The sequence below is a fragment of the Danio rerio genome, chromosome 11 (genome assembly GCF_049306965.1).
Source record: "Danio rerio strain Tuebingen ecotype United States chromosome 11, GRCz12tu, whole genome shotgun sequence".
Classification (NCBI taxonomy): Eukaryota; Metazoa; Chordata; class Actinopteri; order Cypriniformes; family Danionidae; genus Danio; species Danio rerio.
The window spans coordinates 32,173,430-32,245,518 of NC_133186.1; the positions used below are offsets into that span (position 1 = coordinate 32,173,430).

The 72,089-nt window shown below is 34.8% G+C and overlaps 4 protein-coding genes across 21 annotated transcripts in view; 3 read left to right on the forward strand and 1 right to left on the reverse strand.

Moving 5' to 3' along the window:
* The first annotated feature begins 28,097 nt into the window (after positions 1-28,097).
* On the forward strand, positions 28,098-33,757 carry il1fma (interleukin-1 family member A). Its single transcript, NM_001290418.1, is given in 7 exon segments — positions 28,098-28,109; positions 28,235-28,341; positions 28,422-28,518; positions 30,306-30,651; positions 30,745-30,864; positions 31,201-31,340; positions 33,509-33,757. Coding segments are annotated over 7 exon segments (1,071 nt in total).
* Positions 33,758-37,659: 3,902 nt separating this feature from the next.
* Positions 37,660-44,144, forward strand: si:ch73-226l13.2. 3 transcript variants are annotated; one of them, XM_073915450.1, is made up of 6 exons: positions 37,660-37,723; positions 37,905-38,037; positions 39,285-39,600; positions 41,793-41,915; positions 42,004-42,137; positions 43,620-44,144. In XM_073915450.1, exons 2-6 carry the CDS (start codon positions 38,026-38,028, stop codon positions 43,830-43,832), a joined length of 798 nt encoding a protein of 265 aa, XP_073771551.1. In that variant the 5' UTR covers positions 37,660-37,723; positions 37,905-38,025; the 3' UTR covers positions 43,833-44,144. The 3 variants fall into 3 exon arrangements, with proteins under 3 accessions (XP_073771551.1, NP_001269007.1, XP_073771552.1); NM_001282078.1 differs by lacking the exon at positions 37,660-37,723 and having other exon boundaries at positions 37,996-38,037; XM_073915451.1 differs by lacking the exons at positions 37,660-37,723; positions 37,905-38,037 and adding an exon at positions 39,067-39,190.
* ace2 (angiotensin I converting enzyme 2) lies at positions 43,850-58,590 on the reverse strand. Of its 4 annotated transcripts, none has more exons than NM_001007297.1 (18): positions 58,379-58,574; positions 56,179-56,337; positions 55,986-56,079; positions 54,792-54,935; positions 54,530-54,642; positions 54,339-54,444; positions 51,448-51,545; positions 51,029-51,198; positions 50,093-50,319; positions 49,859-50,003; positions 49,670-49,768; positions 47,497-47,619; positions 47,155-47,333; positions 46,614-46,708; positions 46,429-46,529; positions 46,223-46,339; positions 45,946-46,139; positions 43,850-44,347 (listed from the first exon to the last, which is right to left on the reverse strand). In NM_001007297.1, exons 1-18 carry the CDS (start codon positions 58,559-58,561, stop codon positions 44,337-44,339), a joined length of 2,358 nt encoding a protein of 785 aa, NP_001007298.1. In that variant the 5' UTR covers positions 58,562-58,574; the 3' UTR covers positions 43,850-44,336. The 4 variants fall into 4 exon arrangements, with proteins under 4 accessions (NP_001007298.1, XP_005169417.1, XP_005169416.1 ...); XM_005169360.5 differs by having other exon boundaries at positions 43,854-44,345; positions 45,945-46,139; positions 46,614-46,675; positions 58,379-58,590; XM_005169359.5 differs by having other exon boundaries at positions 43,854-44,345; positions 45,945-46,139; positions 58,379-58,590.
* A 3,455-nt stretch (positions 58,591-62,045) lies between these two features.
* Positions 62,046-72,089, forward strand: part of nhsb (Nance-Horan syndrome b (congenital cataracts and dental anomalies)) — a 90,224-nt gene continuing 80,180 nt past the window's right edge. For 10 of the 13 annotated variants that reach the window (XM_021479857.3, XM_009306118.5, XM_009306120.5 and 7 more), the window contains exon 1: positions 62,770-63,323. In XM_021479857.3, the coding sequence (XP_021335532.1) occupies positions 63,044-63,323 (280 nt within the window). In that variant the 5' untranslated portion in view covers positions 62,770-63,043. Of the gene's footprint in view, positions 62,210-62,769; positions 63,324-72,089 lie in introns of those variants that run through there. The other 3 variants (XM_073916871.1, XM_073916873.1, XM_073916872.1) reach the window with 1 other exon arrangement.

Here is a 72,089-nt window from a genome sequence, read left to right on the forward strand (position 1 = left end):
TTGATCCTGGACCATCAAGATTAAAATTCACTAATGTTGATCCAGGACCATCAATATTATAAATTCACTATTGTTGATCCTGGACCATCAAGATTATAAATTCACTAATGTTGATCCTGGACAATCAAGATTAAAATTCACTAATGTTGATCCTGGACCATCAAGATTACAAATTCACTCATGTTGATCCTGGACCATCAAGATTTAAATTCACTAATGTTGATCCTGAACCCTCAAGATTAAAATTCACTTGTGTTGATCCTGGACCAACAAGAATATAAATTCATTGATGTTAATCCTGAACCTTCGAGATTAAGAATTGACTCAAGTTGATCCTGGACCATCAAGATAAAAATTTACTAATGTTGATCCTGGACCATCAAGATTATGAAGACACTAATGTTGATCCTGGACCATCAAGATTAAAACTCTTATGTTGATCCTGGACCATCAAGATAATAAATTCACTAATGTTGATCCTGAACCATTAAGATTATGAATTCACTAATGTTGATCCCGGACCATCAAGTTTATAAATTCATTCAAGTTGATCCTGGACCATCAAATTTAAAAATTCACTTATGTTGATCCTGGATCATCAAGATAATAAATTCACTAATGTTGATCCTGGACCATCAAGATAATAAGTTCACTTATTTTGATCCTGGACCATCAAGATTAAAATTCACTAATGTTGATCCCGGACCATCAAGATTATAAATTCAATCAAGTTGATCCTGGACCATCAAATTTAAAAATTCACTTATGTTGATCCTGGATCATCAAGATAATAAATTCACTAATGTTGATCCTGGACCATCAAAATTGTAAATTCACTCATGTTGATCCTGGACCATCAAGATTAAAATTCACTAATGTTGATCCTGGACCATCAAGATTGTAAATTTACTCATGTTGATCCTGGACCATCAACATTATAAATGCACTACTGTTGATCCTCGATCATCACGATTAAAATTCACTATTGTTGATCCTGGACCATCAAGATTATAAATTCACTAATGTTGATCCTTGACCATCAAGATTAAAATTCACTAATGTTGATCCTGGACCATCAAAATTATAAATTCACTTATGTTGATCCTTGACCATCAAGATTGTAAATTTACTCATCTTGATCCTGGACGATTAAGATTATAAGTTCACTAATGTTGATCCTGGACCATCAAGATTAAAATTCACTAATGTTGATCCTGGACCATCAAGATTATAAATTCAGTAATGTTGATCCTGGACCATCAAGATTGTAAATTTACTCATGTTGATCCTGGACCATCAAGATTTAAATTCACTAATGTTGATCCTGGACCCTCAAGAGTAAAATTTACTAATGTTTATCCTGGACCATCAAGATTAAAATTCACTAATGTTGATCCTGGACCATCAAGATTAAAACTCTTATGTTGATCCTGGACCATCAAGATTAAAATTCACTTGTGTTGATCCTAGACCATCAAGATTATAAATTCACTTGTGTTGATCCTAGACCATCAAGATTATAAATTCACTAGTGTTGATCCTGGACCATCAAGACTAAAATTCACTAATTTTGATCCTGGACCATCAAGATTAAAATTCACTTGTGTTGATCCAGGACCAAGAAGATTATAAATTCACTATTGTTGATCCAGGACCATCAAGATTAAAACTTATGTTGATCCTGGACCATCAAGATTAAAACTGTTATGTTGATCCTGGACCATCAAAACTAAATTCACTAATGTTGATCCAGGACCATCAAGATTATAAATTCACTATTGTTGATCCTGGACCATCAAGAGTAAAATGCACTAATGTTGATCCTGGACCATCAAGATGAAAATTCACTAATGTTGATCCTGGACCATCAAGAGTAAAATTCACTATTGTTGATCCTGGACCATCAAGATTATAAATTCACTAATGTTGATCCAGTACCGTCAAGATTATAAATTCACTAATGTTGATCCAGGACCATCAAGATTATAAATTCACTATTGTTGATAATGGACCATCAAGATTAAAATTCACTCTTGTTGATCCTGGACCATCAAGATTATAAATTCACTAATGTTGATCCTGGACCATCAAGATTATAAATTCACTAATGTTGATCCTGGACAATCAAGATTTAAATTCACTAATGTTGATCCTGGACCATCAAGATTATAAATTCACTATTGTTGATAATGGACCATCAAGATTAAAATTCACTCATGTTGATCCTGGACCATCAAGATTATAAATTCACTAATGTTGATCCTGGACCATCAAGATTGTAAATTTACTCATGTTGATCCTGGACCATCAAGATTATAAGTTTACTAATGTTGATCCTGGACCATCAAGATTAAAATTCACTAATGTTGATCCTGGACCATCAAGATTGTAAATTTACTCATGTTGATCCTGGACTATCAAGATTTTAAGTTTACTAATGTTGATCCTGGACCATCAAGAGTAAAATTTACTATTGTTGATCCAGGACCATCAAGATTAAAACTCTTATGTTGATCCTGGACCATCAAGATTAAAACTGTTATGTTGATCCTGGACCATCAAAACTAAATTCACTAATGTTGATCCTGGACCATCAAGATTAAAATTCAGTAATGTTGATCCTGGACCATCAAGAGTAAAATTCACTATTGTTGATCCTGGACCATCAGGATTATAAATTCACTAATGTTGATCCAGTACCGTCAAGATTATAAATTCACTAATGTTGATCCTGGACCATCAAGATTAAAATTCACTAATGTTGATCCTGGACCATCAAGATTTAAATTCACTAATGTTGATCCTGGACCATCAAGATTATAAATTCACTATTGTTGATAATGGACCATCAAGATTAAAATTCACTCATGTTGATCCTGGACCATCAAGATTAAAATTCACTAATGTTGATCCTGGACCATCAAGATTTAAATTCACTAATGTTGATCCTGGACCATCAAGATTATAAATTCACTGTTGTTGATCCTGGACCATCAAGATTTAAATTCACTAATGTTGATCCTGGACCATCAAGATTTAAATTCACTAATGTTGATCCTGGACCATCAAGATTATAAATTCACTAATGTTGATCCTGGACCATCAAGATTGAAATTCACTCATGTTGATCCTCGACCATCAAGAGTAAAATTCACTATTGTTGATCCTGGACCATCAAGATTTTAATTCACTAATGTTGATCCTGGACCATCAAGATTATAAATTCACTAATGTTGACCCTGGACCATCAAGATTAAAATTCACTAATGTTGATCCTGGACCATCAAGATTATAAATTCACTAATGTTGATCCTGGACCATCAAGATTAAAACTCTTATTTTGATCGTGGACCATCAAGACTAAATTCACTAATGTTGATCCTGGACCATCAAGATTAAAATTCACTAATGTTGGTCCTGGACCATCAAGAGTAAAATTCACCAATGTAGATCCTGGACCATCAAGATTATAAATTCACTAATGTTGATTCCAGACCATCAAGATTATAAATTCACTAATATTGATCCTGGACCATCAAGATATAAAATATTATGTTGATCCTGGACCATCAAGAAAATAAATTCACTATTGTTGATCCTGGACCATCAAGATTATAAGTTTAATAATGTTGATCCTGGACCATCAGGATTAAAATTCACTCATGTTGATCCTGGACCATCAAGATTTAAATTCACTAATGTTGATCCTGGACCATCAAGATTATAAATTCACTAATGTTGATCCTGGGCCATCAAGAGTAAAATTCACTAATGTTGATCCTGGACCATCAAGATTGAAATTCACTAATGTTAATCCTTGACCAACAAGAATATAAATTCATTGAAGTTAATCCTGAACCTTCAAGATTAAGAATTCACTCAAGTTGATCCTGGACCATCAAGATAAAAATTTACTAATGTTGATCCTGGACCATCAAGATTAAAATTCACTAATGTTGATCCTGGACCATCAAGATTATGAAGACACTAATGTTGATCCTGGACCATCAAGATTAAAATTCACTAATGTTGATCCTGGACCATCAAGATTATGAATTCACTAATGTTGATCGTGGACCATCAAGATTAAAATTCACTAATGTTGATCCTGGACCATCAAGAGTAAAACTCACTATTGTTGATCCTCGACCATCAAGATTGAAGTTCACTCATGTTGATCCTGGACCATCAAGAGTAAAATTCACTATTGTTGATCCTGGACCATCAAGATTTAAATTCACTAATGTTGATCCTGGACCATCAAGATTATAAATTCACTAATGTTGATCCTGGACCATCAAGATTAAAACTGTTATTTTGATCGTGGACCATCAAGACTAAATTCACTAATGTTGATCCTGGACCATCAAGATTAAAATTCACTAATGTTGGTCCTGGACCATCAAGAGTAAAATTCACCAATGTAGATCCTGGACCATCAAGATTATAAATTCACTAATGTTGATTACAGACCATCAAGATTATAAATTCACTAATATTGATCCTGGACCATCAAGATATAAAATATTATGTTGATCCTGGACCATCAAGATTATTAATTCACTAATGTGTATCCTGGACCATCAAGAAAATAAATTCACTAATGTTGATCCTGGACCATCAAGAAAATAAATTCACTATTGTTGATCCTGGACCATCAAGATGATAAATTCACTAATGTTGATCCTGGACCATCAAGATGATAAATTCACTAATGTTGATCCTGGACCATCAAGATTATAAGTTTAATAATGTTGATCCTGGACCATCAAGATTAAAATTCACTCATGTTGATCCTGGACCATCAAGATTTAAATTCACTAATGTTGATCCTGGACCATCAAGATTATAAATTCACTAATGTTGATCCTGGGCCATCAAGAGTAAAATTCACTAATGTTGATCCTGGACCATCAAGATTAAAATTCACTAATGTTGATCCTGGACCAACAAGAATATAAATTCATTGAAGTTAATCCTGAACCTTCAAGATTAAGAATTCACTCAAGTTGATCCTGGACCATCAAGATAAAAATTTACTAATGTTGATCCTGGACCATCAAGATTAAAATTCACTAATGTTGATCCTGGACCATCAAGATTTTGAAGACACTAATGTTGATCCTGGACCATCAAGATTATGAATTCACTAATGTTGATCCTGGACCATCAAGATTGTAAATTTACTCATGTTGATCCTGGACCATTAAGATTATAAGTTCACTAATGTTGATCCTGGACCATCAAGATTAAAATTCACTAATGTTGATCCTGGACCATCAAGATTATAAATTTAGTAATGTTGATCCTGGACCATCAAGATTGTAAATTTACTCATGTTGATCCTGGACCATCAAGATTATAAGTTTACTAATGTTGATCCTGGACCATCAAGAGTAAAATTACTAATGTTGATCCTGGACCATCAAGATTAAAATTCACTAATGTTGATCCTGGACCATCAAGATTATAAATTCACTAATTTTGATCCTGGACCATCAAGATTATAAATTCACTATTGTTGATAATGGACCATCAAGATTAAAATTCACTCATGTTGATCCTGGACCATCAAGATTAAAATTCACTAATGTTGATCCTGGACCATCAAGAGTAAAATTCACTATTGTTGATCCTGGACCATCAAGATTTAAATTCACTAATGTTGATCCTGGACCATCAAGAGTAAAATTTTACTAATGTTGATCCTGGACCATCAAGATTAAAATTCACTAATGTTGATCCTGGACCATCAAGATTAAAACTCTTATGTTGATCCTGGACCATCAAGATTAAAATTCACTTGTGTTGATCCTAGACCATCAAGATTATAAATTCACTAATGTTGATCCTGGACCATCAAGATTAAAATTCACTAATGTTGGTCCTGGACCATCAAGAGTAAAATTCACCAATGTAGATCCTGCACCATCAAGATTATGAATTCACTAATGTTGATTCCAGACCATCAAGATTATAAATTCACTAATATTGATCCTGGACCATCAAGATATAAAATATTATGTTGATCCTGGACCATCAAGATTATTAATTCACTAATGTGTATCCTGGACCATCAAGAAAATAAATTCACTAATGTTGATTCTGGACCATCAAGAAAATAAATTCACTATTGTTGATCCTGGACCATCAAGATGATACATTCACTAATGTTGATCCTGGACCATCAAGATTATAAGTTTAATAATGTTGATCCTGGACCATCAAGATTATAAGTTTAATAATGTTGATCCTGGACCATCAGGATTAAAATTCACTCATGTTGATCCTGGACCATCAAGATTTAAATTCACTAATGTTGATCCTGGACCATCAAGATTATAAATTCACTAATGTTGATCCTGGGCCATCAAGAGTAAAATTCACTAATGTTGATCCTGGACCATCAAGATTAAAATTCACTATTGTTGATCCTGGACCATCAAGATTAAAATTCACTAATGTTAATCCTGGACCAACAAGAATATAAATTCATTGAAGTTAATCCTGAACCTTCAAGATTAAGAATTCACTCAAGTTGATCCTGGACCATCAAGATAAAAATTTACTAATGTTGATCCTGGACCATCAAGATTGTAAATTTACTAATGTTGATCCTGGACCATCAAGAGTAAAATTACTAATGTTGATCCTGGACCATCAAGATTAAAATTCACTAATGTTGATCCTGGACCATCAAGATTATAAATTCACTAATTTTGATCCTGGACCATCAAGATTATAAATTCACTATTGTTGATAATGGACCATCAAGATTAAAATTCACTCATGTTGATCCTGGACCATCAAGATTAAAATTCACTAATGTTGATCCTGGACCATCAAGAGTAAAATTCACTATTGTTGATCCTGGACCATCAAGATTTAAATTCACTAATGTTGATCCTGGACCATCAAGAGTAAAATTTTACTAATGTTGATCCTGGACCATCAAGATTAAAATTCACTAATGTTGATCCTGGACCATCAAGATTAAAACTCTTATGTTGATCCTGGACCATCAAGATTAAAATTCACTTGTGTTGATCCTAGACCATCAAGATTATAAATTCACTAATGTTGATCCTGGACCATCAAGATTAAAATTCACTAATGTTGGTCCTGGACCATCAAGAGTAAAATTCACCAATGTAGATCCTGCACCATCAAGATTATAAATTCACTAATGTTGATTCCAGACCATCAAGATTATAAATTCACTAATATTGATCCTGGACCATCAAGATATAAAATATTATGTTGATCCTGGACCATCAAGATTATTAATTCACTAATGTGTATCCTGGACCATCAAGAAAATAAATTCACTAATGTTGATTCTGGACCATCAAGAAAATAAATTCACTATTGTTGATCCTGGACCATCAAGATGATACATTCACTAATGTTGATCCTGGACCATCAAGATTATAAGTTTAATAATGTTGATCCTGGACCATCAAGATTATAAGTTTAATAATGTTGATCCTGGACCATCAGGATTAAAATTCACTCATGTTGATCCTGGACCATCAAGATTTAAATTCACTAATGTTGATCCTGGACCATCAAGATTATAAATTCACTAATGTTGATCCAGGACCATCAATATTATGAATTCACTATTGTTGATCCTGGACCATCAAGATTAAAATTCACTAATGTTAATCCTGGACCAACAAGAATATAAATTCATTGAAGTTAATCCTGAACCTTCAAGATTAAGAATTCACTCAAGTTGATCCTGGACCATCAAGATAAAAATTTACTAATGTTGATCCTGGACCATCAAGATTAAAATTCACTAATGTTGATCCTGGACCATCAAGATTATGAAGACACTAATGTTGATCCTGGACCATCAAGATTAAAATTCACTAATGTTGATCCTGGACCATCAAGATTATAAATTCACTAATGTTGATCCTGGACCATCAAGATTGTAAATTTACTCATGTTGATCCTGGACCATTAAGATTATAAGTTCACTAATGTTGATCCTGGACCATCAAGATTAAAATTCACTAATGTTGATCCTGGACCATCGAGATTATAAATTTAGTAATTTTGATCCTGGACCATCAAGATTGTAAATTTACTCATGTTGATCCCGGACCATCAAGAGTAAAATTTACTAATGTTGATCCTGGACCATCAAGATTAAAATTCACTAATGTTGATCCTGGACCATCAAGATTATAAATTCACTAATTTTGATCCTGGACCATCAAGACTAAAATTCACTAATTTTGATCCTGGACCATCAAGAATAAAATTCACTTGTGTTGATCCAGGACCATTAAGATTATAAATTTACTATTGTTGATCCAGGACCATCAAGACTGTAAAATCACTAATGTTGATCCTGGACCATCAAGATTTAAATTCACTATTGTTGATAATGGACCATCAAGATTAAAATTCACTCATGTTGATCCTGGACCATCAAGATTAAAATTCACTAATGTTGATCCTGGACCATCAAGATTATAAATTCACTAATGTTGATCCTGGACCATCAAGAGTAAAATTCACTAATGTTGATCCTGGACCATCAAGAGTAAAATTCACTAATGTTGATCCTGGACCATCAAAAGTAAAATTCACTAATGTTGATCCTGGACCATCAAGATTTAAATTCACTAATGTTGATCCTGGACCATCAAGAGTAAAATTTACTAATCTTGATCCTGGACCATCAAGATTAAAATTCACTAATGTTGATCCTGGACCATCAAGATTAAAACTCTTATGTTGATCCTGGACCATCAAGATTAAAATTCACTTGTGTTGATCCTGGACCATCAAGATTAAAATTCACTAATGTTGATCCTGGACCATCAAGATTATAAATTCACTAATTTTGATCCTGGACCATCAAGACTAAAATTCACTAATTTTGATCCTGGACCATCAAGAATAAAATTCACTTGTGTTGATCCAGGACCATTAAGATTATAAATTTATTATTGTTGATCCAGGACCATCAAGACTGTAAAATCACTAATGTTGATCCTGGACCATCAAGATTTAAATTCACTATTGTTGATAATGGACCATCAAGATTAAAATTCACTCATGTTGATCCTGGACCATCAAGATTAAAATTCACTAATGTTGATCCTGGACCATCAAGAGTAAAATTCACTATTGTTGATCCTGGACCATCAAGATTATAAATTCACTAATGTTGATCCTGGACCATCAAGAGTAAAATTCACTAATGTTGATCCTGGACCATCAAGAGTAAAATTCACTAATGTTGATCCTGGACCATCAAAAGTAAAATTCACTAATGTTGATCCTGGACCATCAAGATTTAAATTCACTAATGTTGATCCTGGACCATCAAGAGTAAAATTTACTAATGTTGATCCTGGACCATCAAGATTAAAATTCACTAATGTTGATCCTGGACCATCAAGATTAAAACTCTTATGTTGATCCTGGACCATCAAGATTAAAATTCACTTGTGTTGATCCTAGACCATCAAGATTATAAATTCACTAGTGTTGATCCTGGACCATCAAGACTAAAATTCACTAATTTTGATCCTGGACCATCAAGAATAAAATTCACTTGTGTTGATCCAGGACCGTTAAGATTATAAATTTACTATTGTTGATCCAGGACCATCAAGACTGTAAAATCACTAATGTTGATCCTGGACCATCAAGATTTAAATTTACTAATGTTGATCCTGGACCATCAAGATTAAAATTCACTCATGTTGATCCTGGACAATCAAGAGTAAAATTCACTAATGTTGATCCTGGACCATCAAGATTTAAATTCACTAATGTTGATCCTGGACCATCAAGAGTAAAATTCACTAATGTTGATCCTGGACCATCAAGATTGTAAATTTACTCATGTTGATCCTGGACCATCAAGAGTAAAATTTACTAATGTTGATCCTGGACCATCAAGATTAAAATTCACTAATGTTGATCCTGGACCATCAAGATTATAAATTCACTAGTTTTGATCCTGGACCATCAAGACTAAAATTCACTAATTTTGATCCTGGACCATCAAGAATAAAATTCACTTGTGTTGATCCAAGACCATTAAGATTATAAATTTACTATTGTTGATCCAGGACCATCAAGACTGTAAAATCACTAATGTTGATCCTGGACCATCAAGATTTAAATTCACTATTGTTGATAATGGACCATCAAGATTAAAATTCACTCATGTTGATCCTGGACCATCAAGATTAAAATTCACTAATGTTGATCCTGGACCATCAAAAGTAAAATTCACTATTGTTGATCCTGGACCATCAAGATTATAAATTCACTAATGTTGATCCTGGACCATCAAGAGTAAAATTCACTAATGTTGATCCTGGACCATCAAGAGTAAAATTCACTAATGTTGATCCTGGACCATCAAAAGTAAAATTCACTAATGTTGATCCTGGACCATCAAGATTTAAATTCACTAATGTTGATCCTGGACCATCAAGAGTAAAATTCACTAATGTTGATCCTGGACCATCAAGATTAAAACTCTTATGTTGATCCTGGACCATCAAGATTAAAATTCACTTGTGTTGATCCTAGACCATCAAGATTATAAATTCACTATTGTTGATCCTGGACCATCAAGACTAAAATTCACTAATTTTGATCCTGGACCATCAAGAATAAAATTCACTTGTGTTGATCCAGGACCATTAAGATTATAAATTTACTATTGTTGATCCAGGACCATCAAGACTGTAAAATCACTAATGTTGATCCTGGACCATCAAGATTTAAATTCACTAATGTTGATCCTGGACCATCAAGATTAAAATTCACTCATGTTGATCCTGGACAATCAAGAGTAAAATTCACTAATGTTGATCCTGGACCATCAAGATTTAAATTCACTAATGTTGATCCTGGACCATCAAGAGTAAAATTCACTAATGTTGATCCTGGACCATCAAGAGTAAAATTCACTAATGTTGATCCTGGACCATCAAGATTTAAATTCACTAATGTTGATCCTGGACCATCAAGATTTAAATTCACTAATGTTGATCCTCGACCATCAAGATTATAAATTCACTAATGTTGATCCTGGACCATCAAGATTAAAATTCACTCATGTTGATCCTCGACCATCAAGAGTAAAATTCACTATTGTTGATCCTGGACCATCAAGATTTAAATTCACTAATGTTGATCCTGGACCATCAAGATTATAAATTCACTATTGTTGATCCTGGACCATCAAGATTATAAATTCACTAATGTTGATCCTGGACCATCAAGATTAAAACTCTTATGTTGATCTTGGACCATCAAGATTAAAACTCTTATGTTGATCCTGGACCATCAAGACTAAATTCACTAATGTTGATCCTGGACCATCAAGATTAAAATTCACTAATGTTGATCCTGGACCATCAAGATTATAAATTCACTAATGTTGATCCCAAACCATCAAGATTATAAATTCACTAATGTGTATCCTGGACCATCAAGAAAATAAATTCACTAATGTTGATCCTGGACCATCAAGAAAATAAATTCACTAATGTTGATCCTGGACCATCAAGATGATAAATTCACTAATGTTGATCCTGGACCATCAAGATTGTAAATTCACTTATGTTGATCCTGGACCATCAAGATTTAAATTTACTAATGTTGATCCTGGACCATCAAGATTAAAACTCTTATGTTGATCTTGGATCATCAAGACTAAATTTACTATTGTTGATCCTGGACCATCAAGATTATAAATTCACTAATGTTGATCCAGGACCATCAATATTATAAATTCACTATTGTTGATCCTGGACCATCAAGATTAAAAACTCACTAATGTTGATCCTGGACCATCAAGATTAAAACTCTTATGTTGATCTTGGATCATCAAGACTAAATTCACTATTGTTGATCCTGGACCATCAAGATTTAAATTCACTAATGTTGATCCTGGACCATCAAGATTATAAATTCACTATTGTTGATCCTGGACCATCAAGATTATAAATTCACTAATGTTGACCCTGGACCATCAAGATTATAAATTCACTAATGTTGACCCTGGACCATCAAGATTAAAATTCACTCATGTTGATCCTCGACCATCAAGATTAAAATTCACTAATGTTGATCCTGGACCATCAAGATTAAAACTCTGATGTTGATCCTGGACCATCAAGACTAAATTCACTAATGTTGATCCTGGACCATCAAGATTAAAATTCACTAAAGTTGATCCTGGACCATCAAGAGTAAAATTCACTAATGTAGATCATGGACCATCAAGATTATAAATTCACTAATGGTGATCCTGGACCATCAAGAAAATAAATTCACTAATGTTGATCCTGGACCATCAAGATGATAAATTCACTAATGTTGATCCTGGACCATCAAGATTATGAATTCACTCATGTTGATCCTGGACCATCAAGATTGTAAATTCACTTATGTTGATCCTGCACCATCAAGATTAAAATTCACTAATGTTGATCTTGGATCATCAAGACTAAATTCACTATTGTTGATCCTGGACCATCAAGATTATAAATTCACTAATGTTGATCCTGGACCATCAAGATTATAAATTCACTAATGTTGATCCTGGACCATCAAGATTACAAATTCACTCATGTTGATCATGGACCATCAAGATTTAAATTCACTAATGTTGATCCTGAACCATCAAGATTAAAATTCACTTGTGTTGATCCTGGACCAACAAGAATATAAATTCATTGAAGTTAATCCTGAACCTTTAAGATTAAGAATCCACTCAAGTTGATCCTGGACCATCAAGATAAAAATTTACTAATGTTGATCCTGGACCATCAAGATAAAATTCACTAATGTTGATCCTGGACCATCAAGATTAAAATTCACTAATGTTGATCCTGGACCATCAAGATTAAAATTCTTATGTTGATCCTGGACCATCAAGAGTAAAATTCACTAATGTTGATCCTGGACCATCAAGAGTAAAATTCACTAATGTAGATCCTGGACCATCAAGATTTAAAATCTTATGTTGATCCTGGACCATCAAGATTATTAATTCACTAATGTGTATCCTGGACCATCAAGATTATAAATTCACTAATGTTGATCCAGGACCATCAATATTATAAATTCACTATTGTTGATCCTGGACCATCAAGATTATAAATTCACTAATGTTGATCCTGGACCATCAAGATTATAAATTCACTAATGTTGATCCTGGACCATCAAGATTAAAATTCACTAATGTTGATCCTGGACCATCACGATTTAAATTCACTAATGTTGATCCTGAACCATCAAGATTAAAATTCACTTGTGTTGATCCTGGACCAACAAGAATATAAATTCATTGAAGTTAATCCTGAACCTTCAAGATTAAGAATCCACTCAAGTTGATCCTGGACCATCAAGATAAAAATTTACTAATGTTGATCCTGGACCATCAAGATTGTAAATTCACTTATGTTGGTCCTGGACCATCAAGATTATGAAGACACTAATGTTGATCCTGGACCATCAAGATTAAAATTCACTAATGTTGATCCTGGACCATCAAGATTAAAACTCTTATGTTGATCCTGGACCATCAAGATAATAAATTCACTAATGTTGATCCCGGACCATCAAGTTTATAAATTCATTCAAGTTGATCCTGGACCATCAAATTTAAAAATTCACTAATGTTGATCCTGGATCATCAAGATAATAAGTTTACTAATGTTGATCCTGGACCATCAAGATTAAAATTCACTAATGTTGATCCTGGACCATCAAAATTGTAAATTCACTCATGTTGATCCTGGACCATCAAGATTTAAATTCACTCATGTTGATCCTGGACCATCAAGATAATAAATTCACTATTGTTGATCCTGGACCATCAAGATTATAAATTAACTAATGTTGATCCTGGACCTTCAAGATTATAAATTCAATTTTGTTGATTCTGGACCATATAGTTTATAAATTTACCATTGTTTATCCCGGTACTATCTAGATTTACAAATTCTCTAATGTTTCTCATCAGCGGTGTTGAAGCGTTTAAGCCCTGTGTGTGCATGTGCCTGTTCTGGACCATCAAGATTATAAATTCACTAATGTTTACATATATGCACACACACATTGTTTTTTATGTTTTTGTTGTTTTGTTTTCTTTGTATGTGATTCCATTTTGTGTACTACTTGCATATTCAAATAAAAAAATAATAAATGAGAAAAAGAGTTCAAGCAAAGACAGCTTTGCTAAAACAAGACAAAAATTGTGCTGTCATTTAAAATCTAATACACAAAATCTTTTAGACTAGTCATCAAATACACATATAAGACAGATTTCACATGCGTCGTTCATTCTTTTTATATGTTTTTGAACCAATTGAGGAAAAGTAAATGGTAAATTTTCCTATTTAAGCAAAGTTCTAGGAAAATATTATGATATGCTTATTGCATAGCTCATAATTACTACTTGTGACCCATATATGAATCCAAAATACCAAATGGCTGCATATTTGTTTGTTTTATCTAAGTATAGTTGTTGGGACGGCACAATCACTTCAGAGAGGAACCTGTTTGTGTGCCAGACTGATTGAGTAAACTTGTTTATATGTGCCAACCCTTAAAACTGTGGGTGGTAAATCTTTTCACATGTTGTGTTTGTTACCTTTTTCGTATAAAGGCTTTGAGGATGTTTAAGAACTTTATGATGGTTTTACATTCTGATGTATGAGTCAGAGCGCCATTTAGCACCCCTGGTAATATTTTACCATATATGTAGTTGTTGGTCTGTGTTTGGTGGAGTTTGGCGGAGTTATGTAAAACTGACTGTTGACATTTTGGCAGGAAACCACTGAGTATTTGAAAGTTATACTTATAAAAAAGGTTCATCATAACCTTTTACATGCTGATTAAAAGCTAACAAACTACAAAAACTAAAGATGTGACAAAAGTGTGTGGCTAATTCTAACAACATTAGAATTATGACATTTAATATAACACAGCTTGCAAATATTTAAACATGACAATTCATGCTTATTTATTATTAAATTGCAGCTCTTTTTCGCATTTTTCAGATGGGTAATGGTGACTAGGACTCGTAAGGTCTAATAGCAGCACCATAAAACCCTGTAAACCTAGTCAATATGCCACACAATGGAAATTGTGAGGATGCTATCCCACATCAGTTTTGTTATTCACTTTTCAGATCTTTCCAAAATAGTCATAATTGTTTTCAGATGCATATATTTCACCTTCTCTTAGTTCTAGATAATTGATATCTTTGGCATTTCACAAGCATTACAACAGATCATTTAATAGAGTTATCTGTAGTGTTTCTGTTCTGATTTTAAATGATCAATTATTTAGCATTTAAAATAAATTCAGAGCACTGTAAGCGGACATACATCAGCACATAGAATCTAAACGTCCATTAGAGGGAAACATAGTCTAATAACTAGCCACTGTGGTTGTGGGGTCATTATCGGTGGTGTCATCTTTCTGTTTCTCCATTCTGGGTAAATCTATATGTGGTAACCACTTCATCCTAACACATTTTAGTTCAGCTTTTAAGTCTTCTTCTTTTTTCCCCCATTTATTAACATGAAAATGCTGATGTTTCTTTCAGTTATAACTAAACAGTGCATGTATATCGTATCTGTCTGTCATTTAATCACTAGAATTTCTTTTAAGACTTGGCTCAAAATCTAAATGACGTCTGAACTGTCTAGATAGATCTGAGTCAATATAATTCAAGTTAATTTGAGTAGTAATAATTATTGCTCCAAAGCAGCTTTACACAAGGTGCATGTTATTACATTACAATCAAAATCAGAAAAAGTGAATGAGTTAGTAAGCATATAAATAGTTTATCTGCAATTATAATTTACACTCACCAGCCACTTTATAAGGTACACCTTACAATTACCGGGTTGGACCCCCTTTTGCCTTCAGAACTGACTTAATCCATCGTGGCATAGATTCAACAAGGTACTGGAAATATTCCTCAGAGATTTTGGTTCATATTGACATGATAGGATCACGCAGTTGCTGCAGATTTGTCAGCTGCACATCCATAATGCGAATCTCCTGTTCCACCACATCCCAAAGGTGCTCTATTGGATTGAGATCTGGTGACTTTGGAGGCAATTTGAGTACAGTGAACTCATTGTCATGTTCAAGAAACAAGTCTTAGATGATTTACACTTTAGGACATGACACGTTATCCTGCTGGAAGTAACCATCAAAAGATGAGTACACTGTGGTCAAGGGATGGACATGGTCAGCAACATTACTCAGATAGGCTGTGGCGTTGACACAATGCTCAATTGGTACTAATGGGCCCAAAGTGTGCCAAGAAAATATCCCACACACCATTACACCACCACCACTAGCCTGTACTGTTGATTTAAGGTAGAATGGATTCATGCTTTCATGTTGTTGACTCCAAAATTCTGATCCTACTATCCAAATGTCGGAGCAGGAATCAAGACTCATTAGACCACGTAATGTTTTTCTAATCTTCTATTGTGCAATTTTGGTGTGCCTGTGCGAATTTTAACCTTGAGTGGCACCTTGTGTGGTCTTCAGCTGCTGTAGCCCATTCGCCTCAAGGTTGGATGTGTTGTGCGTTCAGAGATGCTCTTCTGCATACCTCTGTTGTAATAAGTGTGTATTTAAGTTACTGTTGCCTTTCTATTCACCAGTCTGGCCAGTCTTTTCTGACCTCTGGCATCAACAAGGCATTTGCACCCACAGAACTGCCACTCACTGGATATGTTCTAATTTTCTTACCATTCTCTGTAAATCCAGATGGTTGTGTGTGAAAATCCCAGTAAATCTGCAGTTTCTGAAATACTCAGACCAGCTCGTCTGGCACCAACAACCATGCCATGTTCAAAGTCACTTAAATCACCTTTCTTCCCCGTTCTGATGCTCGATTTGAGCTGCAGCAGATCATCTTGACCATGTCTACATGCCAAAATGCATTGAGTTGCTGCAATGCGATTGGCTGATTAGAAATTAGCGTTAACCAGCAGTTGGACAGGTGTACTTAATAAAGTAAGTGTAAGTACAATATAATGTGCTTTTTAAACAAGGATATTCTTGGGATTTTTTTCTTTTCCATATTTTAGTCTTTGTAACATGGAGTGTTTATAGCAAAGTGTCTAGAAAAAAGAAATGTGGGTTACATGTGAGTTTCAGGCCCACTCACCTCTGTGTAGCAGAATTGAGCAATGCGTTGAGGTTTTCAACAGTTTTGATGACCTTGGTATCACCTGTCCTCAACGGCGGTTGTCTTGTTTCCCCATTATGATGACCTGCTTCTTGTTTGGCTGACATAGCCTTTGTTAAGGTATTAAGGGATATAGTGTGTTACTGTTGTTAAATCATTTGAAAAGTTGTAGGATCCACTGTACCAGCGGTCATTAAGGGCATGTTTACACGACAATGGTACTCATGTATTATTTGTTCCATGTTTATCAATGCTTGCCACAGTGGAATGAATGAACCACCAACTTTTCCAGCATATTTTTTACACCACAGATGCCCTTCCAGCAGCAACCAGTACTTGGAAAACAATGGTGTATTTTTTATTAACTTATTTTGTGTACAGTGTGATTAAAACAACCCAGGCTCATTCTGAAAATGTACTGCTATATACATTTCTTTAGAGAACCAAATACATCTCCGGAGATACGTTTTTTGACAGTTTTTGTTTTCGTGAATCCACCAGAGGCCGCTGTGTATGTTTTTTCAGATCACAAATTTCTCTTGCGAGTGCCATTCGCGCCTGCTGTTCTCACATGGATCCACCAGAAGCCGATGTCGCCTGATTGAATGACTGACTGATCGAACTGAATTGTTTTATTTTTTATGAATTATTATTATTTTTTGGCAACCTAAAATTTTAAAACAATTAAAATAAGATCTTTCCATATTTAGTTTTGCAGCTTTATTAAGTAAATAACTATTTGTAGTAATGAGGATCGTTTAAGCTATAAAACCTAGATTTTAATGGTACAAAGACCACAAAATTGTTGCTTAGCTGTACAAGTGTGTAGTAATAATATCTTCGCTAGTTTCATCAGCACATGCAATTGGGCTATTGTGTTAGCTAGCAGCTAACATCAAAGATTTTGGTTAATTTGATGTCAATGCAACAAATTGGGCTCTATTTAAATGATTTAGGCGCAGAATCTAAAATGCATGGCGCAAAAGCATTAAAGGTGTGTCCCAATCAGCTTTTGCTATTTTAAGGACAGTCTAACAGGGTTGTGCTTATTCTCTTAATGGGTTATGGGTGTTTTGAGCAATCAGAGTATCATCTCCCATTCCCTTCAAGAGTCAGTTGCGTCACGCCATGGCACATTTGCTATTTACATGGCAGAATTTGTAAGTGAAAAAAATGAATGCTTTACTAGCAAGAAAACAGTTAAACAGACTATCTGCAGCCTGAGGATAAAGCATGAGGATAAAAAACAAGCCTCCTCCATTCGGACTCTCAACTTTCTCTTTACTTTTTATTTTTGTGGATAAAGAAACAGTGTTGTTCACACTCCACTGAAGATATTTATTCATTTATTTTCTTTTTACCTAAGTCCCTTTATTATTCTGGGATCGCTACAGTGGAACAAACCACCAACTTATTCAGTACATTTTTTACGCAGTGGATGCCCTTCCAGCTACAACCCAACACTGAGAAACACCCACACACTCTCACATACACTATAACCCAGGGTTTTTCAAAGTCTAAGACAGTGGGCCTCCCTTTTGACACAACTTATCCATTGGCGCCCCCCTTCCTCCCAAACACGCACGCACGCGCACACACAGACACACACACACACATACACACACACACACACACATATATATATATATATATATATATATATATATATATATATATATATATATATATATGTATATATGTATGTATATATATACAGTATATATAAAGACACAGACAGATGTCAGACTGTTAACTCACTTTTATCATCATTTGCATGAAAGTGCAATTATTTACAGAGTAATAACAAGTATTTTAATATAACGTTTTTAAAACTAGGATGATGGTTCAATATGAATAGAACAGATCCAAGAACTGTCCATCCCAGTCAAAACAGTCGAAGTTTAGCGGGTCTCATGCTGTCATTAGCCAAAATATCTTGACAAACCACACATAAAGGTCGTGGTTCATCAGCTGGTCCTGTCCACTTAAATCCTAAACTCAAATACTGATCATCATATCGTCGTCTTTTGGGTTTAAGCCCTGAACTTGAAGGCTTTTGTGGCAAGGGGACGTGGCCGAGAGCCGTGGGAACGGAGTGAGGCCACCGAGTAAGTGAATACACCTGCGGTGCGCACCTGCCTCGGATCCCACGGAAGGAGCTCTGGATCATAAAAGAGGAACGAGGGCAGAGGAAGCCGAGAGAGGACCGGGCCCGGACATATTTTACTTTCGCTTTCAGTTTATTAATAAATCAATTTAAAACTGCGTCGGTTCTCCGCCTCCTTCTTCCCGGCGGCCAAAGGGCCGTGAGCTTCATTACAGCTTTGAAATGGGGTGGGTGGGGTGGGGTCGGGGGGGGGGGGGGGGGGATGTCTCAGAAACCGACCCATTGTATTAGCAGGCATATACCTGTATTGGCGGGCTTGCCAAACAGAAGCGAATTCACAGCTATGGCCTTCTGGGTAAAAAATGTTTTCTTATATTTGACGTATTATTTATTTTTTTGCTTTGTTTAATTAAAACATTTAAATATAATAAAAAATACATATAATAATTAAACTTAATAATTATATTTTTATTATATTATATTTTTTCCCGCGCCTCCCCTGACATGCTCTGGCGCCCCCCAGGGGAGGCGCGCCTCACACTTTGAAAACCCCTGCTATCACCAATTTAGCTTACTCAATTCACCTATAGCGCATGTCTTTGGAGGAAACTGGATCACCTGGAGGAAACCCATGTGAATACGGGGAGAACAGAACATGGGGAGAACATGCAAACTCCATAAAGAAATGTCAACTGACCCAGCCGCACAAGATATTCATTACCCCTATTTAATTTTGTTTGTTAAGCACTAAGATTTGTTTCAAAACTATTTCTAAATTCAGTTCTAATTTCCAGCAAACGAATAAATGAACAATAATGGCGAAGTGTGGTCAAAAAACTTATATCCAAAGTTATATCCAAAAACACCTATTCGTATGCCCCATATAGTAATGCATACATCTCCAAAACCCAACAGGTGGACAAATCTAAAGTTGTTTTTATTAAAACAAATACAAATATGCATATAATAAATACTTCTAATAATCATAACATTACACAAATGCAAATTTTCATGAATAAATTGAAAAAGCCTCCTGAGATGAGGCATGGAGGTCAGTTTCAGTTCTTCAAAATAGCAACACGCCAACGATGTGCCTTAAAGGGCACCTATGATGAAAAATCTACTTTTCAAGCTATTTGGACAAACGTGTATATATGGTGTATAGACCATCATATTGGGGTGATATAAACACACCCAGTCCTTTTTTTTTCAATTTAACAACATAAAAACGGTGGACCAATTGGAGCGGTTTTCAGACCGACCGCAACTTTACGTAGGAGTGCGGTCCCCCCGCCCACCGAATTGATTGACAGCTGCGCGCATTAACATGTTCCGGTAGTCTTGTGTATATGTCAACAAGACCAGGCAGACATAGGCAAAGCAACCGGGAATAAGAGGTCTGTTTTGTTCGCTAGGATCAGCAATCATCATCAAATGTGATTAAGGGTAAGTTTCACATGTTTAAAGTGTTTTAAAACAGTGCACGTGTGTAATTAATTACAGCGATTTACTTCAGCTTTACTTCATCAGCACAGCCGCGTGTCAGAACAATTATAAAAAAGACGCTTCAATCCTGGTTTGTGGAAGTTAAATCAGGTATATTTTGTACATTAGCATAACAGATATCCACACAGCAGTGGAGGTTAGCCTGTATAATGTCACATTTGAGTGCAAAAACAGTGCTAAGCGCGCTCTGTCTGTCTGCCTGCCTGCGTGTGTGTGTGTGTGTGTGTGTGTGTGTGTGTGTGTGTGTGTGTGTGTGTGTGTGTGTGTGTGTGTGTGTGTGCGCCAGCTGCGGTGTGCGTGTGTATCTCTGTGCACGTAGAAACAGTAGGCGGGCAGAACTCGCCTTAAAGGCGCAGTAAGACAAAACCCCCTGCTGGAAATGTGTATAAAACAGCATCTTGTAAAAGGTATAATGAAAAATCTGATGGGTGTTTTGAGCTGAAACTTTATATACACATTCTAGAGACGCAAAAGACTTATATTAAATCTGAAAAAAGGGGTAACCTTGGTGCCCTTTAACACACCTCTGTTTTTGACCAGCAGTCCACAAATTGACGCAAATAGATTCGCCATTTAAAAAACGTGGTGCAAGAAGTGAAAATTAGGGTTGCGCTACTCTGAAAATAGCAACAAATCACACCATAAATGTCTTGCTCCTTCTTGTTCCAGGTGTATGATAGGGCCCATTGTATTCATTATTAGTTTTGTTAAAATTTAAGCTTAATTTCAGTTTTCGTGATTGACCAAGCTGTGCATATACCCCATTGTTACAAAATATGTAGAACTCTATTCGAGCATAAAAATGTGGTGTTTTGTTCATTAAACTAACTAACAGATACATCACAAATACACCATATTCCTCTTAATACTGAAAGCAATAACAGAAAGTATTCTTGTTATGTTTGTTTACTAGTTTTTCTGTTCCATATTTCTTGCTCATACTCTTTTCAAACAAGCTACCTGATGTTTTTACAGATAAGTGGAAATGAAATGACTAATTCGTGGCATATTGAAATCATGGGGCTTTATTTTAACAGTTTAAGTGCAAAGTCTAAACGTAGCAAAAAACACTTTCGGCACATTGCTCTTAGTGTTTGTTAGGGCCCATTGTGTGCAATGACTAATTCAGAGAGTGCATTACAAGGTGGCAAAGGGTATTTCATGGTGGTATTTCATGACTAAAAGTCAAATCACTAACTTTACCACAGCCCACACATAATTCTTTTCTTTGTAGTGTCTGATTTTCACAGATGTTTGCATTCAGAGCTGCCTTAAATGTTTGTGTTATACTGTAGATTTAGCCATAGGGTCATTTCTCAAAATATCGGGTTCATACTGTATACACAATCACAGCATCATACAAAGACAGCAGATTTTTCAACATAAACCTGTCATTCACAGCGTTCATACAGTCTTGGACAACCAGGAAAAGTCAATGAAATTTGACAAGGCATTTTACATGCCTGGGAAGTTTTGGAAGCACAAAATAGGCCCCAAATGTTTTGGAAAAGTCATGGAAATTTGTTTAATACATATCTGTGTACTTGAGTGTATTTGAGATAATAATGTTGGGTAAATTTTAAATTCAATTAAGGTTCATCTCCTCATGTGACGTTCTTTGTGTGGGGTAAAAAAAAAAAAAACAATTCGCAATTTCACCTCTCTTTCACTCACATTTATAATAATTCATGCTACACTTTGACTGTAAAGTCCAGAAACACTCTCTCACTACAGGTGAGAGCATAACTGGGTGTTAAAATCTAATTGATATTCTATTCAAGTGTTCACACTTAGCTCATGATTTATGCATAGCTTGTTTGGCATGCTGTCCTGGGAGAGAGCCCTAAGCTCAAGGGATCCTCAAGCCTAGGGCTCCCCCCCTTTTGCAGGACGAGGGGAGATTGAGCTCAGGTCGATCTCAAACTCCCCCGCTGCTGAGGCCAAGGCGAACTTCCTAAGAGTGAGATATTATAAAAATGTTTAGGCTTATCAATAATAGCACATTTGGATGGTGGGAGGGAACCCGGGGGAAACACACGCAGACACAGGGAGAATATGCAAACTCCACACAGAAATACCAGATGGCTCAGCGAGGACCCAACAACATTGGTATTCTTGCTATGAGGCAACAGTGCTAGTCACTGAGCCACCGCGCCACCCATTCTGGATAAAGGGGGAAGGAGGGGGGTTTCTTCCAGACGAAGATAGTTGTAGAAAGGAAATTATGATATATATAGTGACTTTGATTGGAGGATCATGATTAGCTAATGTGGACCAGCTGGGTCAATCATGAGCACATGCTCCTCTCGAAATTAGTTTAAAAATTAAACTTCACTTAATTAAGTCTAAAACATATGCCAACATTTCTAAAATATTTTCACACAGACAGCAAGATACTTCCTAAACTAATTTTACAGATATAAAAATAAACAAATGACATAGATTGTTGCATATTTTTGAGAAGCTTTAATACTGTCACAAGGAGGGGGACCAGAACTGAACTGAGTAGATATATATGTTCAGAACTGAGGCCAGAACTGAATATGAATGGCAGTGTATTATTGGATAATAATGAGGACAGAGAATATGGTAACAGGTAAAATCTTTGATATTACAGGAGGATGAGCAGTGGACTAATGGTGTAAGCCAGAGACTGATGGTGTAGGTGGACACAGAGGAGATCGGGAGACGCACAACCAGGAGGGAAAACACTAGGAGGAGAGACGCAGGCACTGTAGATTAACAGGACCAGACTAGGCAAGTATTTCAGACAGCTACACTGTAAAACCCAAAAAGTTAAGGTAACTCAAACCATTTGGGAAAACAAATTGCAATAAATCATTGAAGTTCAAAAACTACTGTAAACTTAATCCGTTTGAGTAAATGAAGCAATTTGAGCACAGTATAACCCAATAAAAATAAATGGAGAACTCAAACCAACTGAGTACTGTAAAACCCAATAAGTTAAGGCCAATTAAACTGTTTAGGGAAACGAATTGCTACAAACCATTTGAGTTCAAAAAACTAATCTGAGTACTGTGAACTTACTCCATTTAAGTTGAAGTAATGAGGTATTTATTTAACTCGTTATTTTCAACACTGAGTTCAAAACTTTTTTCAAATGAGTAGAATTAACTTTCAGAAAATTTTTAAGTCAGCTACTCTCACTTGGGCTTTACGGTGTATTGGAATTACTGTATGAGTTCATCCTTCTCAAATGCAACAAGACCAGACCCTGAGAGAATCGGCGTGCAGGGTTTTATGGGGCTAAAGTGATGACTGATGATGTTGTGCAGGTGCGGGAGTGATTAGTTTTCAGGTGACAGTAATCATGCTGATGTGAGCGAGGTGAATCATGTAATTGGGAATGGGGTGAACCTGGCCTGGCTGTAACGAATGCATTTGAACTTGCTTTTTTTCCCTATTTACCACATGTGCATAGACATTACATAAAACATTAGGACATGAATATTTACCTAAAAGTTTAATGGAAAAGTCCTGGCATTTTAGTAGTAAAAATGTGTATGAAGCCTGCATAGCACATCCCAAATGTCTCTGTTAGATTTACAATAGATCTACTGTAGCATGGAGGCTGTTTCGGGTGGGTAAATTCATTAAAGCCATGCTTAAGAAAACAGTTTGAGCTTTGTGATGTTATGGATAGCTTCACGAGATGTACACTGTGGTCATAAAAGAATGGACATGATCAGCAGTAATACCAGGTAAGACTAAGGGACCCAAAATGTGTCAAGATCATTTCTTCACACCATTACACCACCTGAACATCTGATACAAGGCAAGAGGGATCCACACTTTTGTGCATCTGAATGATGCAGCTTTAATTGAGATTCATTTGACCACATCTCTTCTGTTCTCTGTTGTGAGTTGCAGAGACAGTTTCCTGTTTTGACAGGCAGTAGTGTGTTTTCTGTTCAGAGATGCTCTTCTGCAGACCATTCTCATTTTAGATACTGTTTCCTGTTCTCTGTAATGTGTATTAATATCTGGCAGGAAACACATAGGTTTGTGGAGGAACAAGCAGGAAATGGAAGTAAAGTTAAAGTTGTGTTGTATAACTAATATACAGCACATATGTTTGTATTGTATAGTAGTTTTTGATATTATTTACAAAAAATAAAATTCCCTACCTGAATTGAAAAGATCTGGTTGTGTGTGTGTATATAAATTCCAAAACTGTGGTTATCATCTCTTCAGACTTGTTTGTTACGTGCTGGTGGGAAACCACAGTATCTAAATGTCAGACATTAACCAGAAATTAAATTCTGTATAAATGTTTGTCGAACACACCCAAATGTGTGTGGAACAAACTAAATAATTTCCACTAATAATATTCTTCTCTAGTTATATAAAGCAATTTGATATATGATTTAATATACTTTTTGAATGTTAAAGTATGTGTTTTGCAGTTGCTGTAAGTAGATGTGGATGGATGTGAGGGGATGGATCTGATTGCTTTTCATTGACAAAGTACAAAAAAACCTGTCAAATCTGACAACAGCTATAAACTGATCCAGTGCTTCTTCCTTTGCAGCCAAGAAGTTCCTCTTTTTTGTTCATATTATTATTTTAGGAAGTACATAGGATTGTGGTTTGGGAGTGTAACCGTGTACAGTTAAGACATTATGTTCTTATTTCTTCAAATGTGAAGTGATTTCTATTTTAATGTAAACGTTTGTTTGTTTGTTTGCTTGTTTGTTTTTATTGTTGAGCTACAAAAAAGCAAACTGAAATTAAATGTTTCAATTAAATGTTGGAAACGAATCAGGTTTTGAAAAAAATTACATACTTCCACTTGACGAATAGGAAAAGCAGAAGACATCAGGCTGCAAATCAAATGCTGCAAAGGCAGGTTCAGCATGAATAGTGTATTTTCAGTGTAATTTTTTAATGGCTTTATTGTAATAAGTTCATTAAAATAATATTTGTAGAGTTTCATCTGACAATTTTCTCTACAATTTGCATTTTTCTCAGCCTCCTATGTTTATGTTTAGTTATTAATGCAATAAAAATAACCTATTCTTTGCACAAAGAGTAAAATTACTGAAACTACACACAACAGACTGAGAAAAATGTTCGTTGTGGATCATAATTTCAGAAGGCACTTTCAGAAGGTATTTGCATGTAAAATCATCATATATTTTCAAAAAACTTAGTAGATAGTTTTCGAAAAAATTAGTAGATAGTTGTAGTATTTGTTTCTATGCATTTATAAATATTAGGAACTAAATTAGGAAATTACCCATGGCAACGTTAATGTAATACAGTTTGCTCTATTTACTTTTGGCCCACAGCTATCAATCAAGCTTGGATTTTGGCCCTTCATAAGAAAAAGTTTGGGCACCCTTGATCTAGCGTATCAAAAGTGGAGAGTGTGCAATTCATTCACTCCAGTTTTTGTCGGGACTGGGAATCAAACCAGCAACCTTTGGGTTACAAGTCTAACTCTCTAACCATTAGACCTCAACTGCCCCTAAAATCAGCAATGTCTGTTTTAAAACTTAACTTTCAATAACTGCATCTTCTGTGAAAAAGACAGTACTGCCTCACGCATGAGAAGAGAGTGAAGCGTTCAGTTTTTCTGCTAAAGTCCGGCACATAAATAATGAAATTGATTTGTATGTCCACAACTCTATTTTTAAGGAAATGGGAGATGACTTTAATGCACGTTACACCTAAAACACACCCATAAAGAGAATAAGGGCAATCCTTTCAAACCATGCTCCTGGCATTTCAAATATGTAGCTTAAAATATGCCAACTATCTGAATTTGAAATTGTGTTAATTTGATTGATTAACAATTGTAATTTAATAAAAGTGAATATTAAGTGCCATTAAAATTTGTTTTACATTTGAATCTCTTAATTTGAATTTGAACATCTGAAATTTAAGACAACAGATTTTTTTATGGCAGATTTTTGTAGACGTGTTTTTAAACAGATCTTTTTGTACGGACCATTCATTCATTCATTCATTCATTCATTCATTCATTCATTCATTCATTTATTTTACCAGCTGACTGCTTACCTCCGTATGTACGGCTTTTCTGCTGTTGCCAGTTTGTCTGGTAGCTCAACATGTACCTCTTTACCGCGGTAACCAGTTTGTCCGGTAGCTCGACATGTACGTTAGTGGACTTGAGAGCAGAGTTGACTGCTACAATGAGGTATCAAGTCCAGTGAAGAACGGTTTCAGAAAGCAGGTAAGACAAAAACAGAAGCCAAAAAAATTAAATAAATAAACAAGTAAGTAACAGGGTTAGAATGTGGTAAAATCTGAAAATGTGGTAAAAATCTGGTGAGGGCTTCGGTCGGTCAGTAAGTCAGTTGACAACGGCCTCTGGTGGATTTACATGAAAACAGCAGGCACAAGTGCACTTGCGAGAAATCTGAAAAAGTGAAAAGCTGCAAAAAAATGTAGTTCCTGTGATGTATTTTGCCCTCTCCAGAAATGTATACAGGGGTATGTAGTTTGTTTGAACCTGTGTTGTAAACACCCATACACTATGGATAATTTTGCTTATTCAATTCACCTATTGTGCATATCTTTGAACTGTGGGGGAAACCAGAGCACCTCGTGGAAACCCACGCCAACACAGGGAGAACATGCCAACTCCACACGGAAATGCCAACTAGCCCAATCGCAATCAAACCAGTGATCTTCTTGCAGTGAGGTGACAGTAAAAATCAGTATTCTAAAATTCAAAAGCAAAAACCCAGAGTGTGAAATTCAGATAGAAATTAGGACAAGGGTCATCAACAGGAAGGACCCAACTGTTAATCCCATCTTTAAAATCATAGAAGTGGATTCAGACATGCCTTAAGTGCACCTGTGCTGTGGCTTTCCATAAATGCTAAGAACAATAAAATAGAATCTGCTGTCTTTATCAATAGATCATTGAATCATTGTCTTAATTGATAGTATAAATAGTTTTATTCAGGAACAAAACATTTACTTTAAAATGCACAAATGTTCTATTACAGCATTGTTTGAGACATTTATTGTTGGCAGAAGAAACAAATTGTTACAAATATAATTGACCAAACGCTATCTTATGCCAGCGTATCGGGTTATGATTTCATGTCCTTCCCCAGAGACTTTTACTTCTCTATTTTTAGCCAACCCTCACACTCGGTGACATCAAATGCAGCTTCCTCTTTCTACTAAATTCTCACATTGACTGGACTTCATAAAGCCGTGTGTCAGATTCCGGACTCACAAGTCCTTGTAATATCCACCGAGATCATCATGGCAGCCGAGGTATGTGGAGTTCAGTTTGTTAAATGTGTAGCTGATTATGGATACTGCACTATACATAGACGTAATCAGTATCTTATTTTGAAAACGTATCCATTTGAAAACATTTGACGTGTGGCTTTTTCTAGGGAAGTCCAGTTTGTGGTGGGGTTAAGCTGTTCCACACTGAATGTGCTGGGAAACACTTGTATGAAGTGAAAGGTTTTTTAAACCACAACAAAGGAATGTTTACAAGGTATGTTTGTCTGTTTTTCCTTTATTTATTTATTTCTTCATAAATTCCCATATCCTTAACCTGTCTCCCTTTTTTTCCAGCACGGGAGATAAACTCCTAATGATAAACAACACAAACGTGGAGGATCTGACTCCAACATCATTGGCTGATCTTCTGACTGAAGGATCCGCCTTACTTGTGAGTTGCGCCTTCATTCAAAAACACATTCAAAGTCAAAGTCAGCTTGATTGTCAATTCAACCACATGTGCAGGACATACAGAGAATCGAAATTGCTTTACTCTCAGACCCAAGGTGCATACAGTGGTGGAAAGAGTAGTGAAAAATCATACTTTTGTCAAGTACCATTACTTGCTTAAAAATGTTGTGCGAGTAAAAGTATCTGTTGTAAATATTACTCAAATTATAAGTAAATGTAGCCCTTTTAAAAGTACTCAAGAGTAGTTAGCAGTGAGTATTACGCTGTGAAAGCTGATGCATTAACATGTAATTTGTGGATGTGTGTGTAAACGTAACATTCTGTAGTGCATCTAGTTATTGCCCAGCAGACACACAACGTCATAAGATGTTAATATTAGGTTAGATTTAGGTTGACCAAAATTCAGTGTCTAGCCAGCGTCTAGGGACAACGTTATTTTGATCACTAATAACAACTTCAAATGATATTTGGTTGATTTTAGGTTGTGTTGGAAAGTTACCAAAATCCAATGTCGAGCCAACATCTTAAACCAACGTCATGTTGACATCAAAAACTTTTTTGACATTTATTTGTCAGGTATGGCAGCCAAAATCTAGCATCTGATAGACGTCATAGTGGCAACATCCACACAACCCCAAGCTGCAACATCATTAGACGTTGACATTTGGTTGATTTTAAGTTGGATGCTGGACATTGACGTCGCCTGATGTTGAGTTTTGACATCAAAATGATGTTCATTTTCAAACAATATGCAACGTCCCCACAACGTTGGGGATGTCATGTTGATGTCTTGTGCCTGCTGGGTGTTAAAGGCCATTTCGATTATCATACAGTAAACATCCGTCATCTTCTCATCAGTGACATGCATCTAAACAGTCCGGGTCAATGTGTGTGAAGATTTTTGACATCTTGGCCGCTTTTAAAGCTTCCAAACAGTTTGCTGCAATTATAAAGTGCCCATGTCTTGAAGTAGCTCATTATGATGCAATTTACCTTCTATGTGTGATTTGATTGGACAGGAATCACAGGTTATTTTTTATTAATGCCCATAGAAAAGAAAAAATAAAGTAGTGACTGCAGGTTGAAGGAAAATAGTGGAGTAAAAGTACAGATACAGCACTACAAATGTACTCAAAGGAAAGTAAAAGTTTTTAAAACTACTCAGTAAATTACAATTCCTGAGAATTCCTGCACCAATTGTCCTGCTGTTTTTGTGCTCGGTGCTCTGAAGCGCCGACCAGAAAGTAATAGTTCAAACAGGAAGTGTGCTGGGTGTGAGAGGTCCAGAGTGATTTTGCGAGCCCTTTTACTCACTCTGGAAAAGTACAGTTCTTGAAGTGTAGGAAGGGTATTCGCTGTACTCTACGGAGGTCGGTTTTGGCAGCTGAGACAAACCAGACGGTTATTGAAATGCAGAGTGCAGGTTAAGCCAAAAAAAAAATAATATGATAAAGTGACAGTGTCCTAATTATATACAGGGAGGTAGTATGAGGTAACTAGCAGTCCAATGATACACAAAGTGACCAATGAATGAGTGTGTGTGTTATTTTTCCAATTTAATACACCAAAGACTTCTTTGATTGATCTAACTTACTTAAACGTGACCTTTAATAGAAAGAAGTGAAACTGAATGTTTTTGATCACATGTGCTTGTGTGGTTGTTTCAATACTTTTCCAGGATTACATTGTGAAAGTTTATTTTGGAGTAATTACTCGAGGATTAAAACTTGTGTTCTTTCTTCAATCTTTACTTTAAATCTTTTTTAGACGATACATCACCCATCCAAAAACAAATCAAATGAAGAGTGTGAATCAGAGGAACTCCGTGTCGACAGCAAGGAGCGAACAGTCATGAGTTTCAGCCTGCTGATGGTGAGAGATGTGGAGTTGGAGGCAGATGTGATACCGGAATCAGATTCAGAGTGCGAAGATGAAATCGAAGACAAGCTTTTCAGTGACAAAAATCTGCTGATTGTCTCCATGGAAGATGCAAGCTTCAACATGGTTGTAGCTCGAGGTTGTGACCCTGACAACCCTTGCAATGACTGTGGAAAGACCAACTGCCAATTGAATGAAGTTGTCGTCTTGCCTACAAATGCTAAAATTAGCTCTTGTAAGAAATGTGTTGCATTTATCGCCATTTGACTGTAAAAATGACAAGAATAAATCCTATGCAGAATGTAAATTAACCCTCTATTTTTTTCAGGTTCTGCAAAGGTTTTGCATTTCAAAAAAGAAAAGAAAAACTTGTTTTTGAAGAGTTTATTCAACGAAAAGTATGTCACACCAGATAATCGCCAAATATGTTTGAGTAGCACCATGTCAGGTCAGTATCAAAAAGTATTCTTGTACTCATTTTGAAACTGCCCTATTTCCATAACACTGCTTTATCTTTGCCTGCCCAATCTTTCATCTAAACAAAATTACACTTATTTGTTTACAACTTAGATTTTTAAGTTGCAGTGTGCTACATTATAATAATATTATTTATTTCCCAGTACTGGGTTGTAGCTGGAGGGGCATACGCTGTGTAAAGCATATTCCAGAATATTTGGTACTTCATTCGTCTGTGGGGACCACTGATAATTAAGAGACTAAGCCAAAGTAAAATTAATAAATGAATGAAATATAATTTACAATGCCTCATGTTTTTTTCCACCAGCACCAATTACCATCTACTCTTACCGTGTCAACTCAGTGGACAATCCAGGTGTTCCTGTTGTGTTGAACTTCACTGGAACACAAAACTTTTTCAGCTGCACCACGAAGCAAGGTGCAGACACGAAGATTTTAACCGTTGTGGTAAGTCATTGTTCATTGCTGATGTATTGTTATGTTGAAGATTATAACAGAGTTTAGAAAGCATTATTAGGTCGGGGTTGTGATTTGAGTATTTGAACTCAAGACACTTAAAAATAAATATGTATTCACCCTCACGTCCTTCCAAACCCATTCAGGATATTTCATTAATTCGTTCATTTTCTTTTTTAAGCTTAGTCTCTTTATTAATCAGGGGTCACCACAGCGGAATGAACCGCTAAATTATCCAGCATATGTTTTGCGCAGCGGATGCTTTTCCAGCTGCAACCCAGCACTGGGAAACACCCATATACTCTTGCATTCACACACATACATACACTGACAATTTAGCTTATTCAATTCACCTGTACCGCATGTTTTTGGACTGTGAGGGAAACCGGAGCACCTGGGGGAAACCCACGTGAACACAGGGAGAACATGCAAACTCCACACAGAAAAAATGACTGACCAAGCTGGGGCTGAAACCAGCAACCTTCTTGCTGGGAGGTGATCCTGCTACCCACTGCACCACCATAATGCCACCATTTTTAAAGATTTTTTGTTTTCATTTAGAAAAAACCCCAGTAAAATCTATTTTATCTTTTCCATTCCAAGGTTTTTGTTGCAAAACTCCTGAGGATTTTTTTACAGTATTGCTCAGCAGTTAGCTAGCTATTCAAATTAAAGATTTAATGATTTGGTTTATTAATGTAAAGGCTTGTGCACACCAGGATGATTTCGGCTTGAGCTTATAGTTCGCATTTATCTGTGTTCGTAACCATGTTATTTTCACTGTCAATTAGCAGAGTGGACGTGCAAAATCCCTTCCTAATATTAAAAAGCACTTTGTGAAAATAATTTTACACTTCTGTCACTCGTTTGTTGCACAGAAAAAGCTTCTTTCTTGTTTATTTATTGCATAAGCTTTTTTTAGTTCTGTTTCAAATCCTACAACTACAGCACACATTCAAATGTTTGCAGGAAAAAATTGCAAGCTATGAAATCAAATGAAGTGAAACTTACCATCAAATCCTATCTGAACTGCAGTTCCTGGGTGGTGCTTAAACACAAAATGGTCTAGCCAAGCAAAATAAAATGTTTGGTCCCACTTTATATTAAATGGCCTTAACTAATATGTACTTACACAGGAATTAATAGTTTGTTACAATGTACTTATTGTGTAAATACATGTATGTACTGTGTACTTATGCTTGATTAAATACATGTATGTAATTACATCTGTAATTAACTTTTGTAATTACATTTGTAAATACACTGTTGACCATCCCCTACACCTTAACCCACCCTTAAACCTACCCATGCCACCAAACCTGTTCATGACCCAACCTCTATCCCAACTCAAAAGCACCACAAGTGTTCACAAATACATTATAAACACAGTAAGTACATTGTATTTATTTTTATGTAAGTACATAGTAGTTAAGGACACTTAATATAAAGTGGGACCAAATGTTTTAATGTCAGTTCAGCAGCTAAAGGCTCATGAACAGAAGCACCAATCTCCTTGGTCAACCAGTTTTAATGCAGCGGGTCAAATACATTTATTGCCATTCTTCTGTTAGTGTAAACACTCAAATTATCAGCCTTTTAGTCACAAAGTGTTAAACATCATTAAACATCATTGATAAGTAGGTAACACTTTACAATAAGATTGTATTAATGTTACCTAATTGGTTTACTAACATGAACAAACAATGAACCATACATTGTTACAGTATTTGTTCATGTTAGTTAATGTAAGGTAATGAAAAAACAATTGTTCATTGTTAGTTCATGTTTACTCACAGCGTGTTAACTAATGTAAACAACATGAATTTGGATGTGAATAATGCATTAGTAAATGTTGAACTATGATTAATAGATGATGTACAGGTATTGTTCATAATTACTTAATGTTAGTAAATACATTATCATGAACTAATAAAATCTTATTGTAAAGAGTGACTGATAAGAGCAAGTCAATATATTTCTGGTTTGCACAGGCAACTTTGGTTTAAATAGTATGGTGGTAATTTTTGTTTTTATTATTAGATTTTTGTAATGTCTGAGAATATTTTTTAATGTTAAAGGAATTAAAAGAAATACTACTTCCAAGATACCATAAGCATGTGCTGACTTCCATTAAACATGGTATGTGTGCTGTCTTTCAGTCTTACAGTAAGAGCGAGCTGCAAAAGATCTGCGCCGGGGACACAGAGAAATGGTCACTTGTGTTCTACAAGTCTTGTGGACCAGACTGTTTCCAACGGTTTGAGTCGGCTCTCCACAGAGGATGGTTTATCTGCACCAAAAATATTGCCAACAATGACGCGAATGTGTACATGGGCAAAGGTGTTGAGCGTGACAAACCACTCAACACCTTTTTCGTCATAATTGAGAGTGAGAAAGCGATTTGCTAAAAGCGTCACAGTGATGTAACGTTTTTGTGCAGTAGATGTATACTGTATGTCTTGCATTAAGAGTTATGATATTTTCTTTATGAGCTATTCTCTAATTAATGTCTTACAGACACAATACAGACACAATAAGCTGACATTACTATCTAACACGATCAAAAGCCTATAGTGCTTTATTAAAAGTCTGAATAAATTTTTTGGATTGGCAACTAATCGACAGGCATACTGGTCAGATTGGGGTTTGTTGGAGACTATTCAGGAATTTAGCTTTATGTTGTCACTTATTTCAATTCAAGCGTGATAAGGTTGTCTAAAAGAATTCAGCCTTTTCCAAAGAGTGTTGTGTTTTACTGCCGTTGCAGTATTGCGTAGATATGAATCATAATATTTACTGAAGTTGTTTGTTTTATTTAACCTTGTTATATGCAGTTGTGTTTATCATGAGTGTCATTTTTATATTCAGCTTTTAAATAGATATTTTTGAAATCAGCATGTGTATTTTATTGTATTGATAGAGGGCATCCACAGGGTCTTAAAAAGTCTTTAATTAAAAAAATATATATATTAGGCTGTAAAAGTTTTTGAATTTACTGAAATCTGTGCTGTAGGTCTTAAACGGTTTTAAACAGGTCTTCATTGTTTCTCTGTCTATGTAAAGTTACCCAGTCAGGCTGACCAATCACCAATAATCCATCTCAATAAAGCTTTTAACAACAATGAAATATTTAACTCTATTTAGCTAAAATAGTGGAATTATATTTCTTGCAATAACTTGCAAACGTTTATTATAGATTTAATTTTTTTTTATTTAGATTTGTAAATATTTTAACTAGATTTTGCTTGTTTTGACACAATTAAAATATGTGGTTTTGGAAATAAAGTCTTAAATTTGACTTTAAACCTGCAGATACCCTGTGCTAAATAGTTACTGAAACATTGGTGATGGTTTTTATAGAACTGAAAACATACATTACATTGTTTAATAAATCGTATTACTTTATTTTGATGGTCCCTTTAATGCCTTTTGTAGAATTTAAGTTACATTGCATCTACATTCAAACTAATTCTCATTAGATTATAATGAAACTGTTATGGTTGGGGTAAGGGATAGTGTAAGTTGACATGTACTTGCAAAGTTACTTATAATCAGTTATTTGTCTGTTGAAGGAGCAGTATCAACCGATTTTAAGCAGACATTAATACTAATTAGTATTAGTCTACTAATACTTAAATGAGCAAATTGGCATGTAGTTGCAATGTAACTTTTTGTCAACAAAATGTGCAATAGGGGCATCAAAATAAAGTCCTACCCAATAAACACAGTCAATTTTTATTCACTTCGTCTGTATAAGCTAAAGGCTTGTAAGAACTTGACTGACTGCTTCTGTATCAAATGTATTTGTGTTTGAGTGTTTGTATAGCATGCATCGCCTTATGAAATTTCAATAAAACAAAATTTTAAAAAATAAGTTCAGTGTTTATGTATAATTGTTCATCCGACAATGTGTTTTATTAATAGTTGTGATCATACTTTATAGTATGATGTTTCTGTAGTCGCTTGTTAGCTCTTTATTCATTCATTTGCTTTTCGGCTTAGTCCCTTTATTCATCAGGGATTGCCACAGCAGGATGGACCGCCAACTTATCCAGCATATGTTTTACATTTACATTTACATTTAGTCATTTAGCAGACGCTTTTATCCAAAGCGACTTACAAATGAGGACAAGGAAGCAATTTACACAACTAAGAGCAACAATGAATAAGTGCTATAGGCAAGTTTCAGGTCTGTAAAGTCTTTTACGCAGGGTATGCTTTTTCAGCCACAACCCAACACTGGAAAACACCCATACACTCTTGCAATCACACATACACTACGACCGATTTACCTTATTCAAGTCCCCTGTTTTTGGGCATGTGGGGGAAACCGGAGCACCTGAAGGAAACTCATGTGTGGAGAACATGTAAACTTTATTTTTATAGTGCCTATTGCACATTTTGTTGACTAAAAGTTGCATTGCAACTACATACTAATTAATTCTCATTTGAGTATTAGTAGACTGTCTGCTTCATATCTGCTGATACTGCTCCTTTAACATTTAACTGACTTTGCAAAGTACATGTCAACTTATACTGTCCCTAACCATAACCTCAACCTAACAGTCTACTTATAATCTAATGACAATTAGTTGGCATGTAGATGCAGTGTTACTTAAATTCAACACAATGCATTAAAGGAAGCATCAAAATAAAGTCATGCCAAATACTTTGTAGAAATATATTTATTTTTTTTATTATAAGGTACAATTAAATAAATGCATTTAATTTACTACGGTTGCACAGCTGTTGATCCTAATTATGCTGACGCTAAAGTCCTTGCACCGATTAAAGGCAAAATTCCTTGCTTCATTAACCACTTGCTGTATGAATGAAGTAATAATATAAACACTGTCAAAAGGCTGGGCTGAACACAATACAAATTTAAGTGTATTGAACATAAAACAATTAAGCTGTCCCCCCCAAAAAAACTCAAGAATTGTGTTGATTCAGCTCATTTTAAATATGTACTTTTAACAGCAAACTTTTTTTTTTTTTTGAGTGTAACATGTTTTGCTGAGATGTGAACTCAAAAGAAGTTTTCCACTCCAAGCCAGTTAGGTGGTTAATGTAGATAGAAGTTTTTTTCCCCCTATGTGGTTAATAAAACTTTCCCTGCTTCATTAACTACATGCTTGGTAAGGAAAAACTTTTTAGGGGAAATCTTTTAAGTGCACACCTTGCAGGGTGGAGTGACACATACTTTCTTATGTCTTTATGATTATTAAAAAAAAGTTGAATGTTTACGATGGTGCAGTAAATAGCACGAACACCTTACAGTAAGAAGGTTGCTGGTTCGAGCCCGGCTAGGTTAGTTGGCATTTCTGATCGTCATAACAGCGTCAGCCAATGAAATTCAGTCAGCAATAGGCCACTGTCTAGCTAGTGTATTTGCATACAGCGATCTAATTGGCTGACGCTTCCATTGGTGCTTGAAAAGTTGAGCTAGTCCCAACTGCTGCAGCAAGCAACGCCACTGTAGCTGCGTTGACAGATCCACAATGCAGTTTGGCAACACCTGCCGTCACCCATTCAAACTGAATGGGGCTTGTGAATGGGGCGTGAATAAGTGTGTATGGATGTGTTTCCCAGAGGTGGGTTGTGGCTGGAAGGGCATCAGCTACGTAAATCAAGTGCTGGATAAGTTGGTGGTTCATTCCACTGTGGCGACCCCAGGTTAATAAAGGGACTTAGTCGAAAAGAATATGAATGAATGAATGTTTGTAAAGTATGCCTGGATCCATGTAAAGGCTAGTGCACACCAGTATGATTTCCACTCGTAGTTCGCATTTTTCAGCTTTCGTTCCCAAGCAATTTTCATTGCCAATTGTTATGATCATTAAAAAAAGAGAATAGAGTATATGATGACCTTAGTGTCATTCTACTTCAGAGAAAAACTGGAATAAATGTGTGTGATTGTTTTTTCTGTATGCCAACTGATTTGTTTCTTCAGGATCTACCCAGTCAGGTCAGAGGTCATGGAGATCTCTTGAGTGGACAAACTCTTGAAGAATTGCAGACAACTAATTCCTGAGTTTGTATGAAAGTTGCCAGTTTAGATATAGATTGTTGCAGTTTTGAAAAGGCGGCTGAGATTAAAGTCAGATTTGGGTAAGAAACAGTACAGTTCTGGGGTCAGCTCTGATGTGGCTGTCTGATGTTTGCATGCTTGAGATAATGTACACACGTACATGGAAATTTCCATCTTTCTATATCTGTGTTTTAACCAATCAGGTCTAAACACCTATATGTATGACACAGTTAATGACATTATGTAAGAGTATAATAGTGATGTTATTGTGAGTAGAGCGGCCTACGAGCTCATTGCAAGTGTTGAAGCTGGCTTCTGCTGATGAGACTGCAAACTATCTTCGGTAAACTTTCTTTAATTGAATCTCTGACTCCGGCTCTTCTTCATCTGGCAGGGTTCAAACTGTAATTATCCCCACACTGTATTATTAGCTCATACTTTTGATAGTTTGACATTTGTTTCGGACTTTTTGCAAATAATTATTCATGATCATAACATCTGTTACTTGTGACCAAACCTGACAGAACTGCTATAGGCTACTGCCTCTCACAACTTCCTTTTCCAACCACATGTGGACTGTGGCTTTGAAAAGGCACCGTTTCAGAGCAAAGGTTTACAAATCATTCGAGCAGCGCTGAGATCAGCATGGCAGACAAGGTATGCAAAATCAAAGTTACTATGCATGTTATTATGTTAGTTTGTGTTGTGTGTTATAAATATACAGTGCTCAGCATATATGAGTACACCCTCACTAATCTATCTTTTAAATTCATGTTTTTAATAGGAAGCTATACAATATTTTTGCATATACATTAGATTAGTCAGTACTAAAGCCAAATCTGGAGCTTATCTAACAAAGTAACTCAAGATAATAGTCCAAAAACTAGTACAGCCAAATTTATGTTTATAGAAAAATACTAAATACAAATTTTTAAAAAGAGGAATAATCAAGAGAAGAAAATAGAAAAAATAATTAGTTGAAATTTTGTAGGTTGTAATTTTTTTGCAACATTTTGCTTGAATTTACTTGTATTATGTTTCAATTTCTAAATGTGTGTTCGTGACTAAAATATTTTTTTATTAAATATATCTGTTTAATAAATCTGTTTTGCGTAAATGCACCAAAATACATTGCCTATTTACTGAGAAATGGATCAAAATATTTTGCTGAGCACTATATATATATATATATATATATATATATATATATATATATATATATGAATATCATTAAAATAATAATTTGGTCACTGAACATCTTTAAAAGTAGAAAGAACACATTTAAATTTAAACAAAAATAGCAAAAGTATCTATCTATCTATCTATCTATCTATCTATCTATCTATCTATCTATCTATCTATCTATCTATCTATCTATCTATCTATCTATCTATCTATCTATCTATCTATCTATCTATCTATCTATCTATCTATCTTTCTATCTATCTATCTATCTATCTATCTATCTATCTATCTATCTATCTATCTATCTATCTATCTATCTATCTATCTATCTATCTATCTATCTATCTATCTATCTATCTATCTATCTATCTTTCTGTCTGTCTGTCTGTCTGTCTGTCTGTCTGTCTGTCTGTCTGTCTGTCTGTGTGCACAATATCATTACTATTATTTGTTCTAGTTACAGGACCCACGTTCATTCACTGTGCTGTTTCCTCTTCTCAGTTTATCTAGTTCATTTAAATGTTAACAACGTGATCAAGAAATGAAACTAAACATTTCCTGGAGGTTTTTTTTTTTTTGTCTAGTCTGGAAACTTAGTAATGTGTGGGAGGCATTTGTTTCAAATGTGAGCATCTCGCTGTCATTCATTCTAATTTTCTTCAAGAAGTCTGAAGCCAATATTCTCTCTCACTCTCTCTTTCTTTCTCTGTTTTGTATAGATCGGATGTGATTCAAACATTGTAAAAGCAGAAGAGTGTAAATCTGAGGACACCTGTGCCACAAAACGTGAGATGAAAATCAGATTCAGCCTGTCGGTAATAAGCGAGGATGTTTTGGATACAGCCTCACTACCAGACGACTATGAGGAGGAGCACAACGATTGTTTTCTTGATGATTCATCACTTGTGGCCCTGGCTAACATGACCCTGAGTGTGGTTGATGACCAAGATCCCGATGCTGATGACCCTTTCTGCAGCTGTGATCAGTCCTTTAATGAAATGGTCATCACTCCTGACCAAGCGGATTATGCATGTAGTAAGTTTTTCATTAGGCATTTTCATTACCATTGTGTTCTGAATTTGTGCTTTTTTGCAATAGGATAGGAGCCTTCTTCTAAACTTCCTCAATAATCTTGCTGTAAACTGAGTAGTTTCCATTGTTTGCACAAACTTCATTCTGTGACTGCTTCTGTAAAATTACATCTTTTCGCAGTTAGGCAGAAATACCAAAAAAGCTACATGGCAATGTGCATGTGAAAAAAAAAAAAAATATATATATATATATATATATATATATATATATATATATATATATATATATATATATATATATATATATATATAATTGGAAGGAGAACATTGTCAGTTTAAAAACTAAACTGTACTGAAAGTATATTATTAAAAATAAACTTGCAGGAGTTAATTTACATCCTTTGGCAAAATTATTTGTATTATAATTTTAATGATCTGCTTGAGGTAGGTCACTTTATTATTATGCTTTTGATGTAGCAGTGTTCAACTCAAGAGCTCTTTAGTCCATGCGCCGGATCGTTTCTCTGTGTTTTGCTGGTAATATCTTTAAATAAATAATTATTTAGTTCAGTTTAATTATTTATTTATTACTTACGTACAATAATTCAGACATAAAATGAGATAGTAAAAATAATCAACAATAAAAACTTCAATGAAAAAGGTTATTGACTGTCTAATAACAAACACTGTACATCTCTCTATATTTAGACTAAAATATTGCTTTATTTATTTATTTATTTGAGCCTACTTATTTGAATGTATGTATGGACTTTCATTTTAGTTGTCTTTTATTTCTTAAATTTTACCTTCCAAAATTAATCCTCATTTTTACTTAACAAGTTTACAATGATAATAAAGCTTGTTAACAAGTTTTTAAGGTTTAATGAAGGCATTATAATGCTTTGTCTCAATATTTTATCTTCATTCACACGTAGGGAATTTACAGCTACTGTATATTTCTGTCCGTTCCCATACCGACCCTTTGTGCTGCCTGGCGGCATAGTCGCAAACTGCTGTTATACCTAAAAAAACATTCTTACTCCTTTAGTGCGGCGGCAATACGAGTTGTGGCGGTAATGCTCCTTTTAAAGTGTCACCCTCTGTATGTACAGTTTACTTTATAAAAAATTCATTAAAAAATTCTAAAATAATAACCATAAAATACTGCAATTTGCAACATTTATAGTTAAAACTGAACTGTTCCCAATCCCAGTCCAGTCATTTTTTAATTTCACAAAAATTCCGTAAAGATGACAACGCTTTCAAAACAGTACCTGTTAGCACAGATCCGAAACAAATGTCTGCAATTGCAATGACTGAAATGCTTTATTATGCCAGAATTGGAGAACAAACATTCATTCATTTATTTTCCTTCAGCTTAGTCCCTTATTTATCAGGGGTCGCCACAGTGGAATGAACCGCCAACTTATTCGGCATATGTTTTATGCAGCGCATGCCCTTCCAGCCAAAATCCAGTATACTGGGAAACACCCGTACACTCTCTCATTTACACATACACTCATACACTACGACCAATTTGGTTTATCCAAATGAGCCACCGTGCTGCCCATAGAAGAAACAGTGCACACCTATAAGCACATATACCATCCTGTAATTGGCATTATATCAATGTTTCTCAACCATGTTCCTGAAGGACCACCAGCTCTGCACATTTTCCACATCTCTTTAACCAAGCACACCTGATTCAGATCATCAGCTCATTAGCAGAGACTGAAAGAGCGGTAATGGTTGTGACAGACAAAGGAGAGATATAAAACATGCAGTGTTGGTGGCCCTACAAGAACGTGGTTGAGAAACACTGCATTATATGATATAATTGCATAAACTGCATGTACTTTTTTTCCAAAAGAACACTTTGTAGTCTATACTGAACATGATAATGATTACACAAACATGCCATATTCAGACATAGGTCTAGTGGTAATGAAGAATGAGTTGATTCAAGCCTTTTCTTTTGCTTCATTTTAATTATGAAACACATAGCTGTGCTTTGCTGAAAGTTGGGAAGAGATTTTTGCGAAGGGGTTTTGGAAATGTGACTATTAAGAGAAGGTCTTTGTCATTGTAAATAAGTCGAATTGTAAATATTCAAATGGACATTTATTGTTTATTATTTAAAAGAAAGCACAATCCCAATCTTCTGATGAATTAATCTTTGAATTTTATTTGTTTCAGTTTCTCTAGAAATCAAGAGACTGATTAAAGAAAAAAGAAATATGTACCTGAAGTCAAAAGAAGAATGCAAGTTTGTTTCTCCAGGCGGAACAAATGACATATTTTTGGAGGACACCATGTCAGGTTTTTGTCAAACTATGAAAAATTCTGTTTCTATAGAGTCATTTTTATCCCACGTTTTCTTATTCTGTTTATTTCTGAAATTTTTCAGCAAAAATCACCATCTTCCATGTCATGGTCGCTGAAGACTTGAATAAAGCTAAAGCTGTTGTGTTGAACTTTACTGACACCGAAAACTTCTTCTGCTGTATCAACAATGGGGAAGAGACTAAGTTAACAATTAAAGTAAGTTTTTAATTATGTTCATTTTTTTCTGGGTTGTTCAGTAATGCCTTACTAATTTAATGCATTATTATGATTAGTGTGAATCTTTTTTTCTTTTTTTAAATACTTCCCAAATTATTTTTAACAGAGCAAGGAATTTTTCCTATAATATTTTTTTCTTCTGGAGAAAGTCTTATTTGTTTTATTTCAGCTAGAATAAAAACAGTTTTGAATTTTTCAATATTATTAGCACCCTTAAGTTAAACTTTTTTCAATTGTTCATAGAGCATAACCATCATTATACAATGTTTTGCCTATTCACCCTAACCTACCAAGTAAGGGAAAGTAGAGTAAGTTTTTAAATGTCACTTTAAGCTGAATACTAGTGTCACAAAAGACATGTACTAAAATTGTATGTTCCGTCATTAAGGCAAAGATAAAATAAATCAGTTATTAGAAATGATTTATTAAAACGATTATGTTTAGAAATGTGTTGAAAAAATAATATTTCTGGTAAACAGAAACTAAACAGAAAATATACAGGTTGGCTAACATATATACTGTACACTTGAAGTCAGAATTATTAGCCCCCCTTTGAATTTTTTTTCTTTTTTAAATATTTCCCAAATGGTGTTTAACAGAGCAAGGAAATTTTCACACTATGTCTGATAATATTTATTATTCTAAATAAAGTCTTATTTGTTTTATTTTGGCTAGAATAAAAACCGTTTTTAGTTTTTTAAAACCCATTTTAAGGTCGAAATTGTTAATTCCATTCCTTCATTCATTCATTCTTTTTTTTCGGCTTAGTCCCTTTATTAATCTTGGGTCGCCACAGCGGAATAACCTGCCAACTTATCCTATCCAGCATATGTTTTAAGCAGCGGATGCCCTTCCAGCTGCAACCCATGACTGGGAAACATCTATACACTCTCATTCACACACATACAGCATGGACAATTTAGCCTACCCAATTCACCTGTACCACATGTCTTTGGACTTGTGGGGGAAACCGGAGCACCCGGAGGAAGGCTATGCCAACATGGGGAGAACATGCAAACTCCACACAGAAATGCCAACTGACCCAGCCATTGCTCGAACCAGCGACCTTCTTGCTATGAGAAGTGCTATCCACTGTGCCACCATGCTGGCCATTATTAGCCCCTTTAAGCTATTTTTTTTTCAATAGTCTACAAAACAAACCATCGTTATACAATAACTCCCTAGTTAACCTAATGAACCTAGTTAAGTATTTAAATGTCACTGTAAGCTGTATAGAAGTGTCTTAAAAATATCAAGTCAAATATTATTGACTGTCATCATGGCAAAGATAAAAGTAATTAGTGATTATAATTATATATTATTAAAACTATTATGTTTAGAAATTTTCTCTCCCTTAAACAGAAATAGGGGATTAAAATAAAAAGGGGGCTAATAATTCTGACTTCAACTGTATAACCTAAAGATACACAAATAATGCCTTCATCTTGTCTTTTTTTCCAGAGGTATAAGCAAGAACAGCTGCGCAACTCTACAAGTGACCCAGTAAAGCCCTCTCTTGTTTTCTACATGTCTCAAACCCCGGATGGTTTCTATCATTTTGAGTCTGCTCTCCACAGAGGATGGTTCCTTCACACTGTAAACTGCAATGTGAAAATGCAAAAATGTGATCGTAAAACCACTGGTAACCAATTCAACTTCATCGCAAGTGACTAGACATCAACTACTTTATATTAAGTCATATTTAGGATTTTATTTAGAAGGTGTCACTGTTTCCTTTCACACTATTACATTGAGCTACTTTTAATTATAATGTAGGAAACACTGGTTATATTGTTGTAGTATTTAATCAAACCTCTTAGAAAAACATATAACTGCTTTACAATATTAACCCCTATTTACATTGGTACCGTATGTATAAGCTTGCAATTTCTATTTTCATAGTTACAGTAATTGTATCTTATTATTATGTGTTCATACTATATATCTTTCCTATATCATGCATTCAAATAAATATTTGTAAAGACACACGAAAAAGACGTCTGTTCATTGTTTTAAAAAACAAAATCATGCAATGATGTGGAACCTTTCTGATTTTTTTTTTCTGAAAGCATATTTGTTTACAGTCCTGTTTGTTCAATGTCTTCCTCAAAGGCTTTGTTCACTTCACCATCATCTGATCCATCGTATGGGTTCTCAACTGAGGCCTCCTTAGCCTTCTTAGCTTTCCTAAAAAAAAGAAAAACAAATGTAATAATTCATACACAGTCAGCTTTTGAAAGAATTGCAGTTTTATAATCATGTAAGACTTTGGACATACCAAGTACATATTTAATGATTTACATAGCGATTAACTATTTTGATTTGTGTCATGTGACTTGTATGTTTGATTCTGATTGGTTGATGCACATTTTTAGTTGTGCACTTTCTTTCAGTAGTTTCAGGTAGTTTTACACTTCCGTAAAACAGATCACATTGCCAAAATTGTAGTTTTGTAGGTTTAACTAAAACCTTATATACATACAGTATACAGTGCCCAGCTTAAGGGAGTATTATATACAAAATAGATTAGTTAGTACCAAAGCCAAAACTGGAACTAATCTAATGAAATGACTTAAGATTATGGTCCAAATATTAGTAAACCTGAAATAATGTTAGAGGAAAATATATAAAAATAATAATAATAAGAAGAAAATACCAAAGGCAACACAAAACATATCAAATTTAGTTGAAATTTTGTTTGTTTAGTTAGTAAATTTTGTTTGTTTAGTTTTTTTTTTTTTTATTAGTTTGTAACTTTTGTTTTTGTTTTAATTTGTTATTTATGTTTGTTAAGTTTCTAAGTTTTGTTTTGGTTTGTCATTTTTGTTTGTTTATTTTGTCACTTTTATTTGTTTAGTTTGTAAGTTTAGTTTGTCATTTTAGTTTGTTTAGTTTTTCATGTTTGTTTGTTAGGTTTGTCATTTTTGTTTGTGAGGTTTGTCGTTTTTGTTTGATTAGTTTGACATTTTGGTTTTTAATTTGTAATTGTATTTTTGTAATACCTCATTTAAATTTAAATGTATTATCTATCTATTCCTTAAGATGTTCAGTGACTGAACTCTTATTTTAATAAAACATATATTGAGATCTAAAACATATATTGTCTACATTCACTGTGAAACATATATACGTTAAGACCCTTTTTAAGACCCTTTTAAGACCATTAAAATTTTAATTTAATTTTAGACTTATACAGGGTTAAAAACTTTTCTAATGGTATTATCATGACAAATTGTGTAATTGGTTTCTGTTTTTTAGGGAATTTAATTTGGGGATTTAGCTGTAAAAATGACTCAACAGTTGTTCTTAATTGTATCTCATTGCAATAAAAAATGTCCGATTGAATAGTTTTACTTGGATAAAGCAAAATAAAGTTTAAAATGATTTAAGACCTACAACACAAAATTTTAGTGAATTTAAGACTTTTTAAGGCAATGTATGTAGTATGTATGTGTGTGTGTGTCTGTGTGTGTGTGTGTGTGTGTGTGTGTGTGTGTGTGTGTGTGTGTGTGTGTATGTGTGTATGTATGTATATATAATAAAAAGAAATACTTGTTATAAGCACACTATGAACAGAACAAGATGTTATACTGTATAATAAAATTAGTATATAAAAAGCATTATTCTCCTTATAGTCATATGTTGCTGTTTTGTTGATGCAGTTAGTTTCAACAAGCATACCATTATGTAATACAGACAAGAATTGCATCACCACTGATGATAAACTGATTGTAAACCAATTTCGCTGACTGACTGATTTTGAGGGGCTTCCCCTTCAGAACTTACTTCTTCCTATTTAATATCCCTGTGGTAACGAGGTAGATCCCCGCAAGGACAGTCACTCCCATTACTACCCCAAACACCACCAGCCAAATTGTGATTTTTTCCTCTTTTGGTGGTGCTAATGTTGCCATCAGACCAACAAATTCCAGAGTTTCGTCACTTAGTAGAAATGCACCATTGATGCGATCTCTCTCCTGCCTGTTTAATAAGGGAAATTCTGCAGTCAGGACAGTTGCACAAATATGCCATGGCAACCAATATTCATACAAAACATTAAATACCAGATAGCATTCTCTACTTCTGCCTTTGGAATAACTGTGCCTGTTTTGGTTGGATCCATCACAGCAAATTTAAAGGATATTCTGGCGGTTTCATTGTACGTGTGGATATTCTCTGGCCTGCATGCAATGAATATGTTAATTTAACAATGATACTATCAATATGAAATGAACAATTAATGGAGGAAAAGAAATGTGCTAATACTTACGTGAAATTTACATCTGTGTTCTTTTCTTTCAAGTAGTACTGGCGCATGGCAAAGGCCATAGTGGACTTAAAGAGATAAATGTCATTTGCGTTCCAGGTGTACTGAAGATAGAAATAATTTATATTCATAAATCATTTGCATTTATTATGTAATAAATCATGTTTGCAACATTTTTAATGACTTACTGCTTCATTTCCCAGGGCAGATTTAAGGCTTATTCTGACTTTGAAGGCATTTTCTGAAATTTCTGCATCATTTATAAAAGATGATGTAAGTACACCTTTAGAAAAAACATGTTATAATTTACTATTACTAGCATACTGTAAAGTATATATTGACTGTACATTTGTGTAATTTAATCAATAGCTAAATATAATCAGAGACAACAGAACCATCTTATGTGAAGAAATAAGTACACCCCATACATAGAGCAGGCAACTTTTCGTTGCTTATAGCATGGTTAGCAATGGTTAACACCATTTGAATTAAAAACTAATCTATAAAAGTACTGTGAACTTACTCCATTTAAGTTGTTGTAATGAGGTATTTAATTAACTCATTACCTTTAACACTGAGTTCAAAACTCTTTTCAAGTTAGAATTAACTTTCAATACATTTTGAGTTAGCTACACTCATTTCACTTGATAAAGTTGACTGTTGGGTTTTACAGTGTAGGAGACAATGTACACATTAATAATGTTATGTATATTCAAATAGAAAACTAACCAGGGTTAACATTGACGTTCCAGCCAGGAACTCTGTTGTTCTTCTGGTTTTCCTCCTTCAACCACTCCATGAGAGTACTGAAGTAATGTAGCAGTGGCTGTGAGTCCATCTTTGTGGTTCCTGCAACTTCTTCCAAAGCACGAGTCCAAGACATGGATCGGCCTAACTCAAGCATATGCCTGCAAATATAAATCACAAAATAGTTATTAGCTATTCTGTTTATTCTATACAGGTCTCTAAAGGGATTTACAGGTCATTCTGGTTTTAAACAAGTCAGGTCTCTAGGGGAGTTATTACAAAAAAAGTATATTAATAAACAACATCAAAGGAATGAAGCCATACCTGAGTTTGTCACCAGCTTTGGTTGAGTTTGTAATGTCACATTTGTAAAGGGGACCGGTGTGGCCAGCTGCCTTACATAATGCCTCTTGAAACTGGAACTGATATATGGTTCTAGTGAAGTACCTATTTATGAAACAAGATATGGTTATTTATTTGGCTATATAGCTCGAGTTTTATATTCTGCTGAATGTATAATTTGTAGTAGTTTAATTCTGAAAAAAAAAACATTTTCTTTCAGCTAATTTTGTCAATTAAACTGTTATGATTGGCAGGGGGTTACCCTAATGGGCCGCTGTAGAACACTTCACCAAGTATCATCTTTCCGGACTACATGTCTCATCATACCCTGCATCCACACACCTGTCTCAAGTTCACTCTGATTACTCACAGCTGAAGGAAATTATCACTAATTACCTAGACTATTTAAACAATTAATCTTGTCTAGCTGTTGCATTCATTACAAAACGTTTCCTTGTTTTTTTGACCCTTGGACTGTTTATCTGTTCTGATTATTTGCTCCCTGTCTTGACCCTTTGCCTTTTTTAGGATTATGCTTTGGATTATCTCTGTTGTTGTGATTGTTGGTATTCAACCCTTTCTTTATAAACTCCATTTGGATCTAACCTGTCGTGAAATTTACCTTCGCAACACAAACCAGCCTCTCATTAAAAAAATATAGGGTTTTACAATTTAAAAAGGAATATGTAAAACAATATGTATTCAATATGATGAAATGGTAAATGTGAAGTACCTTCTTATTAAAAAAAAACAAGACATGACTGTTTATAAGTCAAAATGTTTACATTTAAATATATATATAATTTATTGACGCTGTGGCGCAAAGTAGTGCTGTCGCCTCACAGCAAGAAGGGCACTGATTTGAGCCGCAGCTGGGTCAGTTGGCGTTTCTGTGTGGAGTTGCATGTTCTCCCTGCGTTTGCGTGGGTTTCCTCCGGGTGCTCCGGTTTCCCCCACTGTCCAAAGACATGTGGAACAGGGGAATTGGATAAGCTAAATTGTCCGTAGTGTATGAATGTGAATAAGTGTGTATGGATGTTTCCCAGAGATGGGTTGCAGCTGGAAGGGCATTCCCTGTGTAAAACATGTGCTGGATACCCTGCTAAAAAATCCATCTTAAACCAGCCTAAGCTGGTTGGCTGGTTTTAGCTGGTTGACCAGCCTGGTTTTAGAGGGGTTTTGGCCATTTCCAGGCTGGTTTCCAGCCATTTCCAGCCTGGTCTTAGCTGGTCAGGCTGCAAAAATGACCAGCTAAAACCAACTAAAACCAGCTTGACCAGCCTGGTCTAAGATGGACACAACTGGTTTTAGCTGGGCATCTGGTCATCAGCCTGACCAGCAAAGACCAGGCTGGATATAGCTGGAAACCAGCCTGGAAATGGCCAAAACCCCTCTAAAACCAGGCTGGTCAACCAGCTAAAACCAGTCAACCAGCCTATGCTGGTTTAAGCTGTTTTTTTCAGCAGGGTAAGTTGGCGGTTCATTCTGCTGTGGCGACCCCGGAATAACAAAAGGACTAAGCCGAAAAGAAAATGAATGAATGAATTAATGCATATATAATTTATAATTTTTTTATCATTTGTTTTGCATCTATGATCTGCATTTTGTTTAAATCCAATAAACATTCTCTTTCAGCTAATGTTGTCAATTAAACATGCAAAGTTCATAACCTACTTTAAATTCAATTGTAGAAAAATCAGGCCCAAAAGAGTCGTTTTGGGAATCATTATAAAGAACCGACTCAAAACTGTTATTTTGGGTCGATTCACTACAAGAATCAATCAACTTGAAAGAGTCATTTGATTCGGGAATCATCCTCGGTGTATGTCGCGCTGTTTTGATTCAGTTACGTCGTTGAAGGAAGCGCGCCAATTCCGCCCTAAAAAGTATTCATTTCGGAAATTGGAATAACGTATGACGTATTTTTATTCGTAATTCTAGCTGAATCATTTATTCATGAATATGACCAGTCGCATTGTTTGTGTAGCTCGCGAGCATAATTTAAGACAATGGCGTTTCCTGCTTCCTCATTTTCACCTTTAGTAACGATACTGACGCTGAGTATGACTTTTAGCTGAGGACAAAAGACGCTAAATGCACAGTACACGCAGTATTTTGTTAATTGAAATGCGATATGAACACCACACTACATTACCTAATGAAAGAGTAATCTCCAGAAACGTGGAAAAGTGCTGGAGGGTCACAGTACGTCTCATCTCTGGGAACAGCCTCGGCCACTCCAACAAGTTCTCTCCTGTGGTAATAACAAATATTATTATCATGATCCATAGAGTCAAAGTGCAAATGAATAAGAGATTTTTAAGGTATGTTTTCAGTCACTCACTTCATCTGCCACCACTGCTGCATCCACTCATCTTTGGGGATTTTTGCTTTGAAGACTTGCCACCTCCATTCCTCCAGCATGTAGGTGAAGGGCAGAGTGCCCACTATGGTGAGAGCCTGCTTCAACAGGAAGTTAATATCTGTCTCTGTGCAATACAAAAAAAAAGAGCTTACAATCAATTTCTGTTATTTAGATGAAGTCATAGTCTCAAGTGGGTGTGCAATGGGCCTTTACCATAATCCTGTTTGAAGTCGGAAGGCAGAAGCCCCAGTGACTGCAGGTGAGACGGAGTGGCAGCAGAAAGCGACATGATCTCTCCAACAGCCTCATGGAAGCCCTCATTGGCACCATCTCTCAGCAGGTATGGGTGGTTTCGGTAAGCCATTTGGTACTGGTTGTGCCCCATCTCATGGTGGACAGTTAAGAAATCATCCATGTTCACTTTAGTGCACATTTTGATTCTGTAAAAATTTGAAAGTCATTATAATGATTGCTAATTGTCCAAACCACAAATGATTAAAATACATACGTTATACTGTTCTGTTTTTCAAAGATGTTTTTTTATATTTTTCTAATAGTGATAATAATATGAAATGCTTCTTGAGCACAAAAATTTGGATTTGTCCTAGCCAGATTACTTAAATTGGACCTGTAACCAATTACAAACCCATTATTGGGTTGAATGGTGTATGGAGCGCCTTTAGGTGTCAAAAAAAGCTTTTTTTAAAATTGTGTGTGATATTAATTAAAAAAGATATATATAAAACTGAAGCATTTTCATCAAAAGCAAATATTTATGAAAGTAAAATGGCTTTTTTTGTTTAAATATATTTTTAGAGTTTTCTAAAGTCTTGTTTTGTAAAATATGTATATTTAGATTTTATTATTTTCAACCTTTTTGGGAAATATAACATATAAAAATATATCAATTATAAAAATATAATTTATAATTATGTAATATTATTTACTTCTACTAATAAGTTTTTTTTATCAAGTAAATATCTTGATAAGTAAAAGTAAGAGAATTGCAAACATCAAAAATGACATCAGCAAAAATGTAATGTTTTTTTTCTGTCATCCTCAATGAATTTCTTTCAAATGGTATCATATCTACTAGTTAATCATTGCCGTGCATTTTGACCGAATGTACCAAAGCATTATCAGCCCCACCTGAAGTCCTTTCTGTTTCCCATATCCCATGCGGTAGGATGGCAAACCACATCTCTTTCTTCAGGTTTAATAAACATTGAGTTGTTCCAGAAGTTGTCAAACATTGCAGGCATGTTTACAGACATGAAGAATTTTTCTGCCTCTTTAAACAGACGGATTTCATCCCAACCCTGAAATAAAATTACAAATAAAACTAAAAACCACATTAGGACAATTTACAGCTCAGAATCTTCCGGAATACTTTATTGCTTCAGTTAAAGGAACAAAATGATTAATATCACACTACAGATTACATTTAATCTTTGATCCGATAAAACACGACCTTTAGCCCCGATTGTTAAACATGCGTAGATAAAGATAAATCCTCTGTGATAAAAAGATGCTCAATGAATAGAAAGAAAAATGGTCACATGTCCTACCTGCTCCACCATTGCGGAGCTCACATCAATATCAGGCCTGTCTGGATATGGGATCATGAGAGGATACAAGTTGGTCCAAAACCGTCCCCACATATCACCTGAATGTAAAATGTCAAAAATTAAGTATTAATTTAATAAAGTAAATTGCAAGGTTATTCAATTATGTATAATTTAATATGACTGTTTGGCCAATACAAATTACTTAAAGGTGTACAGTACCTCACCCAAAATGTAAAACTTGCTTTTAATTTACTCTCCCTTAAGCCATCAAAGATGCAGATGACTTGTTGTCCTTAGCAGAATATATATATATATATATATATATATATATATATATATATATATATATATATATATATATATATATATATATATATATATTTTTTTTTTTTTTTTTTTTTAATTAAATCTTAAGTCCCTTATTTATAAGCATTCATAGAAGTCAAGCCAATGGTTTCTTTGAAAGTCAAAAAAAAACATTTACAGGCAAAACTAAATTAATACCTGTGATTCCTGATGATACGTTTAAATCTTATAAATTGAAATAATTGGTTTGTGTCAGAAACGAAACATTATTTGCAAAATTATTACTTTTAATCCACAGCCTCGACAAACATTTTTTTAACACATTTCCAAAAGTCTGGAATCAAACTTTCTGATGCTTGACAACATAAATACAAACTTCTGTTTCTTGCACAGATCAGTCTGTCCACTTCATAAGAACTCGATTTATCATTAGGAGACAAGAGTATTAATTTGGCTTAGTCTGTTTTTTGTTTTTATTTGTGCTGGTAGCTATAGACTTACATTTATGAATTGTTACTAATGCCGAGTTCAGATTGCATGATTTTAGCCTAGATTTTGACTCACCGACAGGTTTTGAAAAATCCCAGACAAATGCCTGAAATTAAAGTCAAATTGGTGCTTGTTCACTTGGGTAACAATCACACAGTGTGAGCTATCAAAGACGCAATCTCAGACAATCGCAGATGATTTGCTGACACCTGTGAGATATATGGCATGCTAAATATCGTGACCTGTCGGTGATGCAAAATCATGTAAAATGTGCTCTGATTCAGAATAAAATAAGTGATTACCTACAGCCAATGAGAGAGCAGAATTCACTAGTATGGGTTAGGGTTGCACGGTTTATCTGTACGATGTTAGTATCTTGATATTATGGCTCCAAAATACTGGTAGTGCCACTGTAGTTTATAAACGATAGTATCCTCATTCACGGTCTGTCTACAATACATAATGTTGCATGTGGAAAATTCACTAAAATGTTCACACGTTTGTGCAACAATAGACCATTTTATTTGAATAGTCTGTGGAGCCCTTTAAGGTTACAAAACTGTATAGAATTCATGCCTTTTATTGTAGCCCATTGCAAGTTGCTGATGTTGCTGTTCAAACGCACATCTGAATCAGCCTATTTCTGTTCCCGTCTAATTGATTTAGTAGCTCAAACAACCGCAACAATCTCTTAAAAAGTACGACTCACAAAGTGAACATTTTGAATACCTGATCAAATAAAAATAAAAAAACAATAGATAAAAAACCCAAAAAGAGCAAGAGGAAACATTTACACTAATTTTTGACCACTTCATATAGCCTAATTTTGTTGTAAAAATACTCTTTTTGTAAAGTATTTTGTTCATTATAATTTGTATCTTTATTTTAATGCAGTTTTTGTTGGTCGGTTATCTACAAAATAGTTTAGGTGAAGTGATGTGCAGATACTTTTTTCAATAGTAAGGGAATTATGAATTCAGTTCAAGTAAGCCTATTATCATTCATTCATTTATTTTCTTTTAAGCTTAGTCCCTTTATTAATCCGGGTTCACAACAGTAGAATGAACCACCAACTTATCCAGCACATGCTTTACGCAGCAGATGCCCTTCCAGCTGCAATCCATCTCTAGGAAACATCTATTCACACTCATACACTACAGACAATTTAGCCTACCCAATTCACCTGTACCGAATGTCTTTGGACTGTGAGGTAAACCAGAGCACCCTAAGGAAACCCACACAAATGCAGGGAGAACATGCAAACTCCACACAGAAACGCCAACTGACCCAGCCGCGGCTCGAACCAGCGACCTTTTTGCTGTGAGGTGACAGCACAACCTACTGCGCCACTGCGTCACCCTAAGCCTATTATAACATATAAAATATAGTATTTCTAACAATTTTCTTTACTCATAGATTTGAGTTATGAATTACAGTATCGCAATACTACCTAATATCACGATTCTTCAGCTGGTATTATAACGTGAATTAATGGTATCGTGACAACCCTAGTATGAGTATCTGCTGGTCAGCAGGAGGTTGGGGAGAAGTTAAAAGCCCTTATTTTTGAATTTTGGACCCAAAAAATAACGGGAAAACTAGTGGAAATTTGGCATCAGCACCCGTGCCTTTTTGACGTGTCATCTGAGCAATACCACAACCGAGTCGAAAAAGTATTCAGTATGACAAAAGTTCTTTTTCAGTATGACAAAAGATATACTTTGTGGCTTTGCATTGTTTCCACGTCACTTCTTGCATGTGTTTGGTTGTGAGTTGTAGTTTGTGGACTAAGACAATGTTGTCGGCGATACTTCCTATTATAAAGTCATGCCGTGTGAAACCCCCTGTCGCCAATCCATCCTACAGTGTAAACACAGCACTGACATAATGCTACTCTAGAAAGTCATGCTGTGTGAAAACATCTGTGACACAATTACTTTGAATGTTGTGCAGTCTGAACTTGTCATAAGGACCACAGTTTTAGCTAAAAATTTTCTTTACTGAAGCAAAAATAAGCCTCTTGGATGTCTTGAGGCTGGGTAAAACAGAAAATGTTTCTATGTGGATAATTTAATCTACCCATTTAATAACATTACCAAGCAAATGTGCTGGAAGACAGGCATCAGAGCCAATGTGACCAGGATAGACGTCTTGCAGTTTTGCTCTCACGTAAGCATGAAGCTCTTTGTACAGTGGTAAGATCTGGAAAATCATATTAAAAATGCATTTTCAGAATCAGGACCCAAGTAAAAATGTCTACGCATTGATTTGACTTCTTTTTGCCAACCTCTTTGTAAATGCGCCTGGCGTCTTCTATAACTTGGTCTCGGGAGTAACTGTATTTGGGATCATCAATAGTTTCATAATCTCCCCTCCAATAATCTCCATGGTCTTCGTAGTCTATAATTAAACAAAAAGATTCATATTATTAATAACAAGTGAGTTGTTTTGAACTTTGTCATTAGCTGTCGATAAAAGCAGTGCCGTAAAACAATATTATCACTTATGGTTATTAAAACACTGTCATAAAGTTGAAAAAAAGCTTGTACTGTTGAGCTTGGCAGCTTCATTCTTCAGGTCGACGTATTTTTCATACAAGGGTCTCATCTTCATCCCTGTGGCCACTCTCCAGCCTTCCCATACATGCAGACGCTCATCATAGTCTCTGCTCTCTGCCATGATACTCTCTAGGCCTAGTCAATAAAAAATCAATTTTAGTCAGTCTACATTTGACTGGGAATTTCCTCTGTGTTGGAATCAAACCCTTCATGTGTTTCACTTGGGGTTGGAATCAAACCCTTTTGTATTTTCTATTGAATCCAAGTCAGGTGATTGGCTAGGCCATTCTACGGCTTGATTTTCTTTCTCTGAAACCATTTGAGAGTTTCCTTGGCTGTGTTTTAAATCATTGTCTTGCTGAAATGTCCACCCTGTTTTCATCATCATCATCTTGATAATGTAGATGTTAGACCGAAGCAGATAATATTAATTTACAAATGACAAAGGGCCAAATTGCTGAGTAACTTCTGAGAAATTTCAGCTTCTGTCTGGGCATTCACTGCCTCTCTACACCTCCCTTTTTTCATGTGTTCCATACTTTTTTCCGGTGTTGTTTAATTTTATTACACATTTATTATTACACACTTTATTATTGCAAACTATATTTTTTGCATAAATGAATTTCTTTGGTCGTTACCAACATCTGTAAAAAAATTTAAGTCAACAGCTTTTTAGAAATATGTTTTCTGAAAACTGGTGATGTGTTGAATACTTATTACCCCTACTTTATAGAAATATGTGAATTATATGGATTTAAAAATAGTTAAGTGGACTCCTTACATTTAACTGAGAACTGAAAAATAATTAAATTAGCTAAAATGGTAAATGAATAAAATACATCTGGCTCTTTAAACTCACAGTATCCCACTTCGTTGTTTGATTGTATTAATTTATTGTTGAATATTGAAGCATTTTGAATGCAAACCCTTTCTGGCTCTTTTTACCTTTGCTTCACACTATGTTTCATATTTCATATCCTCTTTTTTTCACATCTCACCACATTCAACAATGAACCTGAGAATGAAAACTGATGGTTCCCTATTGTTTTTTTTTTTTTACACGTGAATAAGTAAAGCAGATAACAGAAACCTCTTACACACACTCTTTTATTATTAAACAAGCCATCTATTTATGATCCTGAGATTTCGCTTTATCATTAGAATGGTATGCAAAGTTGATATTACCTGGCTCCAAAGTCTGACAATCGGTGGGGTCGTCTATTTTGCACACAGTCGCCGTGTTGTAAATAGTGCTCATCTCTGACATGATATTTCTCAGCTGTGATACATAAGTCATTCACACAATTTTAGTTTCTATGTTTGTCATATTACTACAGGAGAAGTGATACAGCACATGAAATTGCAATGTCATACTTACTTCACTAGCTTTGTCAGGTGAAAGGGCCCCAGATCCTTTATCTTGAAGCTTCTGGAGCTGCATTTTAATGATTGGATCCGATATTTGGTCTATGGGGTAGGCATTAGACTCTTCTGACATCTTGTTGTAGTACTCGCTCCAGATTGCATATGCCTCTGCCTGAAGAGAGAGTTGAAGAGAACCCATGATCACTAGTGGTGCAGGGATTATTGGTGTTCTCCTATCAATCATTTCAATAAACATTAGATATTTGTAATTTCAATAATTTAGTTAGTTAAAACTGTTGCGTAAAAGGGTTGAAGTTGATCGCCTTGTGTTGAACACCAATTTACAGTTACTAATGGTGTTGTTCTCATACTTTCCCCATATATTGAAACAGCCAAAAATACATTGTATGGTATGGGTCGAAATTATAGATTTTTTTATGCAAAAAAAAATGATAAGAATATAAAGCAAAGATCACATTACAGAAAGATGTTTTGTAAATTTCCTTCTGTAAATATATCAAAAAAGTTATATAATTTGTAAGTACTTAATTTGGACAACTTTAAAGGTAATTTTCTCAGTATTTAGATTTTTTGAATTATCAGATTATCTCTGTAAATATTGTCCTTTCCTAACAAAACATACAACAGTTAAAATATAATTTATTCAGCTTTCAGAGGATGTATCAGGGCACTAACGCAGGGTCTTAAAAAGTCTTAAAATGTCTTAAATTTAAAAAAAAAATGAAATTGCCCCTAAAAAGTCGCTGAAAATTCACTTAAATTCACTGAAATATTGTGTTGTAGGTCTTAAATCATTTTAAACAGGTCTTAATTTTATTCAAAACAGTAGCTTTATTCAAGTAAAGCTACTCAGTTGGGCCAACATCCATCCAATCACCAACAGTACATCTCAATAAAACCTTATTTTTTTACATGTAAGTTTTTATTGCAAAGAGATACAATTCATAACAGCATTTAAACATTTTACAGCAAATTCCCCATTAAATTCCCTAATCAGCAAAAGATAACTAAAGACAATTATATGATTCCCCACGATAATACCTGGTCTCTAGTGTTCAACCCTGTGTAAGTCTAAAGTGTCATTCTTTATGATCTTAAAAGGGTCTTTAAAAATCCTAATTTTGACTTAATGACACCTGCAGTAGCCCTGTGTATACATCTCAAGAAATACATAAAGACATTTATGACTGTTTTGTGGTCCGGGGTCACATTTAGTGATTCAGAACAGTAAGCAGAACATAGAATTAAAAAAAAAAACATGGTCATAAACACCATTTTATTCATTTACACTGTAAAAATTTATTTAAACAGTTCCCTTATGTTGTCCCAACACAAATCGATTAAGTTAACTGAATCTTTTTTTAAAAACTGAAGTGGACTGAACATAAAAATATTAATTTTCCCAAAACAACATAAGAATTGTGTTGTTTCAATCATTTTAAATGCGTAGTTTGAAGCAGCAAAATTCAGTTTTTTTGAGTGCATTACTGTTGTTGTATTACTCATAATTTTACATTTAGTGAATTCAGTAGTTGTATGTTAGATGTTCAACATGTCATAAATATTCATATCCAGGTATGATGTTTAATTCATTTTTATGACAGACATTTAATATTTCATATAAAGAAAAAAAAATTCTGAAAAAAACATTATATATGTTTGACTTGTAATAAACATCAATATCTAGTTATTACTACTCATACTTACAGTAAAATTACATAATAAATTAATTTTTTTGGAAGTTAAACAGGCCAGCTCGAGATAAGCACTTAACTTATCATGGACATGTATTCTGTTAATATTCTGATGCTATTCAATTAATAGTTTTTCCAAATAAATGATCAGTATATTTAACATATTTCCCCGAATATATTATCAATATATTTTATATATATTTCAATAGTTTAACGTCTTAGAATTGCTTGCGGAAGACAGAAAAGGCTGCTCAATGTGTCTTAAATACTCATATTCAGATATGTCATATTCAGATTATTTACCCCTAAAATACATATTTTGTGATTTCAGTAGCTGAAAGAATAAAAAAAAATGTAGTATTTACTAAATACTAAAAATAATAGTATTTTTACTAAAATCGTATTTCTATTGTTCAAATATTACTTCTCCTATATTTTCAGATTTCAGTAGATTCAGTTGTGATGCTTAACATCCCTCCTCTACTTTTCCACTCTTACCTCTTTATCTGCATTTTCCTGGGAGATATCTGTGTTGTAGGCCCAGGATGCAAGGGTGTACTGGTACATGATGTCAGATGCCTCTTCATCAAATTTGTTGAGGAATTCCCTTGCTCTGTCCTCCACAGTCTGACAGCAGGCCACAGAGGCCAAGGCCAAAAGCAGGAGCCAGCGAGCACACATGACCACAGCCTTGTCCCACCGATTCTGACGCTGTTGTTTTCCCCGTGTGCGCTTTTTATTGAAGACAGCTCATTTGCTTTGCCCTTTGACCAGTGCTATAACCCTAATGGTGCACAATCTATTTGAATGCAGATGGGATGATTCCAGGAACGAGTCTTGATGGACGTTGCGCAACATATTTTCTGCTTATATGACCAGATTTATAGAAAAGTTCTGTATGAATGAAACTTAGACTTTCACTGTGTGAGCACTGCAAGTGAGTAGAAATTAGATGTTGATGAAATCAGTCATGTTGTTAAAAGTAAAGTCATGTTGTTAAAAGTTGTTAAACTGTACTTTTTTTAATACAGTTTATTTGAAACAAATCTGAGTTTTATAGAAGGTAAACAAGTTGTAATGGCTACTGAAAGCATACATGGAAATAAGGAAAACACACTAAAATTATTTTCTTTGTGAAGAGACCACCTGTGAATTTCAGTTTGAGGAGCGAGTCCATCATGCAAACATAATGTAGGCCTATAAAAGCATAAATAACAGTGACTGTGAAGGCTGAAGTAGATCTTTATCAAGATAAGCCTATGACTCAGAGACTTTCAGAGTTAAATTACACCTTTAAAATATTAAATAATACTGCGTGATAGTGAGCTGAAGAACAAAGTGGACTATTTGATATCGAACCTGGATTAATTCCATGGACTGTTGTGAAATTCATACTAGAATTTTAAGCCTAAAATGTAAAATAAAAAATATTGTAAAATGTAAAAAATGTAATTCATTTATTGAGAAAATGTTTGAATGCCTTGGATGTATTTTTACTTGTAGCCAGAATATCAGTTTAAAGCAAGGGTCTCAAACTCAAATTGACAGGGGCCATTTCAGTTAATGACAGTTTATACGAGGGCCGTTTTAACATTTAAGCACTAGAAAAAAGTGGAAACCTGATATAATTGATGCATCTTAGCCTAGTACAACAGACATGATCTTTATATTGCAAGCATTACCTGTCACCAGTGATAATGCAAATCTGCACGTTTATTGTGTCGTATCAGCTGCTGAAATTTATCTGTGGTTGTTGTGTGTATTGCCGACACATTCAGCCATTCTTCCACAGAGTATATGCAGTCAAAACTCTAGCTTTTTGTTTCTTGTTGTACATATTGAAGGGGTAGTTTAAATTGCTAAGAAAATACTACAAATAATAGGCATAATAGTTATTATTATATCCCAACTAGTTGTATCCTCTCAATAGCATAAAAACAGCAGATATCAGTTTGGGTAACTTTAGTGACTTTACTGCAAATTGTTGATCTCAATTTTTCTTTTTTTCTTTTTTGTAAAACTACAACAAAGAGGGGACTTTATTTACATATTCATATTTACTTTAACATGCTTAATTCAACCAGCAGAACAATTGTACTAATATACTTAGTTTTTATGCAAACCTTAATAAGCATATGAGGAGACTCTATTAAGTGAGACCAATATTAGTAAATATTAGCAAAATGATCATATTTTTTACACTACCAACATAACGTGTAAGTCATGAAGTGTTTGTACAACAAAATATAAGTGGTATAAAATGATGATCAATGATAATCAAACAACCCTTGAATATTTACAAAAATATAGCTTTAGTAAAAATAGAGCACTTATGGACATATATTTTAACGTTTAAATTAGCCAGAAATAAAACGCAAGTGTGTTACTCTGAACCGTACACTGAGAGAAAATGAAAGTAAAACTAATCCAAATGCACAAATGTGCTTTAAATGTCGACTAGGTGGTTGGTCAAAACCACAAATGGCTAGACGCGACTGCACAACAATGATAGTGGTTAAAAAATATATATGTTTTGGTGGGTCGAATCTCATATTTTTACCGTCAGTTGCGGGCTGGAGGGAGGAGGAGGGCCGTAAATGGCCTGCGGGCCGGCAGTTTGAGACCCTTGTTTCAAGGAAAAGTTCACCCAAAATTGCACATTTCATCACAATTTTTTAGCACTCAAGTGGTTCTAAAGTTTTATGAATTTTTTCTTCACAAAACAAGATATTTTGAAGAATGTTTAAAAAAGAGGGCAGCAAGGTGGCTCAGTGGTTAGCACTGTCGTCTCACAGCAAAGGTCGCTGGTTCAAGTCCTGGCTGGGCCAGTTGGCATTTCTGTGTGGAGTTTGCGTGTTCACCCCATGTTGGTGTGGGTTTTCTCCAGATGCTCCGGTTTCCCCCACAGTCCAAACTCCAAAGACATGCGCTATAAACAAAATTGGCCGTGGCATTAGAGTGTTTGTGTGAATGTGAGAGTGTATGGGTGTTGTGTGTCAAGCGAGGTGACAAAGTTGAGAATCCTTCAACTTTATGCAAATAAAGAGAGACTTTCTTGAGCGACCGCCAATAGAAGCACCAGTAGAGCTGATGTGATCCTCTTGCAGTTGTATTCAGTGACAGGCAGCTACAAAGTCGCTGCTAGTGTGAATGAGGCATAAGCTGAAGTCGAATGAATGTTTAAAAGGCAGGCATCAAAGTTGACAAAAAATACTAAGGAAGTTAGTTGCTGTTTGAATCCAACAGTATTACTTTTAACAGCTTCTGCAAATCTTCCTTTGTGTTCAATTGAAGAAAGAAACTCAAAGAGTTTTGAGTAAATGATGACTATTAACTATTAATTTATGCAGTCATATTGTCATGTCCTCAGATGTTACAGTATGCCCTTTGTGATGGGGTATGTTGTCAGATTTCATTTCTACGGTATATTGATGTACATTTGATTTCATGTTTTTATTTGATTTGATTTATTAATTTTGAACAGAAATATCAGACATAATAGCACTTCAACAAAAAATACATTTCAACATGGCTGAAATGGGGTGGGCTGAAGCACAAGCTTTTCCCACCCCATTACCAAAAACATCAGTTGTCTATTACTTCAACTTATTTCTCGTATCTCTTCTTTTTACATGAGACAGATTAACTTTGCACGATACATATTTTACCCTTTTGGCATCTTTAACAAAATATATGTTTGATTCCATTTGTACAAATGTAAAGAGGTGCATTTGGAGACAAAGTTATACTCTGGGAACCCCGTGTGGATTTACACAAACGCAATGCTCTCCTACCTAATAAGTACACCCAATGCTAGTTGCCTGCTATGACCACCAGGTGGTGATGTCGCTTTAAATGTTTAAAACTTCAGCTGCTGATTCCTGATTCCACCACAAGAGGCTGCTCTACACACATCCGCGTGTATATAAATTCGCTCAAATGATTGCAGATGTGTTTTATTTATTATCCTTTTAATTCAAAAATAGGGAGTAAACGATCTGGCCTCCACATCTGCTTACAGGTCTCAGGTCTGTCCACGCCGTTATATCAACAGTTCAGGTCAGCATGTGCTTTTGAACGGTGTTTTCTGGTCCTAAGCATCTGTAAGTCCTTGACAAAAGAGTGGATAAAGTTAACCGGAAAACCGCTGCACTGACGTAACTCTGCAAACCTTGCGGTTCCCAAACGGAACAGACACATTACGCTGTCACCTTTGTAGCAATTACAATGGAGCATTAATGGATTGTGAATGAACTTTTTCATTTCAGCAGATTGAAAAGATATACACGTCAACTGCCTATAGGGGAGACTATTGTGCCATAACGCAGGGTGAGTATCTCTAAGTTAACCAGGTTAATGTTGTTTAAATCCCCATGATCACCACGTCTTGAGGTGACTACAAGTTTTAATACAATACCCTGACAAATCAAATATGGTTGTACTACAAATAAAATAAAGCATATATTTAAAAAAAAACATAGTAATTACAAATTAACCTTTTTGCTTCAGCAACCATGTTTGTAGTACGGTAGTTTGAAAAATTGTAATTAGCATGCAAAACACACATAGTTACCACTGTTTTAATAGACCTGTGGTCAATATTAAGCGTCCAGAAGAGCCATTTTTGCATTTTCATCAAGGTGTTCGAGTAATGAATAAACTGTATTATGTGTCAGAAATACCTTCTAGAATACGTGTGATAGGCCTCTGTAGATTATTTTATCCATTTTTAAAGCCTACTACGCGAAAGGTCTGGCTTATAAATATTAATGACACATCTCATTGGATGCTTACAAAGCGACGTCATCGTGTTCCGATTAATATTCAACAGGTACGCCTTCGTCATAGTAGAGTGCGTAATTTCTCTCCGCTCCTAGCGTAAGTAGACCAGTCCATGTTTTTGCAAAGCCTCTCTCCATCCAACCTCAGCCTCAAAGCCCTGAAAATACCCAGTAGCCTACCAAAAGGCATCCAGAACCAGAGGAGGAGCAGAGATATTCACTGAGAAACCTCCATCCCCGTGCGATCTCCTCTAACGGGAGAACTGAAGCGATGGCGGGTTGCGCGGAGGATTTGTGGATTTTTGCTTGACACGCGCCAGAATCTTCTGCTGGATTAGTTGTTTGGTTTATTTATGGGGGATTTTCATTTACCTGCTGAAAAATGCCTTTTGCCAAACGGATCGTTGAGCCCCAGCTGCTGGTTAGACATCCCATCCCTAATGATGAAGGGTTACTGTTCGAGGATCTGTGCTCCATCACCAATGTGGCTCTATCCCGGACCCTGCGGCAGCTCTCCGACCTGTCCAAACACGCTTGCTCCTTATTTCAGGAGCTTGAGAACGAAATAGTGTCCACAAACCAACGGGTTTGGGCTTTGCAGAACAAAATAGGCAAAATTCAGCAAACCGCCAGTGCGCTGGATCCAAAAATGGAGGCTGTGCGTAAGTACACCATTACGCATTATAGCTTGGATGTTTTTCGTGGGAAACTGCAATGTTTTGGAGATTATCACAAAAGAATGAATGAATATGCTGGTTATTTGTATCAAGTCACATGCCTCGAAGCTTTGCCAAGCAAATTATAATGTGTCACACGCCTGTATGCGTAACCAACACCTGCACCGTGACCGGTTGCGCTTTTCGCTCGCAAACGAAAAACGTCTTGCCACACGTTAACCAACGGCTCTGTATGTGTTTTTAGTAGATATGTGTGATCGCTAGGCATTAGGAAAGAGTCTTGGTCATTTTGAGCAGCTGTTTGGGAAGAGGGGCGTGTAAGTGCCATGACTGTTTAAAATCCTATATTGGTAAACCCAACAGCTATCTCTGCAGGTATGAAATGATCTTTATTCTTATTCTGGCGATCACAATAACGGTAGTAAGGATTTAGTGGTGTATTAATTGAAATCGCGTGATTGCATAGTCACAATCATCTGCGCTAGGACACGAGAAAAAATAGGGCTTTCTCCGCATATACCTATATAAATTCGGTCTAAGTGAAAATATACTATTTTAACCTTGTGAATTTTGAACTAACACCTCACCTCCCGTTTATTCCAAAATAATTAAAGCAAAATTAAACATACGTGCAGAAACATACTAAAAATATCTGCTAAATAATGCATTATTTAAATACTTATATAATATGTTTTTATTTTATTTAGTTTTTATTTTATCTGCGAAACAAATAACGCAATGCAACATAACGATGCCTGAGAGATTAGCCACCATACTCGTATTTTTATATTTTCTAACAGAAAAAGACATGATTTGGATAATCAAGTAAACCCCAGCTGCGTTAGTTCAGAGTTGATCTTAATTAAACACTGTATCCACCCATTCTTGAAGTCCAAGATGAATCTAACCTAAATATTATCGATAATGTGAAATTTAAAACATGAATTGTGAAATGTTATAACCCACACTTAAAAGTGAGCGAATTATGCATTCAAACCTCCAGGATTTTATGGGTGTGGAGAGAAAATATGGATGCAGTGCTAAATGATAAGCAACATCCTCCTTATATGCATGTAGAAATGTCCAGCAGGATAGTGAAAGAGTAAAAAGGGGCTCTAAAAATCTAAATGCACAGGCCAATGAAGCCAGGCCTTGCTTTGAAATAATAAAAGAGCCTGAGTGTCCTTGTCAAGCCTCCGAGGAGATCAGAGCCTCATGTGGATCACTGGGTGCTGCTGTATAGCTTTAATTATAAGATGATGTTAAGCTGCAGTGGGGCTAAATCCAATGCATGGATACAGCACCAGAAAGATGGAGATTTCCTCCAAGGCAAAACAGGCACATTTACAGACTAGTTTGAATAGGATGAAATCGTTTCATTCTCACTGATGGCATGAAGTGTGTTTTGAACTCGGTCAAGTCCAGGAATAAACTGATTTGACCCAAAAACAGATTAAGGCATGTAGGTCAAGCTAGGTCCTGCTGAATTAATCTTTTTCTTTCTGAGTGATTATTACCATCAGAGCCAAACTACTTTACCCCTACAGATTTTACTGTCGTTCATTTGCTTCCTCACAGAATCAGTGTCATTTTCTTGAAGACTCGTTCTTATTTTTTATGAAGTTTGTTGCTTGTTATCAAGTTTGTTGCTTGTCATGATCTTGTAGCTTGGCAGATTAAGGTAAAACTGGCAGTGTGTTTGGTTTTATTTGCGCACATGATTTGACTACCAACCTCACTCTCGGAAAACTTAAGGATGGTTTTCTTGACTGGAATAAAAAAGGGCTTTTTTTTTTATTAGAAATTTCTGTTTTGAAATTTGTATCAAAGTTGATCCATGGTTTATAGAATTAATCAGTGAAATGTATTAAAATATTAGCTTTTTTAGTGACCAAATATTGACCACTGTGAATAATATTCTTACAAACTGACTTTTATAGAAAGTTCAAATAGTTTTAAGTTATTTATAAACTGCAAAACCCAATAAGTTCAGTTAACTCAAACCATTTGAGGAAACCGATTGCGGCTAACTCTTTAAGTTTTGAAACCAAATAGTTTGAGTACTGTAAACCTATATATTATAAATCATATGCACTTATATTATTTGAATTCACATTGTCAAACATTTAGTGTAGTAACTTATACAGATATGATAACTGAACTTAAACTGTTTCAGTTCAGTTAACTTAAACTATTCAAGTCAAACAAATGTATGCTCAAACGGTTTTAAGAAACTGATTGCAGCAAATGGTTTAAGTTGACTGAACTCAAATGAATAAAATTAGTCAACTTAAATGGTTTGCTGCAATCAGTTTCCTCAAACCATTTAAGAAGCTATATAGTCGTTTGGACTTAATTCATTCTATTACCTGAACACAAATAGATTTGAACATTAACATGTGTCTAACACATACATAAAAAGGGGCTATTTTAAGCCAAATTTATTGAAATAATCCATTTATTTCAGTCAAGTATAAACTGTAAAACCCAATAGTTAACTTTATCAAATTAAAAGAGTGGTTAACTCAAAAATGGACTGAAAGTTAATTCTACTCAATTGAAAAGTGGTTTGAACTCAGTGTTGAAGGTAATGAGTTAATTTAATACCTAATTTCTTCAACTTGAATGGAGTAAGTTCACAGTACTCGTATAGATTAGTTTTTGAACTTAAATGGTTTGTTGCAATCGGTTTCCTCAACGGTTTAAGTTACCTTATAACTTTTTAGATGTTACAGTGTATTAAAAACATTAAAACATTTTAGCAACAGTATCTTAACAAATTTACTGTAAAATATCACATTTTATTTTAGGAAATCCTGTTTGTGTAATAAAAAAGCTTTTATCACGTTTAATTTTTTTCTAAATTCAAACTTTATTTCTGTGTATTCTGGTTCACATCTAACAGTCTTTTTCTTTTTTGAAATTCATTTCAAAGTTGATCCATGGTATATAGAATAAATTACTTAAATTAATGATATATTTGAAACTTTATTAACCACAGTGAATTCTCCCTTTTCTAAAAAAGCTAAAGTGTGTTAAGTTATTTATATATTGATAAACACTCAAAACTTTTATTTCACTTTTATAAAATTTTTATTTTAGGGAATCCCGTTTTAGTAATAAAAAGGCGTTTATCACGTTTATTTTTTTTTCTCTGAATTGCATTTTATTTTGTAGCTATTTATTTATTATAATAATATTTTATAATATTTTATTTTTTTGTGGTTTTATTTTGTTTTGCAATTATATCATTATTTCTGTGATTCACATCTAACAATTCAGACTGAATTGACCGATATGTCAAAAGTCAGAATTTTAAAAAATCATAGTAAGTATCACTTTTCATATTATTCATTAGTGGTGAAAACAAGCTACTAAATTATTTTGTGTGTTGTATATTGTTTACTTGTTGGTGTTTTCTATCAGTTTTTAAAAATCACTGTTCATTTTGTGAGAGAAAATAGATTCTGCATCATTTTTTTCATTGTATAAAAAGTTCCACATGATGGTGTTCATAGGCATATGTTCACTTTACACTTCAAAAGGCTTGATTTTCCCAAACATCAGACATATAAAAGCTTGACTATAAATCTGACTGTGGATTTCTGAGAAGTTCTCAAAATCCAGAGATTTCCAAAAGCCTGTTCCACATCAAAAATATATGATTCATCCCTGGTATTATGCTTTAGCCTGGCTATTGTAGATAAAAGCAACTAATTACCAAAAATGATGGCGTATGCTGTTCCAATGTTTTTGCATGTGCCTCGATGAAAGGAGGACGGTGTTGTGCTAAAGCTGGTTGCTGTGTCTGACTTTGCAGTCAAAATAAAAAGATTAAAAGAGAGGAGTTTTGCTGTCTTAGGCTTTGAGGAGCTCAAACGTGTCATTTTTGCATTCTTGAGAAGTTTGACTGCTCTTCTCTCTCAGTTTGAGATTCTTATATTTAATGTTTTAGATTAAAATCTGATATAAAACAGCAAGTAAAGTTACATTGCATTGGGTTAGAAAACACTGGTTGTAAACTATTGTCTCCAAAGCTCTCATTGTGCATGTGAGGCCTGTGTCACAGCTCTTTATGGCTCGATTAGCGTAAACGATCCTAATCCCGTAATTGTCGTGTATTTCTTGTTATTCCAATGATGGCATGTGGTGACAGGAACGACACCCTACTGAATGTGAATGGACTGTTGACCTGCAGGACCCTCGTATATCCCTAACTGTGATCTTTTGCTAACTTGCATACATATATTACCAAAAACAAATCTGGAAAAAAAGTTTTGATTGTTTTTCAGAGACAAAAATGTAGCAAAATGTGCAATTTAGAGAAGTTAGTTGTATTTATGTATATGGAGAAAAATTAGGATATATATCAATTAGGCGTGGGCCGGTATAATTGTCTGACGGTATAATAACCTTTGGTAAAAATATCACTGTTTCACAGTATTGTGATTACTGCTCTAAAATATGTTCTTTTTGATGGTCTGGGTAAAAAAAAAAAACTTTTTTTCCTCTTGAACACAAAATGTTTTATTTTGAGAAACATTATATTACTTTGGATAAGTAAACATGCCAGGATAAATAATTTAAATGAATCATTGACTTTTGCCGTCTTCATTTGTTTCAAAAACATTTTTTTTTTTTACAATCTTTGCATATCTTTTTCTGCTGGAGATACTGTTGTCCTAAAACACTAAAAAAACATAAATAAAAAAAATCTTACACATACTTTAGGAATAGTATAGCAGAAAATGTTGGGGGTTTTAAAATCTTGACTTTTCCAAACCATGATGGTATAGCTTGAAACCAGTTATCATCCCATGCCTAAAATCGATGCATTCTATGAAAAGTTAGTAATAAGCATCCAACTGTAGTGTGCTGTTTTATTATAAAAATGATTATTTTTCACAGATGTCTTACTTGTATTTTAATTTATTTTATTGTATTGATTTAACGAAAGAAATACTGGGAATTTGTTTTCTTCTAAATGTTATCTGGGGTTTTTTTGTATTAAAAAACATCAGGCATGTTGGCGTATTGTCAGAATCAATGGTATTTTTATAACACTAGGGGCACAAGAGTCATTTTGAAGTGTTGCACTACGCTGTTTAAATAGCAAATGCATTTGCGCTCATATGTGCGCCCATAGGTGTTCTGGTCTAAAAAAAGAGGTGTGTTGAGGCGCATTGCTGGCGCGTTGCTATTTTGAAGAACTAAAATAGTCTGCACAATAGACCAGCTGAGAGCAGGTCTAAAGTCTAGCGCAGAGCATGTTAGTTGTGCACCTCGCTTAAACATTGCTTAATACACACAGAATTACCCCATAAGCTCAACCCTGTTAGACCATGCATCGTGGCGCGGAGTGGATTTTTCCTTCGTTAAAATAGTAAAAGTAGAATCAGACACTCACTTACTGCTTTTGCACCCTGCGATTTGAACTTTGCACCTGGATCGTCAAAACAGAGCCCTAGGGCTGCATGATATTGGAAAAATTTGACATTGTGATGTTGCGTTTTGCTGCAATATATATTGTGATATGAATACAATTTCACCAGATAGCTTGAATGGCTTTCTTTGGACATAAATCATAGATTTAGACAGAGTGGGATTATTCTGGAATATAATGGAGATTATTCTGGATAACATTGCAAAGATAGAAGTGTCTCACAGTATTCAGGGACCTAAATGAAATACAATACAGTACCATTTAATGTGGCTAAATACTTTAAACTCTAGTGGCTGAATGCGTACGCAGTCACAGGCCTTAAAACACATTCAAATGATAAACGTTCACTCCAATACGGTTAAACTCTTCTCAGTGAATTCAAAAATTTTCTGTGTTCTGATCTTTGTATCCTGGAAAAACTATATTTCCAACATATAAACTCAAGATTGTACTTCTTGCGATGTGACTATTGCAGATGTGCACATTACGATGTCAATGCTGAAACGATATATTGTGCATCCCTACACTAGCTTTGCTTACATAAAATCAAAGAAGTATTAGTTTGTATAAATATCAGTCAATATATCCCATAAAGATATTTAAATGCTTAGTTTTAATTATGAAAGTACATACAGTAGTTTTCAGTTTTGTCTCTGCACAATTTTTTCTTCACCAGGTAGATTTTTTCTTTTGATTTATACTGAAAGTTTTTTTTTTTTTTTAGAAGTCTGTTTGCAAGTAAAGAGGACAGAAGGTTTGTGGCGTTTTTCCCTAGAAACTAGAATTGAATTGTTCACATTAAGTCAAAATTTAAAATAGTTGTTATTTAATTGCATTTTTTGGAGGACAAATAGACAAAGAATTATTTTTTAAGAGACCAAACAACAGTAATTCAATGTTGCAAACTGTAAATAGACAAGGCAGACAATAAACAGACTAAATATACAAACAATAGACAAAGTCAGCATAAACAGCTACTGCCACCTTAATTAACAATGGCAGTAGTGTAAATTGCTAGTAATTATCATAGCTTTTAAATGGCTGGATTGAGGTGGATTTGAAGGCGCCTGCTGGAGTAGTAAATGTGATGCAACATATGTGCAATATATGGGGAGGGTCCATATGAGTTCTATGGTGGTCGTGTGTGCGTGCGTGTGTTTGTGTGTGTGTGTGTGTGTGTGTGTGTGTGTGTGTGTGTGTGTGTGTGTGTAAAATGGCAGACTGTGTTGTTAGCATTCCCTAGCACCTGACACTGTTTCTTAGATATATGTAAGATTTTTCCCATATTAGGCAGATTTCATTGCCATTTTAAAAAAGTGATCAAGACACTGCAGGCAAAACAACAAGCAAAAATAAACCATAATTTTCATACATCTTTCAATTTTGAGATTTGGGATTTTAGACTTTTTCAGTCTATTGTAAAGAAAACATTCAAAATACACTGCATTTCTTTGTCACACTTTACCAATTTGTGTCTGTAGGTTTTAATTACAATACATATTTTAGAAGCCTGTTTTCTCATAAATCTCTGTCAATTCTAATCTGCACTTCAGCAACACTAATACACACCAAACTTCCCAGTTGAATTAATATCTTTATTCTGGAGGTCTTTGCTAAAAGGTTTGTTCATCTGCCTGATTATATAAAGCATTTGTTTGCAGGACTTCTGAATTATGGAGTTATAAAGAGATACTCAAAATCCCCCTGTAAAAACATTTGACTCTAATGTGTAACAATGAAAAAACAGTAAAAATAACCATTTTAAAACTGACAAAATCGTATGTACGTGGTGTCTACGCGGTCTTAAAAAGTATTGATAGTTGATAAATCAATGTAGAAACATTAAAGGCTCATAAAAAGTATTTAAAAATCTAAATACTATTTTCCAAGGAATTTTATATCATTTTTGATTATGCAATGTATGGTTGTGTGACAAAGTTTGCCTAAAATTAAATCTGCGAATATCAGGATGCTGTGTAGTTTATGAAATCCTACTAGATTTGACATCATGCTGCTTTGTTCACTGCAGTAATCAAGGCAACACAATTATTTCTGCAGTTTTGTAGGCGCCAACCTGCTGAATTAGCTAGATTTAATAATCTTTTTGGTCAGTATATGAATAATGCTTTAGTTTTGGATTAGTTTCTTACATTATTATTTAGTAAATATACTGTAAGTTAAAATCTCGCCTGTGTTTCCGGTTGAAAAGTGGTTTTAAGCTCTTAAAATGTATGGAAAGAGTCTTAAAGGTCTCAACAGGTATTGAATTTCACTCTCTGATTTCTGATTATACTCTGTACGAAGTGTTGGAAAATATGCAAATGAGAACATTTACAAACTCAGGACTCATTTACATATTAATACTAGATATTTTTATTTAAATTTTATTTATTCATTATATTTATGTTTATTTATGTATAAATTGCAGTTTTTATTGTAATCAGTCAACTGGGGAAGTATGGTAACTTTTATTTTTTACCCTATTCTCCAGCGGTGTCTTGCGATACATGAAAATGTGTTCATAAAGGCCTGGCATAGTATAGTGTAAGTACTGTACTGGTGGTCCATTGCTTGTTTTTTTTTTTGTACCATAACTTACATAACCATCACAGATGTGTGCATAATTTGAAACTACAAATATAATTTGAAACTACATGAACTGCACGTCACATTGCATTAGAGCACAGAATAAGTACAGTTAGAGTCCCCTTGTGTCAAGTCTGAGATATAATCCATTCTGGGACATATTCTCTTTCTGTTCTGTGATCCTCCTCCCCAGTGAGGAAGGGTGTAGATTACCTCGCCTGCCCCCGGACTTGTTTAATTAGACGAGATCTTTCCTAGAGCACACAGCCGTTTGCAGGTTTTACTAATGAAGGGAAAACATTTGACTAAGAAAAGTCAACTCGCAGCAACTGGAGAAACACTTTTGACTTGTTACGTTTAACACCCACACCAATGTTTTTCAATAGGGAACTGGCTAAAATTTACTGTCGAAAACTGCATCTGTAAGTCCCCCCCAAAACTTTCTGCAGAAGAATTGTCATTATTATTTTTCTTGCAATAAATTTATGCAGTTCTTTTTTTAAAAATATATAGTGTCATCCCATGGCGTTACATAAAAGTTTATATATATTAGGGCTGAACAAGTTAACGCGCTATGATTGTTTATACGGTATTATTATTTATAGTGTAAATTGTCACTCATTTGTAAAATGTTGTATATAATTATAATAAATAACATTTTATGAATCCAATCATTTATATATAAGCAAATACATTTATTACATCTATTATAAGTGTCATTG

What these genes read in the sequence shown, in the direction of transcription:
- ace2 (XM_005169359.5), bottom strand. Translation starts at nt 58,561, where the DNA reads ATGTGTGCTCGCTGGCTCCTGCTTTTGGCCTTGGCCTCTGTGGCCTGC. An exon ending in TCTTCCAGCACATTTGCTTG is followed by an intron (nt 51,546 to 54,338) that starts GTAATGTTATTA and finishes TTTTACATTCAG; the next exon opens with GTGATATGTGGGGACGGTTT. An exon ending in CAGCAGTGGTGGCAGATGAA is followed by an intron (nt 49,769 to 49,858) that starts GTGAGTGACTGA and finishes TTATTACCACAG; the next exon opens with GAGAGAACTTGTTGGAGTGG.
- si:ch73-226l13.2 (XM_073915451.1), top strand. Translation starts at nt 39,107, where the DNA reads ATGAAACTAAACATTTCCTGGAGGTTTTTTTTTTTTTGTCTAGTCTGG. An exon ending in TTTGGAGGACACCATGTCAG is followed by an intron (nt 41,916 to 42,003) that starts GTTTTTGTCAAA and finishes GAAATTTTTCAG; the next exon opens with CAAAAATCACCATCTTCCAT. An exon ending in AGACTAAGTTAACAATTAAA is followed by an intron (nt 42,138 to 43,619) that starts GTAAGTTTTTAA and finishes CTTTTTTTCCAG; the next exon opens with AGGTATAAGCAAGAACAGCT.